We start from the raw sequence: 72,089 nt of genomic DNA on the forward strand, positions 1-72,089 counted from the left end.
AAAATCAATTTATAATTTTTGAATTTTCTTAACTCGGTACGTTACGTTGAATAAAATGTCTTTTTGAAAGAGATTAGACCCACATATTGCTATTTCTGGAAAGATGAATTTAAAACGTTCCATAATTTTGAAAGACTGTATAAATAATATAGTGACTTATCTCGAAAATGTATTACATTTACCTTTTGATAATCCAAACGTTGCTTTTATCCATTTTTGTGATGATAAATACAATCCAGAAAGACAATAACATTGGAAGCATAATTATTGTCATTCGGAATTGTATTTCTTTTGCTGTTTATTCCCGTGTAACAGTTTTGGAGGTTTTTTTCCTAGAAATTTAGCTTGCAAACATTTTCGGTGCAATGTCGTACCTTAGTGTATCGGTTACATTCCACAAGTTGTTTTTTTACACAAAATGCCTGAATAGGGCAGTGTGTTAGGTTCATTGTTTTGTTTTATGGGGGATCCAGACATAAGCCCCCCAGGACAAACCCCCCCCCCCCCCCCCCAATGAAAAAATGAACATTTTGACAATTGCCCCCCAGAAGAAATGACAGGTAGGATATAAGCCCCCCAGTGCTTATTTTGCATCTGGACATTTGCCCCCCAGTGCTTATTTTAGAAGTGGACATTTGCCCCCCAGTGCCTAATTTTAAACGACATTACTCGATTGAGCAGATGATCATGTCCAATTATCACCACCTTTTAATCCTTTTGATTGATTAAATACAGAAGCCTTTAATTTTCATTAACAAGTATATGATCAAAGCCACATGTAACACCTTTAACAAGCTGATAATCCTTTTGATTGATTAATTAAAAAACAATTCAAATTCTTTAAGATGTTTGTTTTACCTAAGATTAGGCAATTAAAGTGAGTTTCTGGACCTTTTTTATTTCGAATTATAATGATCCAAGTTTCTATGATTATATATTTATGAGATATGAAATAATACTGAATCCAAATACAGAGATATACTAGTCTAATGGAAACAACATATGATATTAGCACTGGGGGGCAAATGTCCACTCCTAAAATAAGCACTGGGGGGCAAATATCCAGATGCAAAATAAGCACTGGGGGGCTTATATCCTACCTGTTATTACTTCTGGGGGGCAATTGTCCAAATGTTCATTTTTTCATTGGGGGGGTTTTGTCCTGGGGGGCTTATGTCCTACAATCGTTTTATGGGACACACCACTTCTCCAATAGAATCGATGATGTTTAAATACGTTTGAGTTATATTTGCAGTTTCAGTTATTAACTGTTTTGTTTTCTGATAAGGATATGATATCCCAGACGTTAGTTCCTGTGCTGTCTTTTTCCCTCTAAACAAACAGACATATAACACCAAGGACTTATATCACTTTTCATTATTGTGTATAAAATACAAAATACCACACACAACTGAAATATTTGATATAACCCATATAAGCAGTATGATTTCCTTTCTAAATGTAATAAAAACTTAATTTTCAATCATGAACTAGTAGTTTTAGGAAAACAGGAAACCAAGAAAAAATGTGAAACCAACAAAGGCATAGAATTGTGAAATATGCAAGCCAGAGTTCTCGACTTATGATTGTTGAACGCTGCACTTCTATACACCACAACCTACCTTTGTTCGAAGTTTGATGTAAATGGGTCTTATTGTAATTACGTTATGACCCGGACAATAAAAAAGTGAGATAAATAAAGTAATGAAGGGGCTATAGCTATAGTTCTTGTGCACTGAACTTCTCATCAGTGAGATCTTTCCATATATGCATATATGAAGTTTCATGTGAATAGGTGATATAGTTAAAGACTAATACTCCGGACAAAGTACTGGAAGCTGCCCGACCCCAGGCATGACATAATTAATCCCTTAATATGGACTCCATTGGTCATTGTCGACTCGGGTACTACTTACGTGTACCCCGGGTACTCTTAAGTATACTTACATGTACCCCGGGTACGGTAAATATACTAAATCGTACCCGGTCGATATTAGACTGTACTCGAGTTGTATTCCCGCCTAAAATCCTATGTCGTAAAACGCGCTACCGATTATCTTAGACAAACTTCTATTTAAAAAAAATTTCCTCAACATGCTTTGTGAGTATGAGTTTCGATAATATAGAGGCCATTTTACAGAAAATTGACATAAATGTGAAAATATTTAATTAAAAAATAAGATGTGTTTGTGAAACACAATGTCCCCCTATATGACATTTGACCTTGACCTTGTGAAGGATGACCTTGACCTTTCACCACTCAAAATGTGCAGCTCCATGAGATACACATGCATGCCAAATATCAAGTTGCTATCTTCGTGAAACACAATGTCCCCCTATATGGCGTTTGACCTTGAAGGATGACCTTGACCTTGTGAAGGATGACCTTGACCTTTCACCACTCAAAATGTGCAGCTCCATGAGATACACATGCATGCCAAATATCAAGTTGCTATCTTCAATATTGCAAAAGTATTCATAAAATGAGCGATTTGGGCCACATATATTTGACCTCTAACCTTGAAGGATGACCTTGACCTTTCACCACTCAAAATGTGCAGCTCCATGAGATACACATGCATGCCAAATATCAAATTGCTATCTTCAATATTGCAAAAGTATTTATAAAATAAGCGATTTGGGCCTCATATATTTGACCTCTGACCTTGAAGGATGACCTTGACCTTTCACCACTCAAAATGTGCAGCTCCATGAGATACACATGCATGCCAAATATCAAGTTGCTATCTTCAATAATGCAAAAGTATTCATAAAATGAGCGATTTTGGCCACATATATTTGACCTCTGACCTTAAAGGATGACCTTGACCTTTCACCACTCAAAATGTGCAGCTTCATGAGATACACAAGCATATGAAGTTGCTATCTTCAATATAGCAAAAGTTATTGCAAAATGTTAAAGTTGGCGCAAACAGACAGACCAACAGACAGACCAACAGACAGGGCAAAAACAATATGTCCCCCACTACTATAGTGGGGGACATAAAAATAGCCGACAACGACCGATTAAGCTTTAAATTTCCCGGGTACGTTTTAGTATATTTACCGTACCCGGGGTACATGTAAGTATACTTAAGAGTACCCGGGGTACATGTAAGTAGTACCCGAGCCGACAATGACCAATCGAGCCTTAATATGCCCTGTATTTGACAGACATATAAAAGAGACAAATGGAAAGGATGAAAAAAACAGCACAGCAGTAATTAGTTTTATCAGAGACATAGATAACAGAGATAACAGAGATAGGCAGCTCGCCAAATATCGGCAAACTCTCGCGCATCCAGTGGTTTTGGCGAGATAGGTTTAATTTTAGTCTGTGCAATAAAAGAATTCATGAACATAGTTTTTACAATTTAATGATATTTCATCAAAACTTCATCATTCATAAACACATATCAATACAACTGGCATAAAAAAATAAGCAATTTATTACACGAATTAAGCAAGTTGTTGATATTACAAAATTAATAACATATCGGGAGAAAACAGCTAATATTCTGCAGTGATGCAGGCAACAAACATGTAAGCATAAGAGCCATTATCGTATGGGGCAGGGTAGCAATTTTGCTGAAGAAAATTCATAATCACATAAGAATTTTTCATCATGGAGATTGGACTATAAATGCGACTGAGAGTGTTAACATGTTTTTACCATAGTCATGTAAGGAAAAAGCCCCGCCCCTTGGTGGCCATGTTTTTCATGATATCATTGGGACACTCTATAGAGTGTTGAAAAGGTTTTTCCAATCCCGGACAATCGCTCCTACGGACAATCGCTCCAACGCTAAATTTTACAAGGCGGACAGTCGCTCCTACGATGTTTTGACAGGGCGGACAGTCGCTCCTACGATGTTTTGACAGGGCGGAAAGTCACTCCTACGATGTTTTGACAGGGCGGACAGTCGCTCCTACATTATTTTGCCAACCCGGACAATCACTCCTACATTATTTTGTCAACCCGGACAATCGCTCCTACATTATTTTTGACTCCACGGCAAAACATATTATTCGCTGATCAAAGGCTTACACCTATAATTAACCAACAATTAAAATTGCCAACCTGTTGACAGAAAGCCAATTGAATCAACATGAGCCGATCAATTTGATTTTAATTAATTAATTTACTTACTGACAAACTATGTTACAGTTTGTCGATTCTGTAAATATAAGGTAGTTAAGAGGGCACTTTGGACAATGGTTCCTACATTATTCCTATCGGGGACATTCGTTCCTATATTACATTTATTGGAATAAGTGCCATTTTGCGAATGGAATAAACATAAAAACCGCATTAAATCAATAATTGCTATAACAACAATGGTAGTATCAATCGATAATGACCACTTTGACACCTATGATGTGCGAACCGTGCATAAAGATTACAGAATGGCGTCACATTAAAGGGGCCTTTTCACGGATTTTGGCATGTTTTGAAGTTTGTCATTAAATGCTTTATATTGATAAATGTAAACATTAAATTTTAAAAGCTCCAGTAAAAAATCAAAAATAAAATTTAAAAAAGGAAAATAATAGTAGCCGGCAGCAGGACTCGAAGTAAAAAACGCATTAGCCAACTGAGCTATCCTGCCAAGGATACATAAGATGCGTATTTTACACCTTATATCATCGTAGTTTCACAAATTTAAACGACATCACTAGAACTTTCCAAATTATTCAATCGCTTCAATCAATTATACATTGAATACAAAATTCATGAAATGCAACATAATGGCCAATTCAAATGTACAGACATTTTCGATTTCAAATTTAAATATCTGGCTTATTTCGCATTTTTCGACACAAGTTGGCAATTTTAATTGTCGGTTAATCATAGGTGTTAGCCTTTGATCGGCGTACACTACATTTTGCCGTGGAGTCAAAATAATGTAGGAGCGACTGTCTGGGTTGACAAAATAATGTAGGAGCGATTGTCCGGGTTGGCAAAATAATGTAGGAGCGACTGTCCGCCCTGTCAAAACATCGTAGGAGCGACTGTCCGCCCTTGCAAAACATCGTAGGAGCGACTGTCCGCCCTGTCAAAACATCGTAGGTGCGACCGTCCGCCCTATCAAATTTAGCGTAGGAGCGATTGTCTGTAGGAGCGATTGTCCGGATACCAGGTTTTTCTATAGCTATATAGACATATAAGGAAAAATGCCCAACCCACTGGTGCCCATGTTTTTGAACCAACCGGAACCATTTTTTAACTTGCCCAAGATATCATTTTGACAAATCTTCTGACCAAGTTTCATGATGACGGACAATAAACCGGAACAATTTTTTAACTTGTCCAAGATTTCATTTGGAAAAATGTTCTGACCAAATTTCATGAAGTTTGGACAATTAATGTGGCCTCAAGATTGTTTACAAGGCAAATGTTGATGCCACACAACACGCACTCCATGACTGCCAAAAGGCGATCAAAAAAGCTCACCATTAGCACATTGTGCTCAGGTGAGCTAAAGGGCAAAAAGATAATCACTAGAAATTTGTTCCCACAAAAAATGGTTCTGGGCAACTTCCTAACCATGAACATATTCAGTAGTGTGTCCTGCTTCATTAACACATTCTTTCATCCTTAAATATGTTTTGCCATGCTTTGATCTGAATGTAAAAAGCGAATGTCCAGGTCTCTAGCGTGCGTATTGACAATAAATTGCTTTGGATCACTTCGTTCAGTATGTAACACTCAACCCTGATAGGCACAGTGATCTCAACTTGACAGTCTCCAACGTCAGCTGAGTCTGGTTCTGTTGTTGACGATGACTAACCACACTGAGTTGCTTTGTCTTCATACAATGCAGTGTTGAGAGAAGTATCATCCTCAGTTCTCAGTTATGGATTCATCCTCATCGAGCAAGAAACCATCCTCAAGCGCTGTTGGGGATGATTCATCATGTCGAGATGGCTTGTGCTTCTTCTGCACCCCATTACTCAGTCACTCCCTCCTGGGCATGGCCAAACTGAAAATACAAATGAGCATATCAGATGAACACCAAATAATATGAAATGTATTATATGCTATTCTAAATTTAGATAAAACAAGAGATGTGTTCATCAGAAACACAATGCCCCCTACTGTGCCGCAATTTGACCTTTGACCTTGAAGAATGACCTTGACCTTGAACTTCCACCACTCAAAATGTGCGGATTCATGAGATACACATGCATGACAAATATCAAGTTGCTATCTTCAATATTGCAAAAGTTATGGCCAACGTTAATTTTTTTTCGGACGGACAGACAGACTGACATACTGACAGTTCAACTGCTATATGCCACCCTACCGGGGGCATAAAATATAAAGGCCTCATGGAATTTATAAAGAAGGCACATAAGCATGCAATTTATAATGTTTCATATGTGAATTCTTTTTCTTTCTATCAGCATTTTAACCATTTTAACCCAACAACATTCAGGCTGTTTAGTTGACTTGTTACTGCATAATGTAATAATGGCAATTTCTCCATAAGATACAACAGACTACTGCAGTTGACGGCAAATTACCTTTAAAATAGGATTTATGAGTGTTACATGAATATTGTAACTTAAAAACTCTTCCATTATACAAAATCCCTTTTCTTGTAATAGAATGAGCTTCATTTTTATAAATTCATTGTCATATTTCAGCAAATGAACACAGAAAGACAATAAACAACCAATCCACCATTTACACCACACAATAACTGGTAATAAGACAAAATGCTGTCTTATTTCCAGGTATTGTGTGGTATTTAATATTACCTGAGCTAAGACACCTTATTAAATTATCTTCCTATATTATAAATTGATCAACAAGCACCTGTTTTAAATTAAATTCTTAGATTTAATATTCCTTGATCAATGGATTAAAATTAAATTATTAATTAAATTCTTATCTTAATTATAAAATGACTCTAGTTTCAAAACTAAATTTATAAATTAAATCATATATTAAATGATCAATTTATTAAAACTTTCCTTAACTTATAAAACTGAAGCACTTTTTTAATTAAGCACATTCTTCGATAATTTTAACTACACAAAATAAACAAACCATTATTTATACTAATTTACACAAAGTAAGATTGTGAATGAGAATGAAGTCAAATTATAAATGTTTAAATTATTATAAAAAGTTGATTTAATTGGGGAGGGCTAATCTCTTATCTGGCACCATACTGTGTCTGCCATTATAACTTTGATATACATCAAATGATATACATCACCATTCGGTATTAGCAACCTGCTGTGTTGATTACTATTTTATTAGCTCAATACACAGGCACCTGGCTACTGTACTGGAAAAATTGGATTTACTGCCAAAATAACTGATTTCATTTATTGCTAAATTGTTGTGTACCTTAAAAAAACTTCAATAAATAGTAAACGCTCTACCATTGTCTTATATTTATACCGTTTGAAAAAGTTAATGACAATTATTGCAAGCGTCCGTTTTATTTACCATTATTATTTTAAATACGCGTTCAATGGCAAATAATACAGGTAAAATCATTATTTGATGTGGATATCAGTACAGTTAATAAATGTTAATAAATGTCTATATATTCTAAGCATAGCATAAGCAATTGTATAATTCCGAACTAATATTTAAGTAAATTATATTAGTATTGTATTCTAGCTAGATCATATTTAAGCTAGAATACACATCAACATGGATCAACATCACCGTTGTACTTTTTATTTAGTTTTCAGTAATCTGTCCTTGAAATAGAGGTAGCCTTATTAAAGACAGCGCTAAGTGTGAAAGTGGAGATTAAGAAATAAGATCTATTGCATCGCACTGGCGGTATAGCCTGTAGTCTTAAATAAGACACATTTAAGACATGGATAAAATACAAATATGACACATATGAATCTTTCATTTCTTAAAAAAATAAGCACGTAGTCACATATAAATAAGACACATTTAAGACACAGAAACAATATGAATAAGACACATTTGAATCTTTCATTTCTTAAAAAAAGCATGTGAATCAATATAAAATAACATGTATTACTGACACATTATTCTCAAACAACATGTTTAATTAAAAAAATGTATCCGTACAATACTCAATATCCTTTTACAATGAATTTAACAAGTTTTCTTTAATGACCGATTCATCAAAGAAACACAAATTCCCAACCATTAACAACATGTTCAATTAAAAAAAAAATGTTTCCGTACAATACTCAATATCCTTAAAAAATATTGCTAAAAAATCTCTTTTACTTTATAACGTCTGGCATTTTTACCTATGGCATTTTTACCTATGGCATTTTTACCACTTCACCTCTGGCATTTTTACCGCTGGTATTTTTACCTCTGGCATTTTTACCTATGGCATTTTTACCTCTGGCATTTTTACCGCACACCATATAAATGGGTATCAAAAAGTAAATTTCAGTAGCGTTAAAGATATCATAGCAAATTCAATAAGTAAACTGTATTGATATGACAGAAATTAAAATTCAAGTATGAAATGTGTCCACTTTATCAAATTCTAGTATTTAAATGGGTCCAGTTTATAAATATATCGCTCAAATCAGCCAATGGAATAAATGAAGTGTCTTTATTTGTGTCTAGCCACAGGAAATTTTATTGGACAGTCTGTCTTACAAAGGTCAGGTAAGGTGAAAAGCTGGCTTAGACAGCTTCCACGAGAAAGTACAATTGAAACATATACATGTAACTGTTAAGCATGTGCTAATTATAGCAAAAAACAAAACCCGCATATTTAATTGGCACTGGAGATAATCTGTCTACTGGGGTCGGTGATGTCCCCCAATAGCTTATCTTGTCATATAATTTATAAACTGCAGTTTGATAGCTCTTATAATGAAGTGAAGCAAAATGTCTATGTCACAAAAGAATGTTACTCTCAGTTGCAACTGGGCAGACATGTGGTCAATTACTCGAAAAAAAATCAATGAAATTAATGATTTTAACTTATTTTTTAACATGATTAATGTTTTTTTCATTGATATATTATTAATTGGTAATCTCAACCAAAGTGATCAAATTGATTACAAATGTATTAATTCATGCATTTAATAATATATGGGCTTCTAGACCCTTTATCAACCACTGTTCATCTAAAAAAAAAAATCCTATTCTTATTAAGGGTGTCATGATACGCTCCCCTTCATTACTATACGTATCGCAGTGCAGTGTGTACGATACAATACGTAACGGGATACGTATTGTCAGATGGAAACAACATACAAACCATTTTAAACCATTTTTTCAATTTTATTTAAAGACCTCTACATACATTCATTTCTTTAATTTGTAAAAAATGTTATTTTATTTTAAATTCATGATTACAAAATTTGTCATTTAAAAATGTGATATGAGATGATATTGGGAGAATTTCCGTTAACATTGATCCAATTACTGTGCCACATATTTTATTGATTGCGCCAATGGAATCTTTTTTGCCGCGTATTGTTACAACATCCAAACATTAAAAGTTTACTTGGCGCGTTGGCGCATATGAAAAATGCTGTACCGTACCATACGCACTCGAAGGAGTATCATGCACTGTACTGAGAGGAGACTATTACGATATACCGTCCCACAGAGTACCGTTACACCCTTAATTCTTATCCTATTAACTTGCATAAAAAAGAAAGATGCATGGTACTGCACGATTATTGCATTTGATGTTCATGGGCATTTGAAAAGTGCGGTCACTCATTCAACTTCTATCAGAAAGGAAAGAAAATGCCAGAGTCTCTCCACTGGTGCAGAAGTTGCATGAATTGCTTTTTCAAAATGTAACTTGTATACATGGGTTAACATGGTTCACTAAAATTCTCATGAAATCAATTATTTGACTGATTACTTAACTGTTCCCACACCTAATTAAGCTCCAACACTTATTTTTTGCATAAATGCAGATCATCAATGCAATAGACTGTATTCGGAACTCCACTAATCGTTAGGTACAATAAACTTTTTACCATTATGACCCTAGTGTCACATGAATATTCTGGTACCGTACTTACTTAGTTTGAACAAGACTATTTCCAAGCAATATAAGTCCAATACCGATGAAACTCCACCATTTTCAGCAATATTTCTAGTCTATTTGTTGCCATACCAATCAGAATTATTGACATTGGAACACAATGAATTGACATGCATAATCTCCATGTTGCCTTCTATCCATGTTTCAAGTTTCATGAAAAAATATGTAGAACTTTAAAAATTATCGCAGGATCCACTATTTTCAGCAATATTTCTAATCTATTTGTTGCCATAGCAACCAGAATTCTTGACGTAGGAACAAAATGAAATGACGTGCATAATCTCCATATTGCCATCTATCCATATTTTCAAGTTTCATGAAAAAATATGAAGAACTTTTAAAGTTATCACAGGATCCAGAAAAGTGTGACTGACTGACTGACTGACAGACAGAGCAAAAACCATAAGTCCCCTCCATTTTCACCTGTAGGGGGAATAACAATACGCATTCCCGTGGATCTAGGTCAATTTTATTTGTACCTCATGTAAATTAGCGGAAAAACCAGTTGTAGGTAAGTTCCAAATAAGAACTATTGTTCAGACTTAATCCCTATTAATGTCTTCATGAATTGAAATTGAATCTGCTTTTTGGTCAAAAGTAATCATAATCATAAAATAATAATGAGTAATGACCTCTTGTAGAGGTAATCTATAAAATTATTATTTAAGTTATACAAAAGCTATAATTAATGTTCAATCCATGATTAATGAAAAAAGTAATCAATTAATAATCATGATGATAACAGATTAACAATTATGATTACCCCATGTCTGCTACTGGCAACTTATTGAAAATATAACCCCATTTCTCAGGTAAAAAGTTTTATCAACTCATCAAATAATTATGAAATGGTATTTGTACTAAATACTTCAGGTAAAAATGAAAGTTAGATTTAAAATTTGACATTTGCACCTTGAAATAATTAATGAGAAAATCAGAGCTTCCCTTGACATACTTTTTTGTATCTTCATCACACCCAAGGGTGAATTAAAAAGAGACAAAACAAAAACACAATTTCTGATAGAATATTGGAAATAGTGTCACAAAGCATTTGGAGAGAATGTTCAAAAGAAATTGTAAATAAATTTTAAATGTTTATTTATGGATTATGATGGACAATTTAATGATCAATATAAAAAGTGCTTATGAAATGCTGGGAACAAATTAAAATGAATGTTGCCTGATTGAAATCCCATTGTGGTTTTGCCAGAGACTGTTTATCATCTTTGATGTGAGGTGTGAGCATTTAGAAGCCCTTAAATCCATTGAAAGTCTGTCACATTGAATCTTAAATTATGAGACTGAATATTGAATTGTGTAAAAGGTCCCTTTTTTGGGCTGGACTAAATGACTGCCAACTTATGACATTGAACAACAAGTTTTACTGTAAAGTGTCAAATGAGCATTACAACAATTGGCCCAGTGACACCCCATTTGCACAAATATTTGTTTGGTACTTTTTCAATCATTTTTAACCCTAGCATTATAACTCCTTAGTAAACTCCTAACAACAAGTATTGTTGAAAGCGATGGATGCTCCCCGATGATGCGCTTTGTCAATCTATGTGTAAATAACCACCTAAAAAAATCTATTATTAGCCTCAGTGACCTTGACCCCAAATGACATCAAGCGTCATCAAAAGGTAGAGGTCTATATATGTAAGGTACCTACATGCCAAATATGTAAGAGATCAGTAAAATATTGAAGGCGCTATGAAAAACTGTAACAAAAGTGTGAAGGAAAAATATATAATTAGCCTCGGTGACCTTGACCTTGAACCCAGTGACCTCAAACCTCATAAAAAGGTAGAGGTCCATGCAAGGTACCTACATGCCAAATATGAAAGAGATCGGTAAAGTGTTGAAGGCGCTATGAGAAACCGTAACAAAAGTGTGACGGAAAGAAGGAAGGAAGGACAAACTGGCCACTATATGCTCCGCTAAAATTTTATTTCGGGAAGCATAAAAATATAACACTTGTTTAACCCTTTCCCACACAAAAGCAAAGTGGAAGTGGCTATGTGCAAACAGCATAACTTCAGAACAGCCTGTGAATAAAATGCAGGCTGTTCAGGTTTTATGCTGTTTGCTGCTCATCAGTATCTAAGGGTTGGAAATGAAGCCTTTAAAACTTGGATCTAGTAAGAAAGGTCTTGAATTAAATATAACTTTCTAAGTGACTACAAATGCGTCAAAATACGTATCTAAGGGGTAAAGGGATAAACAAAAAGTAAGGATTTGTAGTAAAAAACTAAGAAGATTGCCAGTAGTATTACAAACAAATAAAACTATGTATTTAAAACTGATAATATTGTCTTTGTGAAATTGATCTGCAGATTCATTAGCCCATTGTTCTCAATAATTAAATCAAATACAACTGATAGATTTACCATGCCAACACATTGTTTAAAACAATTATTATAATACTTGTTTTCCTCAATAAAAAAAACAACTTATTTCGTATTCATTTAAAATTAATAAAAAACCCTCAAATCTCAAGATTGTTTGACCTGGAGATAATAAGATATTTGTGTGGAGTGTGTCCTTCAGCTTATCAGTTACTGTGTTACTGATTGTAATCTAATAAACCGTGGGTGACTGTGCTCTCTAGGGGTCTAAGGTGACAAAATAAGATAAGACTGGATGCATGTATTTAAGAGGGCATAAGGCACTATTTGGATTTTTTAAATTAATAAATGACATTAAATAAAAATGGAAACTAACAAACTAACAGCTCATAGATTATGGGCATTCAATAGTGGTGATATTATATTGTTAGTAAAAAACAACTGCATTAATTTATCAAAAAGAAACTTAACACATAAAATTGTCTATTTGGTATCTGAAAAATCTTTTCTTGCTGAAATTGTGATGTGCACACCATCAATGCATTTGGTTACGTAATATCCCATATTTCTACAAATTCACTGATGGTATTGACACAACTTACATGTAACTGTAACAATAATAAATATTAATAATAATTATAATGCGAAAAAGTTTCCACCGTAGATTTTCATTTACAAGTAATTGATCGCCTGATAATAAAGGCCAATTTGGTGCAGTCACACCAGCAACCAGTATTCAATTTCCATTCTGGGACCAGGGTCCATGTAAATTGTTTCGGTGGTAACAATACAATATAGGTGGAGCTAAAATTAGGTACTCTGGTTGATCCACATGGCACATGACCATGTCAACTTTAAAATATGTTTTTCATTGAGTCAGAGATTAATGCATAGAATTAAGCTCTTAATATTGAAAATTCTTCCCACATTTTGAGTCTTAACTGCAGGAGCTCCAGGTCAACACATTGTCATAAGCATGATAATACATATTCATCATCACACACTGTCATGTAATTATTCAGGTGAGGAAGAAACTAAGAAATAAAATATATGCACACATGCACACATTTGTTCACAACCTGTGGCTTTCAAGCCTAAAAGATGCAGCAGACGTAAACATCCTCAGGTGTGAAAAAATGATGTTCAATAAATTAAAAATAATCTACAGTAGATACACTTGATTAACCACACAGACGAAATCTACAGTACTGTAACGACACTGAATTGCACTTAAGTATGTGAATAATTTCATCATTGTTCAATTAATGGATTTTTTTCAACATTTGACCAACAAAATTTTTGTTGTAGTAAATACATTCAATACCAACAACAAAAAAATCAATTATAAAAGTGGATAACATTCATTAACCCTTTCAGTGCGGGAACCGAATTTTAAAGGCCTATGCAAAACGTGGCGTCTCATCAGGATCCAAACTGTTTGCTATTCTGATAGTATTCTTTGAAAAAATCAAAGAAAATGCTAATTTTAGAAATTCAGCAGACGACATTTTAGCAGACGACAAATTTCCCAGCATGCAAAGGGTTAAGGGGGCAGAGGATATATTTTTGCCCAAATTTCAAGTTCCGAAAGGCAGCAAACAGTCAAATCCATTTCATCAAAACAGAAAGTGACACAAGAACGCCTATTTGTGTCAGTGTCATAACATAGCGCTAAGGCAACATGCATTGAAAATACAACCAAAGACAAGGCCGGCTTCTTCACTTGTGAAACTATTGCCCTTGATCTTCCCCCCGTAAGCGAGACAATTCACCCACAAGACAATTGACATGACGCCTTATCTATGATCGCTCGAGGCAATGCGGTCTTGACAAGAGCGAGTGGAAGCTTCAAGAATTACCGAGATCCCCTTTATAGAACATTAATTTATTTCACAAACTTGAAATGTCATATAAGCAATAACTAAGCATTATTAAGTATGTATTATGTCACGTGTGCATGTAAAATAATTGAGAATTTTGGTACCCAATTCGTGTAACTTTACTACGAAATCCCCGTTAAAAATCGCGTTTCTGTGTGTGTCAGAAACAAGTGAAAACCATTTTGTTATTATTTTAATAAAGACGTATCGATAAATGCTATTGTAAAAGAGTTATTATTACTGATATTAGTTAACCAATAAATGAGGTAACTTCGGGGAAGTCGGTACCTGCGCGAGCGTCTGATATTGGTAGCCTTATTAATTTATAATAGCCTGACCGTATTCCATTTCGTACAACGCTAATTTTATATCAGACAATTTCCAAACTTTCTGTGTTGTTTTTGCGCTTTAAATTATAATGATTGATAAATGTCCCATAAGCAATGTTTAATATGATTAATATCACTGTTATACGCAATAACATGTGGGATTGAGGTACCCACCCGGCGTCAGAAAGCGCGTAAAAACTTCACCAAATTCCCAGTTCTAAAGTGCTATTTCGTGTCAAATTACACGTAATAACTGGTTCGATTTCGGTAAGCGCGCAAGTGTTTGGGAGCGTGTTTAATGTACCGATTTACCCGTTATAAATAGCTGATGTTTTCTTTAATCGTATATTTTTTTTGCATTTGCAGAATAACTAAATTGCATCAACCCCTTTACAAGTGTAATATGGTGTTAAACAAGTCCATAAAATCATCCGGAATATCGCGTAAATCTATATGCAGTCTATAGGCAAAGAAGCCATTTTGGTAAAAGCTTGTCTAGGTTTTCTTCCCGCTGAGCCACGTGATTAAGTGGGCGGAGCGATCACTGATAAGGCGTCATGTCAATTCACCCTGAGGAGACAATTCACCCCTGCTCCTGGACAATTTTTTTTGATCTTTTGCTGTTTGTTTAGGATTTAGTAATATCTGTTAATATCTGTTTTCTAAGGATAGTTATTTGTATTCTTTTTTATTTTTATGAAGTTCTAATAAAAGCATATTAAGATGTTCTCAGAATTTCTTTCTTTTTTTCATAAAATTACTTGCAATTGAAACATAACTGTGCTTTTTATCTATTGATGTTTGTTTTTGTTATTAACAATATCTTATTATTAACAATATCTTATTATTGTTTTTATGTCATTAAAGTCACTATAACGCTCAAAATCAACGAAAATTTCGTTAAGTTTTTCGTAAAATAAAGTTAACACCTTAACAATCAGTGTTCCTTATAGCAATAGCCAAAATTTCAACGCTAGATGTGATATGATTACTTAGATTTTTGTAGATACAAAATGCTCGTTTTTATTTATTTGTGGCCACAATTAATTCCCGCGAATATATCTATTCATACGACACACGAACACCGTGTTAGTGTTCATGTGTCGTATGAATAGATATGAAAAACAATAATTAAAACGAGCATTTTGTATCTACAATTATCTATTTAATCAGACCACATCCGGCGTTGAAATTTCGACAATTGCCATAAGGAACACTGAGTTTTAATTGGTTAAGTTTATTTTACGAACAATTGTACGAATTTTTCGTTGATTTTGAATAGTAATGTTACTTTAAATAATTTATTATGTGTTTATGTTTTATTTAAGATTGATTTTATTCATTAAAACAGTTTATATTTGTAAAAAGTGTATTAATAAATAATAATGGTATTGGATACATTATTTGGAAATAATCTAATTGTTTTATTTGATAAGTTATGCAAGATTTCGAAATTTTTATAAAATTACTATATTAATTTTTAAATGGGAAATATAATAATAAAATATTTGTCACATAATCAGTGAACAAAGTAACAACACCTAAAAAACAACCTTTTTCACACCCATAAAGGTATCAATAAACAGATAATCTGTCAGGCATTTAGAGCTGATGAGGGTACTGATTATCTAATGGTAGATAAGGCTATTACTGATTGGGGTTGCTTAGAGATAAGGCTGTAGTATGGAATGAGAACATACTGTGTGATTGAAGTGGACTTGAATTGAGTACAATTTTTGTAAAAAGTACATTACATTTCAAAACATTTTTAAGAGGAGCATACTAGCGGTATTATAGTAGATTTAATAAATCATGAGGGATTGGTGTATAAGTAGCATTTTAAAAAATTATAACATAAAATGGTGTGAATTTGATACTGGCTTTGAAAAGAATACTGATAATTGCAGACTAAAATATGTTTCAATACACAACATTACAAAACACAACTTCTATCACTAATCCTTCAATGAGAGAAAATCCAACAACTTAATGGATAATAAGAATAAAAATAATATTTTTTTTAATGAAACACTTTTGTTTATAGGCAGTTAAATAAAAATAACAAGGGACAAAATTGTCACAAAACCAGGTTTTCATTGTGAAAAAAAAATCTGATAAAGGGAGAAAACTCAAACTGAACTTTTGAAATGACCAAAAAAAAATAACCCCCTTTGTAAGTTTTTTTTTTTTTTTTAAATCTATTTTTAGTCGTGGCGACCTTGACATTGGAGATATTGACGTGATTCTTTCGTGGGACACACCGTCCCATGATGGTGAACAAATGTGCCAAATGATTTTAAAATCTCACAATGAATGACATAGTTATGGCCAGGACAAGCTCATTTATGGCCATTTTTGACCTTTGAACTCAAAGTGTGACCTTGACCTTGGAGATATCGACGTAATTATTTCGCGCGACACACCGTCCAATGATGGTGAACAAATGTGCCAAATGATTTTAAAATCTGACGATGATCGACATAGTTATGGCTCGGACAAGCTCATTTATGGCCATTTTTGACCTTTGAACTCAAAGTGTGACCTTGACCTTGGAGATATCGACATAATTATTTCGCGCGACACACCGTCCAATGATGGTGAACAAATGTGCCAAATGATTTTAAAATCTGACAATGAACGACATAGTTATGGCCCGGACAAGCTTATTCCGCCAGCCCGCCAGCCCGCCAGCAAGCCAGCCCGCCAGCCAGCCAGCCCCCGGGTGTACTTTGTCCAGGGTTTTCCATGGAAATCCATGGAAAATATGAGGCTGGAGTATTCGGACTAATTTCCAGCCTTTTCCAGCGTCAATATTTTAAAAAAAGGGTGGAAAATTGTCCATGGTATGTGGAAATAGCCTGGAATAGTTTCCATGGTTTTCCAGGCTCCCTGGAATAATTACCATGGAACAATTTCCAGGGTTTTCCAGCCAGCATGGAAAAAATACCGTCCGAATACTCCATGTAATCTGGAAAACCATGGAAAACCATGGATTTATTTCCAGGGTTTTCCAGATTACATGGAGTATTCGGACGGTATTTTTTCCATGCTGGCTGGAAAACCCTGGAAAATGTTCCAGGGTTTTTCCATGTTCAATATTCCATGGATGCCTGGTATAACATGGAAAATTGTCCAGCGTTTACCATGGTCACTGAATAGAAAAAGAAATTTCTGGTCTAAAAACAATATTCATGTATTAAATGAATACAATACTCACAGCTTAAGTAAATCATAATTTAAGGTTAGATTAAAACAAAACAAAAAATCAACATAATGCCTTAGTTTCTTCGATGTATTATTTTGTTCACAATTCATCAAAATATAACATCAGATTACAAATTGTGTTACATTTATTTAACAAATTATTCAGATCAAACAAGTGTTGTTTAATACATGCTTACAAAGCCTCTAGGTCCATAATCATAAATCAGGCCCTTACATAACAGAACAAGCGCTCCTTTAAAAGTTAAAAAGTATAATGCAACCTTCACAACATGTATTCAAAGTAACAAAATACAAGCAAGTCAAGTAATATACAGTAACAATTCACGAACCCTGTACAAACGATATACAAGAAACAAAATGAAAAATTTAAGTTATTTTTAGCTGCTTCATGTATGTCACAATATATGTAGCTGAACATGAGCACAAGGATAATATTTTTATGTCCCCCACTATAGTAGTGGGGGACATATTGTTTTTGCCCTGTCTGTTGGTTAGTCTGTTGGTTGGTTGGTCTGTTGGTTGGTTGGTTGGTTTGCACCAACTTTAACATTTTGAAATAACTTTTGCTATATTGAAGATAGCAACTTGATATTTGGCATGCATGTGTATCTCATGGAGCTGCACATTTTGAGTGGTGAAAGGTCAAGGTCATCCTTCAAGGTCAGAGGTCAAATATATGTGGCCAAAATCGCTCATTTTATGAATACTTTTGCAATATTGAAGATAGCAACTTGATATTTGGCTTGCATGTGTATCTCATGGAGCTGCACATTTTGAGTGGTGAAAGGTCAAGGTCATACTTCAAGGTCAGAGGTCAAATATATGTGGCCCAAATCGCTTATTTTATGAATACTTTTGCAATATTAAAGATAGCAACTTGATATTTGGCATGCATGTGTAACTTATAGAGCTGCACATTTTGAGTGGTGAAAGGTCAAGGTCATCCTTCAAGGTCAGAGGTCAAATATATGTGGCCCAAATCGCTTATTTTATGAAAACTTTTGCAATATTGAAGATAGCAACTTGATATTTGGCATGCATGTGTAACTTATGGAGCTGCACATTTTGAGTGGTGAAAGGTCAAGGTCAAGGTCATCCTTCCAAGTCAAATATATGGGTCAAAATTGCTCATGTAATGCAACTTCTGCAATATTGAAGCTAGCAATTTTATATTTGACATGCATGTGTATCTCATGGAGCTGCACATTTTGAGTAGTGAAGGGTCAAGGTCAAGGTCATCCTTCAAGGTCAAACGTCATATAGGGGGACATTGTGTTTCACAAACACATCTTGTTCTCAGCTACTTTCACTTTAATGCAATTTAGGTGCTTAATTTCATTAAAATACTTTTATATAATTTTATTGTTCAAAGAAATTCAGAACATAATAGATGTACATGTATTACTTTCCAAGTGACAATTTAAAATATAATTGCAAATCTAAAACTTGTGTAGGCAGCTTAGTAAATTATAAGTACCCAGGTGGGATAAAATTACAGTTTTTAAAAACTTTTTTGTTAATTAGCTGGGCTTCAGTAGGTCGTGGATCTTTTATAGAACTTGTACTGCTGTTATACTGTAGGGCTCCTGCATGATCTCTGAAAGAAAAACAAAGCAAACAATATTACAAGAAAGTCATAAGTTTTTTACATTCATCTGTAAAAGTAAATGTGCAGCAATCATATGATTGAATATCTATACTTTAATGCTCATTCATATTTTTATCTATTTTAGATATTTCATATCACTGCTCAATTCTGTACATCTGGCTTTTTGTATTCGAGCGAACATTTACGATCCTAAGTAGTTTGCAAGCGGGCTTTAATCTACTTGCAAACAGGAAAACTGAGACTTTAAAGTGAATAAATTGGTGATTTAACTTATATTTTTATAATGACTCTCTTTTATTTTGAAATTTATATTGTTGTTTTCTTAAATGCCCCAAAACGGGGTACACTAGCATGTTTCTGGAAACTCAAACATATATAGGAATTTTATATTCAGATATTGCTATATGAAAGTTATGCTAATTTGCTAATTCATATAAAAATAACCTGTAATTGAAACTAGACCAAAATATTGGATACCAAAAAGACAAATACTTTCAGGTGGTTAACACTAAATTACTTATATGAGCCCGGGGCATAACAATATTTACCATGAATTTGTGGCCATGTTAGTCCTCTTGGTAAATGCGCCAAAAGAGCCGCTTTGCTGTCTTGGGTTATTTCCCTGCCAAACTCTGCAGTATCTTCCATCAACTGGTCAGCTACAGTTAAAGCACATAATGAAAATGTATATAGAAAAGAATTCAAGTATTGTTTTAAATATTTAGTAAAATGGTCTTTTAATAATAACTTACAATGAAGTTAATACATCACAAAGCATAGCATAACAAAATTTGTTGGTATGATTAGTACAAATTTATTATTGCTATAATTAGAAAGATGTGTAATTCTATTGGTATGAAAATGCACAGTGAAACCTAAAAAACAATGCTATTGGTTTAATTAATTTATTTATAAACATTAACAGCATTAATGAGCATTGAGTTCTTATCATGCACAGCACATAACTCCCTTAGCCTCAGTTCCCTAGCCATGCATTATAAACTTCCGATACTACATTCAAGCTTATTAATATCTCCACATAGGACTTCCTTTATCAAGCTGCAAACTGCACTTAGTGAAAATGTGTGTGACAGCTGCTTTTAAACTTCTATATTTGCCATACTTTTACCTAAAATGTCACATAAAAAAGGTCTACAATGATGACATAAGAAGAATAAATTTAAAGGAATATTTAAAAATAATGAAAAGACAAACCTTCAGTTGTTGTTCTATTCCTAGACAGACTTCTGAAACACTTGTATGCATCACTTTTTAACAACATTTCATGTCACTTTCCAAATGATATCCATACATTATTATTTTAAGAAATTCTTGTTAATGGAAAAACTCATTAACTCTACTGTTTGTGAAATTACATTAACTTCATTTTAACAACAAGTTTAAGCTGCATTTTTTCTTCAATACGCCTTCTCCAGAAATTCAATCTAACAGGTAAACTTTCTGTATTTGAACTCAGCCAATCAGAAAAGGCTGTGATATTTTATAACCAATAGATTAGCCGCAGACACATCTGACTCACACACAGGCTTTTCAGATAGTTTGTTAATTGCAAACCTGGACTGTAGTTAAATATTAAGTGTGTATACACCTTGAACAGGGTTAAGGAATTTAAACTTGTAGACATTGCTTTGAAAGTTACTACTATTACTTCTACTACTAGTACTACTACTACTACTACTACTTCTGCAAAACTACTACTACTATTACAACAGCCACAACAACAACAACAACTACCTACTACTACTACTACTACTACTACTACTGCTACTACTACTACTACTACTGCTACTTCTACTTCTACTACTACTACTACTACTACTACTACTACTACTACTACTACTACTGCTGCTACTACTGCTACTACTACTACTACTACTACTACTTCAACTACTACTACTGCTTCAACTACTACTACTACTGCTACTGCTGCTGCTACTGCTGCTGCTGCTACTACTCCTGCTGCTGCTGCTGCTGCTACTACTACTACTGCTACTGCTGCTGCTGCTGCTACTATTACAACTCCTGCTGCAGCGACTACTACTACTACTGCTGCTGCTGTTGCTGTTACTACTACTACTACTTCTACCACTACTACTGCTGCTACTTCTACTTCTACTACTACTACTACTACTACTACTACTACTACTACTACTACTACTACTACTACTACTACTACTACTACTAGTACTTCAACTACTACTGCTACTACTACTGCTACTACTACTGATGCTGCTACTGCTACTACTGCTGCTGCTGCTACTTCTACTACTACTACTGCTGCTGCTGCTAATGCTACTTCCTTAACTACTACTTCTACTGCTGCTACTAGTATTGTTATTATTATTTATACTACTATTGCTACCATTACTGCTACTATTCCTGTAAATGCTAAAACAACAACACAATAGTAACTGCTACTGTCACTTAAATTTGCACCAATAGTATAATTATCAGTAGTTTAACTGCTTGTACAACTTATACAACAACCACTTTTACTTCTACTCCTACAACATATTCTACTGCCAGCACCAGCATTACTACTTCTACTACTACTACTACTACTATAACTACTACTATTTCTGCCCAAACTATGCACATTGTTTTATGTTTTATTCATATGTTGTGTAAATTGTTGAACTCTGATTTACTTTGAATAAAATGTGTTGCATTTTTATAAGTTATTTTCTCCTCTTATAAAGTCTAAGTTTTTTCCAGAGTTAGCTGAAAATGTTAGAGTCTTTTCCATGCTTAAAAAATTCTATGTTCTACTTTCCATGCTATCTGGAAATATTTTCCAGGGTTATCCAGCCTAAATCCAGCGTTTTCCATTCCTTTTCCATGCTTTTCCATCCAAGGCTGGAAAATGCTTGGAAAAAAAGTCCACGTTTCATGGACATTTCTAGAACAAAACCCTGGAAAACCCTGGAAACTGTTTCAAATTCCAGGGATTACCATGGAATTCCATGTTATACCATGGATTTCCAGCCTAAGTTCCATGATTACCCTGGACAATGTACACCCGGGCGGCAGCCCGCCCGCATTCGCCAATCTAATAACCAGTTTTTTCCTTCGGAAAACCTGGTTAATAATCAAAATATCAGGTGAACAACAATGGAATTTTTTAATACAATACCAGGTCTTAGAATTGCCCAGCCCAACATAATTATTTGTCAATGTGTGTAACTGAAGTCTTTGTTTATCTGTGTTGACACTTTGATAAAGCCTTGTCAGGTGTGTGAATGCTTGATTGTAATACCCATTAATAGCACGCTTCCAACCAGATTAAATTTCCTTTCTTTAATTAAGGTTTTCTTATCAATTAAACCATAATATTTTATTAAATTAATTATCCCATCTAACATGAATAAATAAGTAATTGTCGTTATGTAAAATTCTAAAAATTAAATGAAACTAATTAATCAACTTCAATATTTGACAAAGTTCTCAAATAATAAAATAGCAGTTAACCTAATAATATTATTAAAAAAATATTTAAATCCAATGCACAAATATTATAAATACAAAATACTTAATTTGTTTCAATTTTATATGTTGTAACACAGTTTATAGAAAAAAAAGCATTGGTTGGATTGCATTTGACAAAAAACACTTTTTCATCTTTCATTTACACAGGGATGTATAATAGAGGGATCCGAAACTCGATTTTATGCCGAATATGCTGTCATGCAGTTTTCGCGCATGCGCACTCGTCTAAAGCTGAAAACGAAATGGTGGATCAGACGACTTTTGTTAGGTTAAAAAATCATCATAATCATCGTTATTAAACCATCATCGAGACTAAATACGCATGGAACAATGACAGGTATGTTTTCAAAATCAGTTACGCATGTATATTTATGTTAGATTATGATGATAAAGTCATAAAATCAGGTTGCAAATAATAGCCTTCGGTAGAGGATAGATTTCAAAATGGCGGAAATGTATGTTAAACAAGCCGACATGTACCAATTTATTTGAATCATCAGGTTTATATTAGATTATACTGATTATTAAACTATATATAAACCGATAGACAATGTATCGAATTGAGTAGTGGACATATTTTAAAGGCATATACGATATTAATTATGTTAGTTTTCTGGATTTGAATTTGGGGGAAAATGGCGGAAATGCATGCTAAACAAGCCGACATGTACCAATTTATTTGAATCATCAGGTTTATATCATATTATACTGATTATTAAACCTTATATAAACCGATAGACAATGTATCGAATTGAGTCGTGGACATATTTTAAAGGCATATGCGATATTAATTATGATAGTTTTTTGGATTTGAATTTGGGGGGAAAATGGCGGAAATGCATGTTAAACAAGCCGACATGTACCAATTTATTTGAATCATCAGTTTTATATCAGATTATACTGATTATTAAACCTTATATAAACCGATAGACAATGTATCGAATTGAGTCGTGGACATATTTGAAAAGCATATACGATATTTATTCTGTTATTTGTTTTTATTGGAATTTGGGGGAAAATGGCAGAATTGTAGGTGAAACAAGGAGTTAATGGCATATTTTCTTGAAGCATCAAATGTATTTAAACATCTTAAAAATATAAATGGAAGCTGCAAATTTACTAAACTCATGTTACTGAATTGTTTTTAAAAAAAAATGTGTGTTTCTACGTTCAATTTTAATGCTATTTAAGTTGGAATGGCAGATTTTTTTCCAATTGCACATTTTACAATAAAATAAAAACATATTTACATCTATTTAAACTCCATTTACTACTGGTTTATTCTTTTCGAGTTACATTTATGGATAGTTTGTAAACACTTTCATAAGGTAGATGATGTTTTGGAATATTTTAAACCCGAACCGTACCGTCTGCAATAGGTATATGTGAACCCTTTAGTATCGAAATTTATGAGACTTATTGGCAATCAATTTATTTTATATCTTGACAGTTCATGCGTATCAATGTATACCAATGATCATGTGATCAATGTAAAAATAAAGTGTTTAATATATAAAAAAAAATTTATGTTAGTTGTTCCTGTACGGATATTGCTCACATGCCAGGAATGTCACATTTTAATGTGCTTACTGATAAATAGCCGTTGCATACTTGCCAATTTTATTTACGTTGTAATTTCTGCTCTGATAAAATTTATGTTACCATACATTTCAGGTTGATGTTCACCTAACCATGCAAGTATAACTTTGCAAAGACATCTTCATTATTGACTACTGGAAGAATATTCAAAATGCCAGCACGAAGGAAGATCAGAGTCGGCCAAAGAAAGAAATACGCATCTGTTCAGAAGAAGTCCAAAGTGTTTAAGATTGAAGGTATGTCTAACATTTTCTTATTTCTGTATTTATTATATATCAAGGGTTTAGTGCAAGACTTTAGTAAATCTTTCTCTTTTTGGAAGTTGATATATCATATCAACTTCTTATGTCAGCACTTAACATTACTGCATAAACCCAACAACAATAATATCATTCCATACACCAGCAATATAGTTATGGCATTCAAGTAAATCGCTATAAAAACGCATATTAAAATAAAATTGAACAACATGTTCGATCTACAGGGTTTCGGCGTGGGACCCACCCCCCTCTCCCCTTTAACATCCACCACCCCCACCACTTAATACTTCAGGATGTTTTTATTGTTTCATTTAAAAGAGACTTTTTGTGTCTGGTTTAAGTGACTGCCCACTTATAAACGTCCCTTTTAGATAATGCAACATCTTGGGCAATAATTAGAAACAGTATGGTCACCAATTTTCACATTGATTGATTCTGATACTGTTTTAAGTATAACTTTATTGTGTATGTTTTGTTTTTTTGCAGACATTGTCGCAGCAGAATCTGATGCATTCTTTGCAAAGCCACTGGGCTTCTTTTTGTCCGATGCGGAGGACATTAATAGCTTAACTGATGTCATTCCTGTTGAAGATATTGATAGTGATGGGTTTTCTGCAAATGAATTCATAGTTTGTTTGGATAAACCATACAAATACTCACCGGATGTTGTTTTGGAGGACTTTATATTGAGCAAACTGAGAGAAAGCTGTGAGCAGGCTTTAAAAAGTGATAAGAAATTTATGTATATGACTAACTCTTCAAATTTGAAATGTGTAGAACTGTATGACAGTGATGAGCACTGGGAAACGCCAAGAGTTAAGACATGCATAAGTGTAGATAAAGACCTGGCAATAAAAATCATGGTGCATGGCAAGTCTTTACCTGACAGTCACACAATTTATAGAAGAATTGGAAGCTCATGCTATTCTATGAAGACTATTCAAAAAGTGTTTGACATTATCAGTGACTATCACATTTGTTAAGGAAACAATGATGCAGAGCTTCAGGATCTCATTCCAGTTGGATCTTTTATGGATATATCCAATGGATACAAGTATCAAGGTTACCGTGACTCTTTCTACAGCCAGTCAACGATAAGATCAAAGAGATGTGACTTGTTTGTACAAAGGAAAGGTAGTCGCTGTATTGGTTGTCAAACTTACCGTCGAACACTTCGCAAAGTTTTGAATCGAAGAAAAAGTTCTCCTAAAGTTTCTACACCCAAGAAGGATTGGACTAAATGTAAAACTTCCAACAAGAACTTAACAGAACATCAAAAATTGCATAAAATTAAACAACTGAAAGACATTACCTCCCAGTTGCAATTGGAAAATGCCCGTTTGAGACGTGAAATTGCTAACAAAATTAGAAGTGAAGGTGTCTGCTTGTCGGAAAAAGAAAGTAAAGACTTATCTGAACTGATGCAAAGTTGTGAATGGGACGTTAAAAAGAGTCACCCGGATGAATCTTCATATCAGCGTTTGTTCTGGAAAGAACAATTCAAGTATTCGCAACTAAACAACAATCGGGGCATGCGCTGGCACCCATCAATTATAAAATGGTGCATTTATTTAAAAAGTAAAAGTGCTACAACATACGACACTTTGAGGAATTCTGGTTTTGTTAAACTACCCTCCGAGCGAATTCTGTTTGACTACACAAATGCGAATGCTAAAGGAGTAGGGTTCCTTGAGGGCAACATTGACATGCTTATAGATGAAACGGAAGGTAAATATAGTTTTAATTTCTAAGTATTTAAAATATTATTCCCAGTGGATTTTTCCCCCAATTCACAGACCAACATACCTATTATAATTTATTTTTATTATTTATTACACATATACTATCTTCACTACTTCTGTCTCATAGCAGTATATGAGACCATTTATTAATAAATTTGAGTATAATCAGGAATATTTTGGGTCTGAATAAAACAAAACACTAAAAAAACAACAGACATCCAAACTCTGGTGCTCATGTTCACTTACTTGTATATAAAAAGTTCTGGTTTAGTTAGTGTATAGTCCCCCAGAGTCATACAGCTAATCAAATAAATGGAACTCTAGGGAAACACTGAATAGTCTTCAATTTCGTAAATGGTTTTGTAAACAATGTACTTGAGTTAATCGTTGTTAATTAATCATAATTATTTATTGTATTACTTTCAAGCTGCACTCCTCCAGATAAGTAAATGAAAAAAAAGAAACTAAACGTAAGAAAAATATGTGTCGCATTTTGAGAAAACTGGACAAAATGCATGTGCGAAAAGTGTCGTCTCAGATTAGCCTGTGCAGTCCGCACAGGCTAATCCGGGATGACACTTTTAGCCTGAACTGAACCTAAACCTTAATTTTCGCTAAGAAGAGACATCATTTAAACGAAAAATTTCATAAAAGCGGAAAGTGTCTGCGGACCGCACAGGCTTATCTGGGACGACACTTTACGCACATGCACTATGCCCAGTTTTCTCCAAACACAACACATAATATATCTGCAAGTTAACAAATGTGTAAATATGCACAATCTTATCAGACGTTTTACATGCCTTTTGTATAATATGACAGAATGTACTGATTTTATTACCATAGTTCTACCCCGTTACTAAAGGAGTAAGGCATATTTTATGACATTTTTACTTGATATGCCGTTTTCTGGTACTTCATTAACAAAGAAGGAAACTAATCGCTTATATCTGTTGTTGTTTTTAATAAAAATAAGTGCCTTAAGATTGTAAGATCGCGTTTTTGTATTGCCCTAAATCTGGAGGAGTGCAGCTTTAATATACATATTAATATTATATAAATTTAACTTTCCAATAATTGTCTTTCAGGCTACACAGATCACCAAAGGATAGTTGGGTTGCTTCAGGATGAAGTTAAAATTAAAAGTGACCTCGTTTATGACAGACATACTGGTGAACTCATAGGATTTGTGAATCTTGGCTCAATTAATAACAATTTGAACGATCTAAAAAATGAATGTGACTGTTTAGCCAAATATGTGTTGGTTGTAATGGTACGTGGTATATCGTTAACTTTGAAATTCCCACTCGCTCATTTTGCAACTAATGGAGTAACTTCCGACCAGTTGTTCTGCATATTATGGGAAGCAGTTGAGATATGTGAAGTGGATGTTGGTCTCAAAGTGCTCTTTATCACAAGCGATGGGGCATCATCAAATAGGCGCTTTATTCGGCTTCATGTATTTTCCCATGAACCTAGAGAGATATTCTTTATCAGTGATGTACCCCACCTCATAAAAACTACAAGAAATTGCTTTTCAAATTCATATTCTCATCGAAATAGTCGCAAAATGTGGAAAGACGGTCATGATATATCATGGATGCAGATTATCAACCTGTATAAGGACCATTGTTGTGGCCTTTACAGACTTTGTCCAAAACTGACAAAAGAACACATCGATATTACTTCGTTTGGTGCGATGAAAGTTAAACTAGCGACTCAAGTCCTTTCATCTACTGTTGCCCATGCTTTAGAGCTAAATTATGATGATCGTGTGACAGAAACGGTCAAATTTATTAGACACATGGATAAATTTTTTGATTGTCTGAACACCAGGCATCTTGGTGAAGCCAGTCGGACTCGCAATGAAAATTTGAGAGAATACAGAGATGTAAATGACAGTAGATTGCTATATTTGAAACAAGAGTTTCTAGAATACTTTGAAGATTGGAAGAGAAGTGTTGAAAATAGACCGGGTACATTCACTAAGGGTCAGATAAATGGAATAATGCTCAGCTTCCACACATTAGACGGGTTTAACATCACCGTGAATTCCGTGATCAATTGTGTCAAATTTTGTTTAAATCACGGAATGGAATTTGTTTTGACGGAAAAATTTAATCAAGACACAATCGAACAACACTTCGGAATCCATCAAGCTAGTTTGGGCAGCAATACAAATCCACGGTTGTATGACTTTAACAATTCGATGGTTAAAATCTGCACTGCAGGAAGCCAAGCAATAGAACCTTTTCGTGGAAATACGAAGCGAAGAATAGAATTGGCTCCATTAGATGACTTGCCACTTCGGAAAAGAATAAAACATATGAAAAAGAAGGCCAAATTAACTGCTTGCAAAACTTTTATTTGACTGTAAAGTAAAAGGAAATGCTATTGTATTGTTGTTGTGAAATCAATATATAGATAAAATGACATTTGGATATACAACTTGAAATCTACATCATTACTTCCTACAATCAATTTATTTAATATTGATGACAGTTATATGATAATGATAGGGTTATGATTAATAGAAAAAGCATTTTGTATTAATTTCGGATAAAGATTTTTTTATGTACTATGTGTACTAATTAATAATTATTACATCATGTACAGCAGCATACCCTCAGATTTATCAGTGTACAGAAGTTTATGAACATTTAAAGAAAAAAATTCAAAATAATTAACAAATTCTGAAGCAAATAAAGTTTTTTCAATCTTAAATCACTTGTTAACATCACTTTTTATAGCAACCATACGATAAGTCAAAATATCATAAGATCTTGTTTGCAGTTACTCTCTACATGTATATGTCACTAGATAGAAATGAAATTATAATAATAAAATTTGTAAATTCTTTCAAGGTATAGCAAAATGTCTAAACAATTTAATTTACCTAAAATATGTATGTTAGTAAATATAATTTTACTACATTTAGTATTTATCTCAAAAATTACATTTAAGAGTATTTACTCATCTGATGGTGTGCAGCTTGCTTTGAAAACAGTATAACTTAATTTTGATTTAACCTTTCCATGCTGGGAAATTTGTCGTCTGCTAAAATGTTGTCTGCTGAATTTCTAAAATTAGCATTTTCTTTGATTTGTTTTCAAAGAATACTATCAGAATAGCAAACAGTTTGTATCCTGATGAGACGCCACATTCTGTGGCGTCTCATCTGAATCCAAACTGTTTGCAAAGGCCTTTAAAATTCGGTTCCCGCACTGAAAGGGTTAACTAATATTATTGAGAACTTGTTCTGGTATCCATAATATTTGTCTTACATGTTTCTTTCGGTAAGACAAATATATGACATGTGGATTTATATTGTTAAGTATAGATGTTAGTGATAGCAGTAACTTGTTCTTTCATACAGGATATCATCAAGTAAGCTTTTTCAAGTCTTTTCAAAGTCATTCTATTTCTCAGAGTTTGTTTTGTCATGAAGCACTTTTCTCAATGATTTGGCAGCATCTTTTTTGTCCCCTATGAGTTGTCTACGTTTAAGTTTTGCCACTGCAGGACCACGAACATTCAAAAATATTGTAATACATTGTTCAATAACATGTTGGGATATTTTATCATTTAGAAGTTTTTCTGAGTAGAACTTGACCATATGATCTTCCATGATAATTTCTTTAGCACTAATGAAGGAGTCCTTGCTGATTTCACACTCATTCACATTTCTTCTGAGACAAATTTCACATTCCCGCATGAATAAGAAGAAATCATCACTCGGGACTACAAGCCCGCCACGACTAATGGTTGTTGTCCAACATGAATATTTATCTATGAAAGTCTTTTCTGAGTCATTACAGTTTTTTATAAGACTGGTGATGGCTTCTGTGTCTCTTGCATTGGTCTTCTTCTTCAACTGGTACAATACATACCTGCTAATATGAAGAATCACAGACTGTTCAGTATCATTCAAAGGTGTTGTAATGCCTTTTTTATAAGGTATTTTGTACATAGATGCCCTATTTTCTATTAGATCTGTTAGCAACTGACGGTGTAAAACTGCAATAAACTGTCTAGTAGGAATTGATCCCACAGCAACTTCACATATTTTTGATATTTGATCTATAGAATCCTCCATATACATGAGTTCATGGAATTTCTGTAAGAGTGATTCACTAGTACTACTTTCACTTGAAGCTGCCGAGTTGAAAACCTCATGATACCTAGGTTCAAGATAACTAGCAAGTTGACTAAGAACATTTTCATTTTCTTGAATTTTTGTGATGATATCTATTATATTTCGTTCATTAACTGAGCGTTTCATGTTCCGAAACTTGTTTTTTCTTACATTCTCGAGAGATTGAGAGAAGACACATGAGAATATGTTTGAAAACTGTGTACTGTCAAGATTGAAAGGTTCAGCTTTGTCTGTCAGGGGTGTCAATTGGCCCAAATTTGAAATCCGGAAAATTAAGCCGTAGGATAAAGGGAAGAGAGGGCCCAACCCCCCGAGCCCTAGCTTATTGTTCTTTTTTTATAGTCTTTCTAGGTGCAATTTCTGGTGAGTACAATGCGAAATATTATAAGCCAAACCATCCGTAACACCGCAGGTGTATTTGTCATTCTAAACAAATGATATTAAGAACTTCGAAATGTAATAAACAAACCAGCGTATCCGAAAACGACTGTCCGAAAACATGTCGCGATACATCATTTGCAAATGAAATTAAATATGCATATCGTTTGACTGCAGAAAATGAAAACCAGTAACCAGTAACCTAGCAAATACGCAGTCAATATATAATTTGATTAACATATTGTTTTAAAATATGATATTGCAGTGCTTTACTTTGCCAGTGCCTGCTCATGTCAGTGCCAGCCAATCAGAAATCAATAAATAAAATCGGTACCAAGCGCAAATGTCCGGAATGCCGACGATGCTATAACAATATTCGTTCTGAAATGATCCCGCACTAAAAGAATTTTGTCCCTAACCCCACCCGCCTTAAACAAACTCATCGGATTTACATTCACCACAAAATCAACCCTGGACGGCTCAAATCCGGATATCCGGAATAATCCGGAAAATTGACACCCCTGTCTGTGTTAGTGTTCCCTTTTCGATATGCAGATACTGAAATGTAATAAAAAAATTGTATATAAATTTTGTAAATAGGCGATATGAAAAACGGAACTGATATGTTTCTCACTTTAACCTACCGGTATATAAGTGAATATTAATGAGATATGTATATTTTTGAAAATGCTTCAAGCTATATTGTATTCTGGAGTGAAATAAGTTTTGAGATTTGTATTGTGACAAACTGTATTTTCAGCTTGACTTGTGTAAAGTTTACAGAATTAGAAGTATTATTCATCATTTTGCAAAATAGTTCTTGTTCATATTGTTATGTTTTCGCAAAATTAGATAGATATTGAATTGATGTAAAATTCTAATATGGATATTAAATTGATGTGAAGTATTTGCTCTTTATTATTCCTTATTAGTCTGATTACCACCAGAAAACTTGGTTATTTTCAGTACTGGTAAAAAGTGACTTCAAGAAAAGAGGCATAAACTGCACGTGTTATAAAAGAAAATGGCATATACATTTGCCAGACAGTATAGCAGTGATTGAATTTAACTTAAATTCAAGATAAGCAATTTCAGATGGAAGTTGTGACTTGGTAATTATACAATGTATGCCTCTTTAATTGTGACTCAAGTACTGGTTGACTCAAGGAAGCAGACTTACTTTTATTTTGATACCAGCACTGGTTGACCCTATGAAGCAGAATAAGCCGTTAGGACAATAGTTTTTGGTATGGTCTTACCTCTTATATTCTGCTTCCCATGCTTTGTGCGAAGATGGCCACGCATCCCAGAAATCGAAGCATAAGACCTGTCACACTCGTCACATTGATACAATTTTTTCTTAGGTGTCTCTGTATCTTTTTTCTCTGTTTTCCTACTAGACTTGATAGATTTAGATTTTGGTTCCTGTTCCAGCTCAAAGTCACTATCACTAAAATCGTATTCACTTGCTGTAAAATCACCTAAAATCTCTTCAAGATTCTCAATATCTGAGAAATTAACAAAATCATCTTTACTGTATGCCATAATGAACAACACTTAGATTGTACATAAAAACATATGTAAATTATGATAAAGGGTACATTAACAAGATAATTGTTATTGTTTGATTTTTAATTGCAATTCCGAAAATGGAAACAGCGTGAAAACAGTCAACGTAGGAACAATTTGAAGGACGCATGCTAATTATCATGATTAAACCATTTTCTTAATTAGTGGCAAAGATCTATTGTGATTGTTCTTGTTTGTCAAATAAAGGGACTCATCAAAGGTCGAAATGTGAAAAAGTGCTTTATGGGTGTTGGATGTGTGACAAATTTCGTTTGAGAATATTCTTGTTCCGATTGAATGATGGAGGCTAAAGACTTGTTATTACAGTAGACCGCACGTGTATGTTTTGTAAAAGTCAATATAATTAATCTTTTAAACATTGTAATTGATATTATTTATATATAAACAATTAATTTTAATAAACGTCTATTTGAGAATAGTTTTTAGCAACTGATTGGAAATTACAAATGCAGTATCTGACGCGGTTGAGAACACAGAAAAAATCGGTATCGCGATTTCCGTATTATTTTTTCATTTGTTTTCTAATTAAATTACTTAATATAAACAATCAATCTCAGTCTCCGCCAAACTAGTCAAATTTTTACAGGACAGTAGGTCCTGTAAACTGGGAAAAAATACAGGACCTCCTCTTTTTTTACAGGACCTACCAACTACATAACTATATTAATAAAATCACACGAAAAGCGACCATACATGGTACTTGTTTAGTTTGATAAAACATGTTCTGAAAACTATTGAACACATTTATCATTATAATTGCACTATGTACAAAAGATTAAAGGAGCATTTCTTTTTCATTTTTTCTTCATATTTTTTCCACTTCTCTTTCTGTTTTTCCGAAGAATCAGGTGGTGCCGGTCGTTTTCCACCGGGAGTCGCTCCCTCGTAATATCGTAGAAACATTTTTGCAAACAGTTTTCAAACTCGGCGGTAGCGTTTGTTAATTCTTGTTGCTAAGTCTCAGTGCTCATGTCAGAGAGGAATCTGGTCAGTAAGGCCTAAACCGACGGCCGCCTAGATAATTGATTACCAGACTTTTTCACGCAGGGACATTGACAGTCAAGATCATGACATAGCGAATGAAGATGATCACAATTATTTATAACTATCTCGATTATGTCCATACAAATTGATATTTGTATCCTTTAATAATCAGATTTATAATTATCTTAATCAGCGACTAGGCCGTCATGGATTTAGAATGTCCTGACGAGCATTTGTCATATGGTAATGACGCAAAAAATGGACCAATTAGGTGCATCGCAAAATTCCGTAGAGTAGAGCGTTGGAACGGAAAGACGCGTTAGCTATTTTTATACCGCGGAAAACTTTCAGAGCCGTAAAAACATAAATAATGAACAATTTCGTTCTATTTTTTTTACCGGAAAATCGGTCCTGTAAATTAGGCCGACAGGCCGGACCTTACAAAATTTTACAGGACATGTCCGTCGGTCCGACCATGTTTGGCGGAGACTGCAATCTCCAAGCTTTTCGAACGATGGTAATTTCTTAAATATTTAATTAAAAGTGGTTATAATTTGGTGAATTAAAATTGAATATCGCGTCTCGCAGCCGCTTAAATCGACCGCGGCTGCCAGTAAAACTTTTGATTTTAACTCGACGCAATAACTTGGATAGTTCAAATAAACAATCGAAAATAACACAGAAAAAAACCTCAATCTATAAGCTTTCTAATGAATGTTATTTGTCAAATTTCTGACTAAAAATGACAATGCAATAATATATTTTACAGTGAAGGTGACGATATTTTTACCCGAAACACCACCGCAGTTGGAAAACAAAAAAGTAACTACAATGTGTTTAACTTGTCATCTCTTTTTTAATATGTTATGCATTGACATATAAATTAGATATTTAGAAAGAGCAACATCTCAGCTTTCTAAAATGGGTAACATATTAAATATTGAATGATAAATGATGTGACAATCGGGATTTAAATTACCATGGTCAAATATCATCTCGATTAACACCCGATTAACACCGTTAAGCTATTACGCGTTGTCGATAAAATCAATAATTATCGGCTTTTCTGACTGGATTATCAGCCACGACAGCATATTTTTCGCCGTTATTGGAATTATGCATGGAGTTGCGGATCCCTCTATTATACATCCCTGATTTACATACTACATTTATTATCTTCACATCAAAATTATGCTACAAAGTCAAAATTATAAACCCCAAACATCTGTTCACAACTTATTTTAAAATATGACAAAAGCAAATGACAATACAATATCATATAAAAAATATGGCAGTGAATTGTCTTGGGGGTGTATTGTCCAAGGAAATCAAATTCTGGAGTGAATTGTCCAGGGGATGAATTGTCTTGGGGTGAATTGTCTGACACCCTTTCCCCCACCCACCTACTTTTTAATGAAAAATTGAGAAATTTTACCCATGGCATGCAAAGTACATTCAAACAGAATGCAATTCTAGTTTTGGCTACATTATTCATTAATTTCAACCATGTGCTGTGCCTTATTTACCTAGAAGTCTTTAGATTTTTCACAATTTACCTTCAAAGTTCTGTTCTGTTTCTGCAGCGTGAAATATTGACCTTCGCAAAAACCTCCTTTTTGGAGATCCAAAATATCCTTGCAAGGGAGCTGTCGCTAGTTTCAATTTTCAATGTTTTTTTTTACAATATTTTGAGACATTCTTTCTTAAACCTAACACAAGAAATACCTTTTATAAATTCCTAATCGATTTTTAAAGACCATAGGTTACCCATACCCTAAAGATATGTAATTTTTCCCCCAGACGGACCCAAAATTTCGAGCAAAAAACTTCAAAAACTGTTAAAGGGGAATAAACAACACAATAATACAATTCCGAATGACAATAAGTATGTTTCCAATGTTATTGTCTTTCTGGATTGTATTTATAATCACAGAAATGGATAAAAGCAACGTTTGGATTATCAAAAGGTAAATGTAATATATTTTCGAGATAAGTCACTATATTATTTATACAGTCTTTCAAAATTATGGAACGTTTTAAATTCATCTTTCCAGAAATAGCAATATGTGGGTCTAATCTCTTTCAAAAAGACATTTTATTCAACGTAACGTACCGAGTTAAGAAAATTCAAAAATTATAAATTGATTTTGACACCTTAAAAAGAAAACATCAATTATTTAATAAAGTTTGGTGTCTTTTACTCTTTATACAATGGAATATATTGCAATGGGTATAAACTGTTTATTGAAGTCTGATCCCCCCCTCCCTTCTCTGGTCAAACTCCCATTGGAGTTCTTTATAAATTGGAGTTAAACGGGGATCCCCCGTCAAACTCCCATTGGGGTTTAATTTAAATGGGGGATTGACGGGGTCCCCCGTGAAAACTCCGTTGGAGTTTAATGGATATGGGAGATTGACGGGATCCCCCGTCAAAACCCCACGGGTGAAGAAAATCTACAAACACTTTATTTTCTTATTAAAGTACATATTTCTTACAATTATAACTTAAACATGTGTATTTGTAAACATTGAAACAGAAAACAAAGCATAATATTTAAATTACATTTTTTGTAAAATATAGGTAAAATTCTCCCGTCTGGAAAAAACACCCGTTGGAGAATTGCAATTCTTAACGGGGGAGCCAAAACACCGTTGGGATCCAACGGGGGATGGCAACTTTATCATCAAATAACTCTACTTTCCAAAAACATTTTAACTCTTTTTTTTCAATTATATGTATGTACTCAATGCCCCCTACATATATGCAAAATTTCATAACACTTGTTCAATAAATAAAAAAAAATAAGTTTGCAACTAATCTGGATTTGCAAACTTAATCTGGATACTGTTATATAACAAACATTGAACAGAGAGCGAGATGGCTCACACGGGATCAATAGACGATTTATTGCATAAATCAATCTTTCGTACCGTGTTACAGTGGAATAGTGTTGTTTTTCACTGTGTGCAAAGTCCATGAACTCACTGGAATTGTTACTAACGTCGTTAGTGGAAATGGAATTTAGAAATGTCTAATCATCATGCTGAATTATCAACAGCATCATTTCTGTGGAACACTGCGATATGCCTTATATAAGTGTTTCATAGTTATGGTGCTTTTAAAATAGTTCACTATCTGCCGAGATTGGAATGGTACTTGTATACAGGTAAAATAAATAATTGTGCAGTGTTTATTTTACTAACATATTGTAGTGAAATAAGGTCACTTCCAACAGCCTTGCTGTTGGGCTAGCTCTTCAGGGACGCGGTTAAACTGTCTGACTACCACTCTGGAGGTCATGGGTTCAATGCCCGGCTTGAGCTCAGTATTTTCACATTAATGACGACGAGGCAAAAAACGAACTGTGAATGCGGGAATGGGTCTGAGCTGTTTAATGGTTTCTGGGAGGGCCATGTGGATGCAAGACATTCTGTAGCGAGCGTGTCTGGGCCTTGAAACATTAAAAGGGGGAGGAGTGTAGTGAAATAAGGTCACTAAGGCTGTTGGGCTAGCTCTTTAGCCACGCGGTTAAAGTGTCCGACTACCACTCTGGAAGTCGTGGGTTCAATCCCCGGCTTTTGCTCAGTATTTTCACATTAATATCATTCACTATCACATATAAATATTTATTTTACTCTTTGTATTAAAGCTTGATTCCTGAAAAAGTAAGATGCTTATCAAGACACTGGAGTCTATTTCCCGAGTAGAACCAATACTTTGTGTCATCAGAGATGATCTTGAGGACCCTCCCTAATTCCCTCATTGCCATTGGGGATCAAAGTGGGACCTTCTGATAAAAGTAGCTAGACAGACACTATAATTATGTAATATTCCAGGGAAACCTTTTTACCCGAGGTATTGTCATAGCCAGCTCGTCGCCCGCCGTTTGCCTTCCGCATCGTGCTAAAACTTTGACATTTTGCTCTAAAATCAAAGTGCTTCCACCTGCAACTTTTTAACTTCATATGTAGATGCACCTTGATGAGTTCTACATGCGACACCCATTTTTGGGTAACAAGGTCTAAGGTCACTGTGACCTTAAAATAAAATAAAATCCCGGGTATGTTTTAGTATATTTACCGTACCGGGGGTACATGTAAGTATACTTAAGAATACCAGCGGTACGTGTAAGTAGTACCCGAGCCGTAAATGACCAATCAAGCCTCAGTAACTGTTCCTAAATTACAGTCACTATGTTGCCTTTTAAACTCCAACACAAAAAGGTCTTGACAAATGAAATGTAGGGTATTTGCACCACATTTGTCTGTGTTTAATGATCATGTAAATAAACTTGACATGCAGAAAAATAATATACTTTTAACACAATTTTTATGTCCCCCACCAGTATAGTGGGGGGCATATTGTTTTTGCCCTGTCTATCTATTGGTTAGTTTGCTCCAACTTTAACATTTTGCCATAACTTTTGCAATATTGAAGATAGCAACTTCATATTCGGCATGCATGTGTATCTCATGGAGCTGCACATTTTGAGTGGTGAAAGGTCAAGGTCATCCTTCAAGGTCAAAGGTAAAAACAAGAAACCGTCGGAGACGGGTGATGCTCCCCAAAGGTTTTTTGGTCACAATATTGCACTATATATTCAGATAAAAGAAAACGTCTTGAGGGCACAGTAGTTGGGGGACAAGAATATTTATATATAAAATTTCAAAGGGCCATAACTCTGTGAACAATCATCCGACCAGAACCCGCTGATAATACGCACATCTTTTGGTAGTGAAGCTTCACATTAAGTTTCATTGAATTCCGGTCTTTAGTTGCTGAGAAATAGCCCGGACAAGAATTGCACTATATGTACAGTTAATTTAAAATTTCAAAGGGCCATAACTCTGTAAAAAATCATCCGATCAGAACCCGCTGATAATATGCACATCTCCTCTTGGTAATGAAGCTTCCCATAAAGTTTCATTGAATTCCGGTCATTAGTTGCTGAGAAATAGCCCGGACAAAAATTGTACACGGACGGACGGACAGACGAAGCGGCGACTATATGCTCCCCCAAAATTTTTTGGGGGAGCATACAAAATCAAAGTGGCGCAGAAGGGGACATAGTGTTTCCGACAAACACTTTTCTTGTTTTTCCTGCAGGTTTCCTGCATACATTCATTTTTGTGTATTAAAAAAATTATTTCTCCTTGTGAAAAATGCACTTCATCAGAAAATAAGTAGGTAACCATAAGTGCATTTTAATTGTGTTTTAAGTATATTTTCAAATAATTTAATTAACTTTTTGGAATAAACAAAACTGAAAAAGTATACACAAGTGTATCAAATTTGCATGAATTACATTTTCATATACATACATGTACCAACGCCTATTTATTAGCAGTAGTCCTAAAATGGTTCACTTATGGTTGACAAAATGCATTTTGTATTGCTATTATTTCAAAATATAGCTACCCATCCAGTTCAATAAAAAACTGTAATGTTAAATCATACACAGTGACACTATGTGAAGTTGGAATATAACATATTTTCAACAATTATAATGTGCTTTTTTTCCTATTGTGTTTATTTATTTGACAAAATTATAAGTAAAATAGATACTTGCATATACAAATTCATTTCATGCTCTGAATGTATTTTTGTTAAATACTGTGTATACTTTTGTATTATTTGTACTTTTCTAATGTTTAACAGTGATGGTATTTTAATTATTTTCATTGTATTTTTAAACTGTGTGCAGGAACACATCCACAGGGTTTCATTTTTTTAGGATTTAAGAAAAAATCAAATTAAACACCCAGTGAAATCAATTAAAATGATACAATTATATATGCAATAGTGTCTATTTTACTTATATTTTGTACAAATTAATAACAGGTTAAACTGCATTTACTGCAGTGTTGAAAAAACACTGTTTATTCCCAAATTGATGTCTTATTCCAACTTCACATAACAGTGTGTTCCTAGAATAATGAAGAAATACTGGAATCTCAAATTGTGTCATATCATTGTTTCTAATATCTGCATCAGCAGTAACCCTTCTGAAAATGAAATGTGCTTTTTACCAAAATGCACTTTAAAAATTGCATTTTATCTGCACTTGTTTAAGCGAATCGTCTGCATTTTCGAAAGAGTACACTTTATTGCATTAATTAATTAGAAACAGATGAAGCCTTTTTTCATGTTCTTTAAATTCGGAAGTGTGTTTTTCTTTTTTTTTATAAATAATCCACTTTTTCTTAGACAGTGAAGTTTTAAGTACATCTTTTTAATTTATAAAATGTTTAAAGTGTATCTTTTCTAGGTTAGGACATATTTTTACTTTAGAAACAAAATAACACATTCTTAAAAGCATTATTAGGTGTTTGCTAAAATTTAAATTAGTAACAAAGTATTTTTTCCATTGGGGCCATACAATCAAAATGTTCACCATGAAAATGCTGACAACTTCAAACATCATTCTTTTTAAGTACAAATGTAAGCGCTTCTTCTGTGTTCTCTGTATTGCAATTCACTTTATAATTTAAAGTGTATTTAATTACATGTTGAACAAAAAGATTGTGAAGTAAGAAGCTTAAGTGACATTATTCAAGAAGCTTCTTCTCTTAAAGATTTACTAACACAACATTGAGTTTAAACAGTTTTAACAACTTTATTCGCAACAACAGTAAATATTTGTAGTGGTTATAGCAATGACCCAAAGAAATATTATTTATATGATTTTAAAAAAATCTGACGACATATGTGAAGGATTATCTGTGGAAAATATAGGGATATGGAGTAGCTGTACACACAATTTAAATGGAACATTTAAAGTACAAAAGGGGCATTATTAAGCTAAATGCAGGTCAGAGATAAGCAACTTGGTCAGTGACCTCACAATGACATAATGACCCTGAATACGTAAGTGCTTTTAATGAAAATATGTAATAGAAACAGTGATATAAGGATGTTGCATGTTTACCATAATTTTATACACAGCTTATCATTCAAGGTATAGTCGAGCTAAAATTAAATATGAATTTTACATTTAAGTTCGAATAAAAAAATACACATTTTTTTTTTCAAGAGTTCCTGCTGTGTTCAACTGCATGTGTGTAATATAACGTATTCAGTATTATGGGTATGAGAGTCCCATCCACTGCTCCCGGGCCTTGTGGCAGAATCCAACCTTCATGCAAGTTTGTTGTTGTACACGGACTGGAAACCTATGGAATGTATCATGTGTTTAAAATTAACAGAACATGATAAAGCATTTATATACATGATTTGATTAACTGTGTTTAAATTTTCATTTATTTACTGTGCTCAAGTTTTCATCATCTATTGATTTTTTATTCACATATAGTTTATGTATCAAATAAAAAAAACAAATGAGGAATAAAAAAAGATGAAAAGTAAATAAATTATGATCGTACCATCCCTGTAAAATGAAAAATAATTTTAACTTTACTTATTTGACCCAAAATCTATATGAGATTTTATCACATGCTATACCCTGTTACACATAAGCGTTTTCATTGGCTTAGTTTTCGTTTATTGACCAATCGCATATTGTTATTTCACCGAAATGACGTTGCAACGTCAAATGATGCCACAAAATGTAAACATCATTTGGGATTTATCATTATGTTTGCGTTAATATTTATTTAATTTGCTCATTTAAAAGCATGTGATAAAAAAGATCTCACACTCGTTGTCATATCATACATGTACCATATTTTATTAAACTCGTCCAGGAAATTCATTAGTAAGCTCGCCAAAGGCTCGTTTACATACAAAATTCATTAACTCGTTTAATGAAATATGGTATGATATGACAACTCGTGCCAGATCCTATATGTAAGACATGATGTATTTAAATAAATAACATTTTTTCTACAACAGTTTAAAATCATGATTGAGTAATTGATTATAGAAATAAAACATTTACCGATCTAGGTTTGCTGATTGAACTCGTGAAGGCATCTCAATTAACGAAAGATGATCTGCTGATTCCATGAAGATCTGCCAGCTTGGAATAGATGTTTCCTTCGGCCAAAAATCTTTAACTGATGTCAGTGATGAGTACCTGTTGGTGTAGTACAATATGAAAAAGTGAATAATACTAGTCTTCTAATGTAATGAAAATACTATAATATGTTACTGTTGTGTATGTGTGTTCAAGAACAACAAGATATTTTGATAACTCAGTAATTGATTTGTTATTTCATGATGATCATCACTTTGGTGTTTTGTGGTTGAAGGTTTGATACACATGTAGGCTAACAGTTGCCTAACTGGGCACATTTTACAATCCAACATAATTTAGCAATGTATGTATCGTTCTGACAGAATATTAAATAAACATAATACAAAGAAAAGGAATAGAGTGTAACGAGTTGTATAGCGTTGATAACAAACATTTACCGATAAAAAACAAGGCTCCATTGAGTACTTATCCGAACAAAAAAACTTCCGAAATCACATGCAAATTGCAATGGAGATAAAAGCTTACAGCAAAATTAATAATTGCACAATAATTTGAGCGGCGGGAAGCGCATATACTTCAACTGCTGTTGAACAATATAATTGAATCACACACATAATAAACACATAGGGTTTTCACGTATGATAAATTGCAATTTATTTTGATTTATTCATCCTTATCGAATATAAACAAAGGGCAGTAACTGACATATTGATTCGAACGTTAAATATTTTGCAGAAAGTAATCAAGGGATAAAAAAAACAACATGTTTACTTCCTCTGTATTGTCGTCGATAAAAAGACGGAGCCAAAAGCTTCTTATTCGGCGACTATATGCACAACATACGCGGCGTCCATTTTGTTTTCGACGTAACTACGACTGCTTCTTACGTCTCGTAGACTTACGAGAGAATTCTACGATATCGTAAGTTGCGAAAGTTTATTGAAACGCAAAATGGCAAGTTGCGATTATCGCAACTGGTTTACGAGTCGTAACATACTTACGAGAGCTTTTTGAAACGGTCCCCAGGTGTGGGAACGTGCGTTTAAGCACGGTGCGACGTGCCGGTATCGGTTGTCGTGGTTGTATTATAAATTAATGCATTTGTCTGTTGTTGTTGTTTAATGAGTGTGTTAATGTTAAAGTTTTTATAAACACGAATTTGTGTGTTTAAATATGTTGTTAATTTTACTCGTGAATGAGTATGCGCTGATGGTTCAGCGGTTAAGGCGCTTGTCTTAATAGAAGCCACAGTGGCTTGTTACACACCAGGTGTGGGAATGTGCGTTTAAGCCGGTATCGGCTGTCGGGTTATTAATATACATTGGGATGTATTAGTTTGTTTTGAACTTTTTATAAACATACATTTGTGTGTTAACATCTGTTTTTTCAGAGACATGCAGATGACATAAACGCGCTGCCTGACGTCTTGGTGGGGGGAGTGTCCTTGCTGCCGGAGTTACTCAAAGAGTCAAGAGCTATGAACACATCAGAGGCATACAGAAGGGGGATTAAAAGGTGGTGTGATTGGGCTTTGAGTAATAACTTAACCAGTGAGGATACTTTTCCCGCCAAGGCGTTTCATGTGGCTTTATATATGACATCTTTAATTCAAACTGCTCAGTCACCAAGTTGTTAATGCTTTTTATAGTATAAAGTGGTATCATGACTTGTTGGACTTACAATCACCAACCGATTCTAATTTAGTTAAAAATGTGCTAGAGGCTGCTAAGAGGAGAATAAGCAAACATTCGAATAGAAAAGAACCAATTTCTGTATCTGTACTTGAACAAGTTTTTCACTGTTTGTATAAAGAAAATAATGTGTTTAATCAAAGGACAATTTGTGCACTGTTACTTTCCTATGCTGCATTTTTAAGAAGTAGTGAGTTATTGAATTTAAAGAGATGTGATATTATTATTTACCCAATGTATATGAGTATTTTTATTCAGTCATCCAAGACCGACAAGTATCGGGATGGAGCATGGGTGCCTTTAGCTAGAACTGCTACTGTTTTATGCCCAGTAGTTAATCTTGAAAGATATTTTGTGTGGGCTAAGATACCAAGTGATTCAGAATGTTTTGTCTTCTCTCAACTGTCAAAAACAAAAGAAGGTTTTAAACTAAGGCAATGTGATAAACATTTATCATACAGTCATTTAAGAAAACTTAATTGATGCTATCAAACCTTTTGTAAGTGATATAAACTGTTATGGTTTACATTCATTGAGATCGGGTGGAGCCACAGCGGCAGCTAACATGGGTATTCCTGACCGTTTGTTTAAGCGTATGGCGCACCAAAGGGGTCGAAACTTTAACTTCTGCTCGAGCAGAAAAAAATGCTGCTCGAGCAGCATTAAAATGCTGCTCGAGCAGGATATTGCTGCTCGAGCAGCAATTTACTGGTCGAGCAGCATTTCAATGCTGCTTGAGCAGCAAAATTCCTGCTCGAGCAGCAATATGCTGCTCGAGCAGCATTTATTTTTAGAATAAGCCATTGAGCCCGTCAGCCAATCAAATTTGAGCTTACAAACGGACGACATTAGCTATCTCTACGGAAACGAAATAGACCGGTGAAGCGTCAATAACAGTCAATATTGTCAGATCGTGAGATTTGACGATTTTCACAGTACCCTCGTGATATTGCTCCGATCAGTTGCCGTGAAAAATGTCAGATTGATGAAAAATAATATTTAACGCATTGTTGTTTCAATTCAACTTAATTTCGCGTTTTAACAGCTCGCAGTTATTTTCGGACATCTTTTTTTTCGGACGTTGAACCTAAACACATTGTTCACAACAAAGATATCAAAACAGTAGTTCTAACACCATGCAAACATTTGAATTTTAAAACGATTTTCGTTTTAAATGCTATATATATCGATGATGTACATGCATTACGTTGTAAAGAAATATGGTAATGCTTAATTTACAGTCATGAGTGTTGCAGTTTTTTAATACAAAGATATAGCATTGATTTAAGAAAATACTTTCAGATTATATATATATATATATATATATATATATATATATATATATATATATATATATATATATATATATATATATATATATATTATTTCACCTTAAAAAAGTTAAAAACTGATTATGAACCAAATTCAGTTCCACAAATGTTTAATCCCAATCGGTGTTTTTATCATTATTTTAGCTAATTCACATGTACACTCAATTCAGGAAAACTATTGTATTATATTTCACACAATCATATTTACCACTATCATCATTTATTTAACATGTCAATAAGCTCGATTGGTAATTGTCGGTTCGGCTTGGGCAATGCTTTAAAGTACCCCGTGTACTCTTAAGTATACTTTAATGTACCCCGGGTACGCTAAATATTCTTAAACGTACCGTTGGTCTGTCTGTCAGTGCAGTCACTCACAAACTTTTCAGTGCTTTATCTCAGAAATTCAATATAAGTTTTCAACATGAAACTTTATGGGTGTATAAATATAGCTGAGGAGAGGTGCCATGCACAAGAACCATAACCCGTCGCTTTCTGAAATAAGAGTTATTTCGCTTTGTTGTTTTTGTATGATGTAACTAGGGCTATATCTCAGATACTATACAAGATTTTAACATGAAACTTCATGGGTGTATAATTATCAATGCACAAGAACCATAACCGTATACTTTCTTACGTAACTGTTATTGCCCTTTCTTGTTATTGTTATTTTATGATGTAACTTTTTAGGGCTATATCTCATTTATAGAACCATGCATAAGAACTACAACCCTTCACTTTCTTATATAAGAGTTATTGCCCTTTGTTGTTTTTATATGATGAAACTTTTCAGGGCTTTATCTCAGAAACTATAAATACAAGATTTCAACATGAAATTTCATGGGTGTATAATTGTCAATGAGAATAAGTGCCATGCACAAAAAACATAACCCTAGTACATATGTACATGTCTGATGTTACTTTACAGGACTATATCACAGATACTATACACGATTTAAAGATGAAATTTAATGGATGTTAAGATATCAATGAGGAGAGGTGTCATGCACAAAATCTATAACCCTACACTTTCTTAAATAAGAGTTATTGCCAATTGTTTTTTTTATGTTGTTACTTTTAAATAAGTGAGATAAGGGTACAACCCTTCAAATAAACTTTTCTGTTAGTTCTGCACCCATCAATAATCAAAATTTATTTGGCGGGGGATATCAATTAAACGAATTTGCTTATTATTAGTCTCAACGTTGAAAAAGACTTAATATTTTAAGTAGCAATGAGAATATAAGACACAACAGACTCATCAGTCATCAGTATTATGTTAACATATCTTTAGTCAGTTACTTAACTAGGGCAAATAAAGTTGAAGTTTATCAGGTGGTCTAAAAGTCCTCACCGCCTAGCAGATAAGTCTACAAAGTATTTTAAAACCGGTTCATGAACATGAAATGATAAGTCATTTACGCCATCGGGATTATTTATTTTAAGTCAATATGTTTTTGGAATCTTAAGGCACTCATTGAAAAATACACCACTACATAAATAAATATCTAGGTCAATTGTGATTCTGTCAAGCAATGATTATCATATCAATTATTATCTCCAGAGTTATTCTTTTTTTGTTGCACTTATCATAATCTAACCATCTGCATTATTTTTGCCAAACAGGTGGTTTTGCAATCTGAGCACCACAATCATCAATATTTTGTGTGGATATAAAGATGTTATAAAAATGTAGGATTTAAAACCTTCAGTTTTATTGTGCTGTACTTGTTTAGGAGATGTGTAATACCAACTGGCTACTTCTGTTTTCAGAACTAAAAGGCACAGAAGGATTTTATTAATATTTTGTTGAGTTCTCAGATTAATCGAGCCCAAAGCACTTCCTGCTACAAAACATATTTTCGAGCAACAACACATATTGATAATATCCATTTTAATGCCGTGCGGGTCTTTACAGTGGAGTGATCGAGTCACACAGATATGTTTGCCGCACTCCATGAATCAGAAGTCTGCGTCTCACGACTAGTCTTGATAAGCTGAATCATGGGCCTGTCGCAACATTGTGGGATGCTTTTTCATGACCATACATTTGGCAGTCTGGAAATAAAGTAAAAGTCATTCATACTTAGCTTAAAAAACAACAACATTTGTTTGCAATAAGAAAAGCATATATTCACTAGATTAAGTGTTCACAAAAAATACTATTTCTGAAAATAAAATTGCAAGAACGATAGTTTTACAGTGAAAAGTATTCATGTTTTATGCATCATAAATATACAATCACATGAAGACACTGAAAAACAACTTTTCATACAAAATAATATAATGGAGCAAAGAGAATGCTATTTTTCATTATATGACACATTAATAAATTAAAATATGAGTAATCTTCTTGTTTAACCTTTTTTCAGGGTTATTTGACAAAAGTGGGACTCTATAACACAGTTTGATATTACATATGAAATATCGTGTCCTTTATAAATTAAAAGAAAATGCAAGGCTCTAAAAACCAATGCACCAACAGAAAGGTACGATGATTATATTCTACATTCTCCCATTATTTTGTTGAATAAACGTTAATGCAAATCTTTACTAAGCAAACTATAGCTTTGTCACAGACGTGACAAATACCCCCACATGCCGCATTGACACAGACTATTTTGAATGCTGTCTTCACAAAACAAGAGAATCAAATTTATGGCGATTTTTAAGAATGATAATGCCATTATCATTTATGGCCATTTCGACCTTTGAACTCTTGAATTCTTTAGCATGACATGCAGTCCAAATTTATGGCCATTTTTTTTACTTTTGAACTCCAAGTGTGACCTAGACCTTGGAGTCATCAACATAACTCTTTCGCATGACACATCGTCAATCACTGTGAACAAATGAACCATGTATTTTTAAAATCTCACAATAAATGACATAGTTATGGCTCGAACAAGATCATTTATGGCCAATTTTGACCTTTGAACTCACAGTGTGACCTTGACGTTGCAGATATAGACTTAATTCTTTTGCGCGACACACCGTCCAATAATGGTGAACAAATGTGCCAAATGATTTTAAAATCTCACAAGAACAACATAGTTATGGCCTGGACAAGCTCATTTATGGCCTTTTTTAACCTTTGAACTCAAAGTGTGACCTTGATCTTGGAGTTATCGACGTAATTCTTTCGCGCCACACACCGTCCAATGATGGTGAACAAATGTGCCAAATGATTTTAAAATCTCACAATGAATGACATAGTTATTGCCCAGACAAGCTCATTTATGGCCATTTTTAATCTTTGAACTCAAAGTGTGACCTTGACCTTCGAGATATTGAAGTAATTCTTTCGCGCGACACACCGTCACATGATGGTGAACAAATTTGCCAAATGATTTTAAAATCTCACAATAAATGATAAAGTTATGGCCCGGACAAGCATTTGACCCTTGAACTCCAAGTGTGACCTTGATCTTGGAGATATCAACATACTTTTTCACGCAACACACCGTTCCATGATGGTGAACAAATGTACCAAGTTATTTAAAAATCTAACGATTAATGACATAGTTATGGTCCGGACAAACTTTCGGTTTAAAACACACTAAGTGACCTCGTGACCTAGTTTTTGACCCAGCATGACCCATATTCAAACTTGGCCTAAACATCATCAAGATACAACTTGTGACCAAGTTTGGTGAAGATCGGATGAAATTTCGGGACAGACCGACAAACCGACCGACAGTACGACAAAGTGACTCCTATATAGAAATATAAAGCTAATTTATTACCATCAATGCAAACACTCCACAGCTGTTTCCATGGCGCTGTTTGTTGCAAGGTGGCGCTTTGAACTCTGAACTGAATTTTTTCCAAGCCATCGTTCACAATTTGCGCTCGTTGACACATGAACTGGCTGCAACAAATATTTTGTTGGTAAAAATCAACAAAAATCATGTGCCTATATACTTAAGTGGTACTTTATCTATACCAAATTGTTTTGGTAATCAGTTTTCAAACATATATATATATATATATGTGAATCTCTTAACACATTATTGGAAACACATAAGTGTGAGAGATAGGACACAATAATAAATAAGAATGAACTAAGAAAGCAAGCTTAAATTTATATATAGCCTATCATTTTTAAAGTGTTGGTGGTCATAACAATTTAATATTTAAGATAAAGATCCAAATATAGAAAACAAATAAGATTTACAAAGTTTTTTGAATATCTTGTTTGGTATATTGCCTGATGAATGATAACTGGAACTGGCCAAAAAAGCTCCCTAAATGTGACCTTTGATCTCTTGTTAACGCATGCGCTGCAGCTTCTCTACATGGAGAACATATGTGGTAAGCTATATTAAAAATGGCATATTCAATTATCGAATCACAGTTTGGATAAGCTCAGAGACACACATAAAATGCACATACACCAGCTGCTACTGTGACTGCTATATCAAGCAGGTAAGACAAACAAGATGCGTTTGTGAAACACAATGTCCCCCTATATGACGTTTGACCTTGAAGGATGACCTTGACCTTAACCCTTCACCACTCAAAATGTGCAGCTCCATGAGATACACATGCATTTAAAATATAAAATTGCTAGCTTCAATATTGCAGAAGTGACATTACATGAGCAATTTTGACCATATATTTGACCTTGAAGGATGACCTTGACCTTGACCTTTCACCACTCAAAATGTGCAGCTCCATGAGATACACATGCATGCCAAATATCAAGTTGCTATCTTCAATATTGCAAAAGTATTCATAAAATAAGCGATTTGGGCCACATATATTTGACCTCTGACCTTGAAGAATGACCTTGACCTTTCACCACTCAAAATGTGCAGCTCCATGAGATACACATGCATGCCAAATATCAAGTTGCTATCTTCAATATTGCAAAAGTACTCATAAAATGAGCGATTTTGGCCACATATATTTGACCTCTGACCTTGAAGGATGACCTTAACTTTGACCTTTCACCACTCAAAATGTGCAGCTCCATGAGATACATATGCATGCCAAATATCAAGTTGCTATCTTCAATATTGCAAAAGTTATTGCAAATGTTAAAGTTGGCGCAAACAGACCAACCAACCAACAGACAGGGCAAAAAGAATATGTCCCCCACTACTATAGTGGGGGACATAAAAATGAATTACAGCTTTGAACCTTACCAGAACAAATCGAACAATGCCTTGTTGTTACCACCCAACGAGTCGTAAATGGTTACAGTCCTGGACATAACACTTGCAAACAGCAAAACCCAGTGATTGTTGCCTTTACATTGTGGCAGCATAAGTAGATCATACATATTGAAGTCCACCTACAAAATGTGAAATTATAATGTACCTTAAACAATGTATACATTACTAAACAGTGAGAAATTTGCTCAAATTACTTCAAAGAAGTATAGTGGCATGCTAGAATCAAGTACAGTTTAAGTTAACAATAAAACAAAAGATTGTCAGGCAATATGGTACTCCTGGAACAACTTTGTAGAGGTCATCGTTTGAAAAGAACATGTAGAATTTATGAAGAACCACCACTTTTACATAAAAATTCATGTCATGTAAAACGAAGACTTTGGCATTCATATCTCACAGACATATCAAGTCATTACCACTGCCACCGTAATCAACATAATTATTGGACACATAGAGAACTACTATATCTCACTACATACAAAATGTGGTAGCCCTAGATCCTACAGTTAAGGACAAGGACGCACGCAGGCACGGACGGACGCACGCATGACGGACACAGGACTATGACATACGCCTCGCTGGCCTTTGGCCAGTGGAGCTAAAAATCAATTAAGGAAGGGAGGGAGCACCCCTCACTAACCCAACCATAAAGGCCCCTGGGCATCTGAAATATGACCACAAGCACTAATAATCATATAATAATGATAAAACCCGGTCACCACTACAATTGTTATGATTGCGAGATATAATGTAAACATTTGCATTACAGGTCAATCTTTTTTCTTCAAGCCCAACACAAAATAACAATGCAAAATTAAAGTTTTAAAGGTTTTCAATGGGTACAAATAGGGTATTTATCTGGACATTGGAAACGTTGAAATACATGAAAATATCATCAAACAACTTAAATGTATTTCATTGTTAAAATATGTTTTTCTTGATTTTTCTCCAAACTTTACACAAATATGGGTGATTTCAAAAATATAAACTAGAAATGGCGCGGTTGAGGCCGACGTGTATCCCCACGCCGCATGTTTGACCCAGGGCTCCCCCAGGGTTGGTAATGGTTTTATGCATAGTTGAGATTGAACGTATTGTCATAAGAGAAGTTCGGTATCAATTAGATGTGAATCGGTGTAGAAATGAAGATATTATAGTAAAAGGCAATTTTGGGTGGGCGTGGCCTATGTGGGCGGGTGCCCCAGGGTTGGTTATGGGGCCATGCATAGTTGAGATTAACCATAATGTCATAAGAGAGGTTCAGTATCAATTTGAAGTGAATCGGTGTAGAAATGAAGAAATTATAGTAAAAGGCAATTTTGGGTGGGCGTGGTCTATGTGGGCGTGGCCAATGTGGGCGGGGCACCCCAGGGTTGGTAATGGGGCCATGTATAGTTGAGATTATCCGTATTGCCATAAGAGAGCTTCAGTATTAATTTGAAGACATTCGGTGTAGTCTCCGGTGCACTCAAAATATGCAGCTCCATGAGATACACATGCATGCCAAATATCAAGTTGCTATCTTGAATATTGCAAAAGTTATGACCAAGGTTAAAGTTTTGGGACACACACACATACAATGACAGACAGGCCAAAAACAATATACCCCCGATCTTTTGATCCAGGGGCATAAAAATGAGTAAAAATCTCTGACCCGGCCCCACCCCAACCCACATAACTTTTGACCCAGGGGTCAGATCAAAATTCCAAATAGTGCAGGGTCGCACATATGCTCATAGCTACCATGTGTGTAAGTTTCAAGGTTCTAGTGCTTATAGTGTAGGAGGAGAAAGTGGCCAGGACGGACAGAAGACGGAGATAACCACAATATCCCCACTTTTTCTCCGAAAAGCGTGGGGATATTGAAGCCTAAATGAAAAAATTTCTCAAATTTTAGATGTTAAGTTATGGCAACAGTTTTGTTTGTATTGCATAGGGAAAGGGTTCAAGTTTTATAAATGAGTAGGGCCGTACTGTCAGATGTAATCACTTTTTCACAACAAAAGATGTTAACCAAATGTTTTGAATTTTTTTTTATAAATGTCTTTTGCACTTAATAAAATCCCATTAAAACATGTTATCAATATTTTGTGTGTTTTGTCAACATGCAGTATGTTCTTAAGCAAAATTTAAATACAAAATCAGAAGTGTTCTAAAAAAAAATATGGAAAAATTAAATTTTCATGTTTTTTAACACATATTTTTCAAAACTATACTCCTAAAAGTTTTTTACCTGGCCTCAAAGCAGTGTATCTTAAAGGAAAAACTCAGATTTATCAAAATATAGGATGACCTTCAAATATATGTGAAGTTTTTTTTTATTATATAAGAAAATCTGCAAAAACTAGCTTTTGCCAAAACTGTATACAATTTTCAAACATGTGTACACTTGGGACACTTACATGACTTTTGTATACAAGTTAAATAAGCAAACCATTCAACATATATAAATACTTTTTAAATTTGTATTACATTTGACTATACAAATTAATGTTTCCCCAAATAATGTTCTGTGTCCGTTTGATGATTTAAGGTTGATGTTTAGAGATTTAAGGTTATTTGTACTTGACAACTTTAGTTATCATTTATTCTAAGAAATACCCAAACAGTCAGTAATATAGAATACAAATTAAATTTGCATAAAATATTCTTATAAAATTATAAGATAAGTTACAGGGAACTTGAATTGTTTGCTGAAACGATCTAGCATGATTTTAGGCCAAATCTGTACACTTGGGACATTTTCAAAATGGATGAAAATCTGAAGAAAAATAGCATAACTTTTATATGTATTTCATTTGAGGTATTTTTGTGGCCCTAAATATGTTTATAACCGATGGGATATCAGAGGCATAAGGAATCTCCATAATTATGCAGTCTGTCATAGATCTGTATTTTCAATAAAACAACACATATATTTCACAAATTGTAGATACATTTGACCTGGTTTTAAATATTTTTCACATAGTTGTATATATTTTACTTTGGTTTCATAATTTATCTTGTTCTATATAATAAAGATCTATTATAAATTGCTCTCTATATGCTGGAGATCTATATGCTGGGCATTGTTCTCTATACAAATGGGTAGCATACCTTGTTCTCTACATATCAAATGATGTTCTCTACATATTAAACATTGTTCTCTATGGCATTGACCTTGATCTTTAAATATAAGACATTATGCCTCTTCTATATGTTGGAATTTGATATATATATAAGACATTGCTCTCTATACTTGAAGTTGATCTAATATTGTGTTCTCTATATATTGGACGCTTTTCTATAAATATTGAACATGGTTCTGTATACAAATACATGTTTATATTTTTTCATAACAGTTGACCTCGTTTTCTATAATATGTGTCTTGTTCTGATAAAACTGGGCTAAATTCATGTGCGTAAAGTGTCGTCCCAGATAAACCTTTGCAGTCCGCACCGGCTTATCAGGGACGACACTTTCCGCTTAAACTTGATTTTTGGTAAGAAGGGACTTCCTTCAAACTAAAAATACCATAAAAGCGGAAAGTCTCGGCTCTGATTAGCCTGTGCAGTCTGCACAGGCTAATCAGGGACGAGACTTTACGCACATGAATTAAGCCCAGTTTTCTCAGAACAAGACACATATAATTCACTGTTCTATATTTAGACCTTGCTCTCTATATATTAAACATTATATTCTCTATATATCGGACCTTGTTCTTTATAAATTAGACCTTGTTCTTTTTATACTTTATACATTAAACACGATGTCCTCTTACTTGACCTTCCTCTGTAATACAATATATCCTCTATATATTTTGGTAATGTGTCATTAAAAATGAATGAAATAATAATAAGTGCTGTACCGTTGTTTATCGAAGGTTTTAACATGGTTTTTAGTTTAGATGTGTAGGAATTGTACCACAAGGGTGACAGTCTGCGTGGTTTAATTATAAGTGTCTGAAAGACTTTTTCATCCATCATATTTGACATTTGACCATGTTCAACTTTTATATTGGCTTTTTTTCAGTTGCTTTTGAATGCTTTATTAAATCAAAATTTAATCATTAATTCCGCTATAATGTAAGTTTGTTTTCACTTTCTTGAGGTTTATAAGAAAAACATTCATTTTGTGTCCCAAGTGTACATGTACAACATTTAATAACCAACTTCAGGCTAACATTGAAGATAATTGGAGAAACATTTTGATTAAAATTGACATTAATTTGAGAAGAGGAAACGTGTTTTTGTAATAATGTTATGGTAAAGTCAAATATAATTCCCACACATTATCATTTATATGCTTATATTTTTCTTCTGAAGACAAAATATGGAGACATACCCATATAATAAGAGTAGTTAACCCCCAGAGTGAAGACAACACCTTTTTCTCTTGGAGATTACATCTTCTGTGTACTTCTTTCCAGAAAATTAGTGCCTTTGTTTATTTTTTAAAAGCTATCACCTGTCCATCAAACATGATAAAAAATTCGTACACTTGGTACAATGCAATATTTGTCTTGCAAAAAAAGTTCACAAGGTTTTGGCATCAAATTTTCAGTACATCTAGTGATAAGCATTAATGGTTTGAAGAAAATGATGTAAAACCTTGAAAATTCTATCTTATGAAAAATTTAAAATAACTTTCTTGCAAAATGTACACTTGTGACAGGGACAAATTCTGACCACATTTAGTATTCAGCTGTTCAAAATTTACATGAACAAATAATTGTATAAATACCTGTACAAATGTGTAGAAAAAACATGTGACAGGTTAAAAGGACACTTTTTGCCTATAAATATTGAAGCACTTTATGATCCCATCTCTTAATATACATGAAGAGAGTTGAAAATTGTGGCACAAAATTGACAAGAACATCATTGCTTTGAACACTTGCTACAAAAGATATCAACCTAAGTAAGAAGCATTGTTTTATTTTTCTTAAAGCATATGAATTTTTATATTCATTAAATGATGGCAATACCTAATATTTCTGAAAGTTTTATTGAAGTATAGAATTGAAAATTGCCTTTTACATAAAATGTCACGCAAAACCAGTACACTTGGGGCAATTTTAAGGATATTTTTCAATATATTTTGTTAATGAAGAAAGTTATTGAGAAGAATTTTCACATTTAAGTTAATCACATGGAAACACTTCTGTAAGATAGAAAAAGAACTCAAACATGCTTAATGGTAAGAAAATAAATGCATGTTTTATTTAGGCTTCATTAATTTTTAAATCACCCATAGGATATGATGCGGCATTTGTCTTTACGGAATATAAAAAAAATCAATCATTTTTACCCGTAAGTTGGCGCTGTAATAAATTTGCTATTCTGTGTGCTCTTTTACCAAGCTTGATTAGGAATTTTTGAAAACGCGTCATGGAGATTTTCTTTCACCATTAAAAATAATAGTTCACGGATTCAAACCATAATTCCTGATTAATATGTTGCTACAGTGGAATCCTGTTCTTAGCATACCATGTCAGCCAAAATTATGCTAATAACAGGAATATGCTATTAACCGGAACACACATTTTAGCATAAATATAGCAACTGGGGGCATACAATAAGTCAAATCTGTTAATAATTGATCGTCAAAGTGAAATTTAAATTCAACATTGTATATGATTGATGTTTAAGATAACTATTTATCAAATGGAATTGTATTCTTAGGTATTTGCATTTGCATTTGAGCATATTTTTGCAAATTTAAAGCATATTTTCTTGGCATTCTGAGAATGTTCTATGCTATAAAGACTTTAAGTGAATTCTGAATATTGGGGTTAAAAATTATGCTATTAATAGAAGAAAAATACATTAAAATTTAAGAATTAATCTGTGCTTTGACATTCTATATGCTAATAACAGAAATATGCTATTATCAGGTATGTTAATAAGCGGAATCCAGAAATTATCCTTCAGTCTGACAGAATTTCGTAGCCTGTCAGACCAAACATCTGACAGATTATTTTACATTTTGCGGTGTCTGACTTGGCTTCTCACTTTTGAGTACATGATGCTAAATGTTTTAGATTCAACACTAGTTTCCTCAACCTCAGGACACCAGAGCTCCTGTGATGCAAATATACTTAAAGAAATATTTTTTTTTCCTGCAAATTGTGTTTAGTTCCTCACTTCTTGTAAAAAAAAACAACCTGTTACCCTCCGATTGACTGTCAATTTAAAAAGCAAACTTCAATACATATTCCTGTTTGTATTCTTGTATGAAAATGTCCACAACATATGGGCGTAGTTATATGGGGACTGAATATTCAAATACTGGTTCTAGGCCCAGGAAACGGACTCGAAAGCATTTAAAATAAGTAGGAATTACTTTCTATGCAATCGAGCTAAAATAAATAGGTTTAAACTAATATTCAAATACATGTAGGTTAAGAAGTACAGTAAATGACATGACAAAATGCTGTTAGAACATATCATCATTCTTAATTCTAAACCAGCTATACATGACATTATTCTTAAGAGGGGCATTTCAGAATAAAGATAAAAAGATACAAACGATTCGCAATAGAAAAATTATTTACTGCAAATATTTTTTATCGAAATTATTTCCGTCAAGACATGTTGTACAATAGCATGCCATGGTTAAAATGAGTGTGTAATACAATGCCTAAACTCTTTCTGCAAAGTTTGGGAAGTCTGCTTAAGGGACATTTAAATGGAAGGATAGATGAAAGGTAACTCATTATAGTGCCACCAATGTAATTATTATGCAATTTTTTCGCAGTTCAGAGCTGAAAATAACATCCCAGATTTTAATTATGCACTGCCAAGTTATTCAATAAATAGTAAATTGTAAACATTTCAATTATGAAAAATTAAACAACTTGTAATTCAGACACAACTCACATTTTACCTGTTGTTAGCTTTGAACAAGCTTATTGGCCTCGGTGAAAAATAATTTACACTGAAGTTGAGAAAAGTCCTCGCGAACTCAGTGCCCCAGATAATTATTTGGGAAATAGGGTTTTCAACCATTGATTTTGAAAAATAGGGTGATTCCATTCTTCATATAGGGTAAAATGAGTAATAAAAATGCATACCTTAAAATAATTGCTGATTTACTTCCGTTGACGCTGCACACTTGTATTGATTCAATAGAACTGTAAACTATCATCATAAATTTTAAAAAACTGATGTTTCGTAATATGTTTAATCCTTGAAACTGTCCATGATATAAACTTTAAAAAATGTCGACAATTTCTAACTTCTTTTTATACTTTTGACAGGTTTGTTAAGTCACAGACTTTCCATCATGTTTTTTGGATGTCAACTCATTTGCTGTATACACAGTTTTTAACAAAATCGATAACACGAATGATTCGGCACTGATTGCCTCTTGCTTTCTTGATTCGAAAAAGTTTGCGATCGGCTGATATTTTGGCGCAACAATCTCGGACGTCTATCGACCTCTCTTAGCTATTTTTATTTCGCATTGTAATAGAAACTGAAAGTACAGACGCTTTACAAATACATGCACAATGAGCGACGAATTAGGTCAGATTGAAAACGCATAGCGTTTGAATAACTAATTACTATGACCGTTTGCTGAGCTTGCTGAATGTAAGCGTCACCGCATTACGATAACAATTCCAAAGAGAAAATAACTAAAATGAGCAAAGCATTTTTAATCGAAGTTTTGTATTGTTAATTTGACGAATTTGCGTAAAAGTCAAATTGGTTGCGTTTTCAATACTCATGATATTGTATTTCTTTGCATTTTTAAACATTTTAATAGGGTGAAAGACGCAGATACGCAGCTTATCTGGGGCACTGAGAACTGGTTAACAGACATAATATTTTGGATAATTGTAAAAGTTAGGACAGCAGATATACATGTATGGGGAGAACGAGAAACGTAAACAATGTTAACCAGAAAGGCACAATCACAGGCAATCGGCACCTGTGTCGGAAGCAATTATTAAGAATCATTAAGAAAGTAAATCGATAGACACAGAGAACCTACACTTGCGCACCCATTGAGCTAGCTAAAGAAACTTCAGCGTACAGTTTATATAGTATTGACAGACCTGTAAAGTCGCGCCAGTCAAAAATCATAAAAAGCGACATTTAAAGTTATGGGAGCCAGAACTACCATTGAGCAATTCTTATCAGTCATCGTCGTGATTTTCGCAAAAGTTTTAACAGCCGTTAGACATTTATGGTCGATTTTCTTATTAAGCGAATGGCAACAATTTTTTGATCGACTAGTTTGCAGACAAAATATAAAGCACTTACCGCGTGTCACTGTTAAACTTTAAACAGGTCGTCACATAAACTTGCAGAAGATGTGAAAAAGGCACCATAGAGGTCTAATGGTGGCAGCCATTTTTTCAAAACAAACCAGTTTCGCACCATGTGGCAAATATAACAAGAGCTCTGATTGGCTAATGCCATAATCTAAAAATAAATGCTGGTCGAGCAGGATTTTTCTGCTCGAGCAGAAAAAATGCTGGTCGAGCAGTAAATTTGCTGCTCGAGCAGCATTTTGCTGGTCGAGCAGCATTTAAATGCTGCTCAAGCAGCATTTTTTCCTGCTCGAGCAGAAGTTAAAGTTTCGACCCCTTTGGTATCCCATAAAGCGTCACGGACGATGGTCCAGTGAGTCCACGAAGGATGGTTATGTTAAGGATTCGATAGATGACAGGCTAATCAGGGACGACACTTTACGCTTAAACTAGATTTTCGGTAAAAAGGGACTTCCTTTAAACGGAAAATACCATTTAAGCGGAAAGTGTCGTCCCTTATTAGCCTGTGCGGACTGCACAGGCTAATCTGGGACGACACTTTACGCACATGCATTATAACCAGCTTTCTCAGAACAAGACACATTTAAAAAGAGTTTTTTCTCCTGCTGATGAAGCTGAAGTTTCAATGTATCTGTTTTCTATCGTTTCGTTGGCTTGCGTTTATTTTTTCTCTTTCGTTTTTATTTTTTATTTGTGCGGACTGCACAGGCTAATCTTCGACGACACTTTACGCACATACATTATGACCAGATTTCACAGAACAAGACACACATAATGTGGTCGTTTATTAATGGCAAGGAGCCAATCGCTCAAGTAAGACACAAAACAAAACCACTAGTTTAAAACACATGTTCGCTCAAACATGAACAAAACTGGGATCACCTCATTGAAACAGTCAATGCAAAACAATGGGGGTTTAAACCGGTTTAAAGGAACCTCACACTGGGACGAGAATTATTCGTTTAACATTTAAGATTAGATAAACAGTAACCTCATCACATCACAATTCAAACAGCAATACAAAATAATGCATTTTAATATAAATACTAATTTTATTCATGTGCGTAAAGTGTCGTTCCAGATTATCTTGTGCAGTCACCACAGGCTTATTAGAGACCACACTTTCCGCTTTTATAGTATTTTTCGTTAAAAAGAAGTCTCTTTTACACGAAAATCCATTGAAGGCGGAAAGTATATTTCCTGATTAGCCTGTGCATACTGCACAGGCTAATCTGGGAGGCACTTTACGCACATGCATTAAACCCAGTTTTCTCAGAACGCGACTCATTTTATCACCCATGGGTTAAATACAGACCAGAGCACCAGAACGATAGCTTTCTAAGGCACAATGAAATGAGACCAAACAATAATCAACTACATCTCGACCTTTCTTAAGTCTAATAAAACTATGCAATTTAATAGTTTCAAATAAGTTTAATTGTTTTAAATAGATCAATTTATTACATTATACCGTTAATAAAAAATCCTTTTAAACATGTTTCATTAATATAAGTCAAAGTCATAGAAACCATAAATTTGTATTGTTCGTGAACATGCTGCAGTAGGATAAGAAAGCGCACAAGATCATCTATCGACTACGACACTCAAAGTTATGCTTTACACCATATAAAATAATATTTAAACACCCAAAAACAAGTAATTTAAAGGTACGTATTCACACATGAATACCAAACTTGTAATTGTGAAAAACATTCGCTGCCAAAACCCAATAATGTAATTTAATAGCAACACATTATATCCTCTAGATAATAAAGAATGTAACAAATCTTTAAGCATTTGTTCTGTATTCATTCTGACATGTTATCATTTTGGACACGTAAAAGAACATTATTTTAAATTGTGGGTGTGACAAGATCAAGAAAACTTGTTTATTTGTTCTTAATATTGTTGATTTTTTTTTAATTTTTCGTAAAGAAATGTCAGGGATTTCAATACAGACAAATTCATGCATTTTGATGCAAACTCATTGAAATTGATTTTTGTCTTCATTGCATCATTCTGACCCAACACAATCCTGACCAGAGAGTCAGCATCAATAGTACACATCACACGTACAATGGTATAGGTCGCCGCAGTTTAATGGATATGGTGTCCGCCTAGCGACCGGGAGGTCACGGGTTCGATCCCCACTGTGAGAGCCTTCTTCAGATCTCTCCCAAAGACACCAGGTACATCCAGGAAACGGACTCGAGAGCGTTTCAATAAGCCTGCGGCTTTCGATGCATTCGAGCTAAAATAAAGAGGTTTAAACTAAACTAAGTGCAATGGTAATGGCCAAGAAATGCTACTAATTGACATCATTGAATTGTATTAAAATCACCTTATATCGATTAAAGGGACCCCTGGTTTGTCGTTTATCTGATCTCAATTCCATTGATGTCACGGTAATAAATGTTTTAATGGGACACGCACAATAACAGCGCTGTTTACATATTCTCTTAACTATACTTACGTCACACAATTGGTTTAGCTGCTACGATCCTTAAAATTGATAAAATTGTTTAACCAGGTTTAGTTCAAATGAAAAATTATTCTATTGTTCATGATAACGTAAGAAATCTAAACAAACTCAAAACCTGTGAATATCCCCAAGATGAAATTGTACTCCCCATTGACATTTTTTACGTCAAATGGTCCCGATCAAATGAAGACACGCTTTGGTATTCAAATATGTTTACTATCTACACCTACTTTGTCAAATAATATATCAAAATATATATTTGAGAATGGTCGCTATAGGGTAATACCCATTTTTAATGACATTATAAGAACATGATAAAGTAATATATTTTCTTAACTGCCCTATATCTCTTTGAGCAAATGTCGTGTCAGGGAATTGAAATTGTAACCCGTTGTTATTGTTATATTATAACTTCTCCGGGCTATAATTTAAAAAATAAATAAGATTTACAAGAAAATTCCCATAAAAAGCAATGTCTCATTTTGTCACAATGCTTTCAATGTTGATCATTCATGAAAATGATACTATCTGCATTTTGTTGTCTGATGCAAACCCGAGCATTGTTGTTTCTCATTAAATCTATTTTACCAAACCACATGTAGCGTTGTAAGTTTGGCTATTGCTATAAGGAGCCCCGTTTTTATGGGTTAATTTTATTTTACAAACTATTTTGCGAAGTATAAGTAGATTTTAAGTATCAAAGCTGTTGTCGTGGTGATGATTAAGTTAATGAAATAAAAAAGAACGTACATCATTAGTTTGTTTAAAGTAATGTATAAAATAAGACAACATTTAACGTATTTAGAATTGTATGCGCAAATGCAACCACCAAAAAAGGATTCGCACGGAAGAAACAAATATGAGAGATATCGGTAACCTTGACATGCAAATGCTCTATTTTCATCAGTTAAATAAATCGATTAAACTGCTATCCTTATTCAGCATTCTTTTCATGCAACAATGTTAATGATGGTATTCAGTTACTTTTATCACATCAAATTCACGGACAATTGTTTATTTTTAATTATTTACGTAGCAAAGGGTATCATTTCAGTGCAATATTGGTCCAGGTTATCGTCAAAAGGGATGCAAAAAGCTGCTTTTGAGAATTTATGTGACATGGAGATATTGTGGACAGTAACCCGCCCAATAATTTAATAGTTGATACGTTTTGCAGATATTACCTATTAATATGAAAAGGAACGCCTGATTTCTTATCTTTAATAACATTTTCGTGAACTATTTTACTCTAACCATCCCTAAACATTTTAGTAACAGAAATTTCAGCAGCAATGTTAACAAAATCAGATCCTGTATACAAGTTACACCGACATCAGCAACACCTCTAAATAATCCATACGCACCAAAACATCATCATAACCGTGATATCGTCACAATTTCACCATAACGAATATAAACACCACACCTCCTACACCGACATCGACACAAGCATCACAAACACCAGAAAGCGCAACAGCTCTTGTATGCATCATCTATAACATCGCCATCACCAGCACCACAAACATCATTACTGACGCTGTGGGAATCATAAACACCACCGACATCAGAAGCCAACATCATCATCATCACCACCGTCGGCATAGGGCTAACCATCATCGGCTTAAGCATAACAACCACTGACTCCTGCATCACCACGACTGACCCAATAACGTTACGATCAGCATCATTACCACCGATATCAGTAACATACCAGAATTTGGGCAACATCTCGAACAACCACTGTCATAAACATGACCACCATCGACATCTGCATCACCCTTAACTAACGTGGAAGCAACATTTCAAGGTTAAGCGATTAATAACAGTTAATTTCATAAACAAATATTATTTTAGTAAATTGCAGTCGACTGTAGACGACGTTAAACGGGCATCCAGTGCCTATTGACATTCAGTTTTAGCATATCGCAGGTCGGAATTGACTTGGTGAGGGTTTGTTTTTGTTTTATTTTAGTTTAATTTTGTTTCATTTCCATCCAACTTCAATTTTGTTTGTATTCAAGTCACGAAATAAAGTTGCGATTATAGCCACCTCATGAAATTATCAATATAGGTATATACATTTATAGAACGACATACACTTACAAAAATGTAAAAAGTGAAAATCTGATAATAAATATTGGTTCACATAATTATTCATTTCACCACAACATTGTATATATAAAGGTACTGCAAACCTGTTTTGGGTAAATATGTTAACTGAAATAGAACTTTTAGACGTAAATTTATTAACAGACGAAATTTATCTCGAAACTCTATCCCCTATATACTTATTTAGAGTGAATGCAGCCGCTCCGCCCAATTATATTCAAGAGGTTGTAAAATAATCTTTAGGGAAAAAGTTTGTCGATCTAGTGAGAAATGACTCAGGATTACAAGTAAAATGATATATAATTTTCCTTATATAAGATATTTACGCCGTGTAAAGTACATGAACATTTTGCATATTGAAAAATGTATATCCTTTTTCATGATCAAGTGTCGATTGAGATCGAAAAAAAAAGTTCGTGTCGCTGAATATTTATAGACACACATTTTCAGATAATTTTTGTGTAGATATGAAGTTAAGAAATTTCTATAATTTACAGATAAATAATTGTCAATCGTCGTTGTTTTCAATTATGTGTAAATGTATGTACAAAAAGTGACCATACCATTTTTGAAATCTTATTCGATAATTACTTTCATACTTGACTTTACTTTTGAAGTAATCAAGCAAAATATTTTACGTTGGAGGAAACACGTGTGCACGAAAAAGCCAAGAACCCTAAAGGTTTGGTAAATGACGTTTCATAATAATTCGCTCCTATTCGAAAAAAGTGTTAAGTATAATCAGTGGAAGAACAAGATTTTGTTTTTACAGTTTTATTGAAAAACACACCGAATGGGACGCACTATTTTCTTGATATCTACTATGTTTAATAAGTGGTCGTACGGAAAACAATGTAATGACGTCACGCTGTATGTATACAATTATATACACATAATTAAGGACGCACACACATGCAAAAAAATTGGTTTAAAAACAACAACCTCGCCGATTTATGGTTGTTTGGCAACTGTTAACATCAAGTAAATTTCCTCGATACGTGCTTCCGATATTCCACTCTTTATAGGGGATGGCTTCCGGCGTAAAAATGATGTAAGTTGAAACAATTTTTTACTCAATATTTGTGAGCCAGTTTGTGTGTAACGCCGGAAGTCATAGTTGAAAAGGGGAGAGGGGGCATTAATTCTTACCGCTCTAAATCAATTTAGCGGGGTATTTGGTACACTATGGGCATACCTGTCCGCATTTAAAAAACAAGTAGATCCTCAATGGTCATAGCTAACACCTCTTTATGAACACCGTCGTGCCACCCATTGCTCGATTTGACTCGCACTTTAATGTGCTTTTTTGTACAATGTATCGTATAGAACTCATTCGCGTCAAGGTAATGATGAAGGCTTTCCCCAAGAATTGTGCTAAGGTACAAAGGAAAAGACTTGCAGTTGTGGTTTGTGTCGCTTGCTGATATGGTACCATCTGCAATGTATTTTTGCACGTTTGATACGAACACAAGAAGTGAAACAGTACTTCGATAACAAAATCACACCAGATAATTTCATTTCAATAAAGTGATTTCTGTGTGAAACATATTTTAATGTTATTGATGTTTTAATCAACTGTTGTAGCTTTAACTGAAAAAAAGTCCTGCATAAAAATGTTTTTAGATGTGAGTCCTGACAGCAACAAGGATTTTGAAACTCGACTCAGTGGCACCATTGTGCTAAAGGACCATTGGGAAAGGCATAGACCGTATTGTCACACCTTTTTGATTTGACTACAATTAGTAAAAATACATTTGATAGTAGTGTTTTACTCTTTCAAGCTATCCGATAGGGCTTTCTAAACTATTTGTTAAAATTCTCTGTACCAATCGGCTTGCGGCGATCGTATGAAGAGCTACAACGTATGATTTAATGATACATTATATCATGCTGTATTTTGCATTTCGACGTTCAGCACGACTAACGTAAATAATATGTCATAGAAACACGTATAAAACATTCTCCCATACGTTAGGGTAATACTATCTCGGCTTGACTCGATTCGATTATCTTATCTCATTCACATTGCCTGAGTTTGAAACACAATTCGCCGAGTGTGTTATACGTCATACTCCATGTCCATCGGCCCGCCATAACCTTTTTCATGCTGTTTTTCTATTACTTTTTTGTTAATTGAACGGATCCATAACCTGCCGATTTGACTTTGAACCACGTGACCAAATGTTTGCCTTAACATGATTGAGTGTCTCCGCCGGAATCCAAATAGGTCTGGTCAAGAACTCAGTTTGTTTTTAAAGTGGCATTAACATGTTTTGTCGTTATATAATATAAATGTTTCCATTCTTACTTACTGTATATAGTTAAGTGTGATAAAAGAAAACATATATCCAAACCTACTGAAATAAATAAATGTATCGTTATAAATTACTTGCAAAATCGACAAATGTAACATCAAACGTCAATTGTATTTACATTTGCCATTTCCAATCAAAGGGGTTGCTTTACTAATTTTAACATATTCATTAGTAAGGAGTAATATTTAGTAAGGCGAATTGATGTTGAATATTTTCGTCTGGAATTTGAGATAACAACTTAAAATAAATATTTGATAAATAAGCGAGTATCCTCTTCTTAATATTGGGTGAAAAATAACATCCACGTATGGATTATTATTTTTTAAATTTTGCCCTCATATTATACAAAGAAAAACGTTGTCTGTATGAATAGGTAATGTACAATTAGTGATTTAGATAAAGAAATTTTATTTTTAACAATCTCGTCGACATAATTAAAGATTACACATATTATTAAGACGTTTCATTTACCAAATATGTAAAGTGGATAAAGCTTGTTTGTTATTTGATTACATCCTGCCATTCGGATCAAACCGGGTGGGCGAAAAAAAAAGTGTATTGGGGTAAAAAAAAAGAGCTAGTTGCATTGCTTTTGAAGTATATTACCTTCCTTATTCGCGAAATAACCACAGACTTCCAACGTTTCTTTTTTGTTCCAAATATTTTCTTTGTTTGATCTCCTGTCTTCAGCGAAGCAAAATTTGCATATCTACCAAGAAGACGCACGTACATGCTGGTATTTTGTACTCTTATCCTACGTCCTCAATTACAATACAGGTAGTTTCGTTCTTATTCGGCATTTATTTTCATAAGGATATATCAACATCAACACGATTTTTTATTATTTCGTCAAAGATTTCGTAGAATTACCGAATATTTCCGTATTGTAAAGAATGTTTTATAGTAGACTCAATACACAATTACTTTCCAGTAAGTCAAATAGTTTTTTCAAAAAAAATGAGTTTCTTATTACAATAAGGAAAATTCTAGATAGAGTGTTTTTTATGTTTGTGTTCATTTAATTTTTTATACATAGGCGATTTTATTCAATTTAATTTGTAGTTTTGATTATTTCATAGTTGGTTCTGGGAATCTGTGAAAGAGATTAGGCATTTAAATTCCTGAACTGTTAATAGCTCTGTTTTTTTAATCTTAATCTGTGGCAGCTTTACATGACCCTCAAATAAAGCAATATAGCATGAATTTGTAGAACAAAATAATATTCTCTTTTGATTTCTTTTGTCATTTTTCTACATAAAAACGGTGTACCAAGTCTGTAAACAGATGCAATCGTCATAAAATGAGAAAACTAAGGAACACTTTACAACATATGCATACCTCGGTAAATTTTAATTTCAAACATACATGTTAAAGGAATAAACAATACAAAAAATGAGAACAAAATACATGGTAAAACGAACACGTTTTTTTTTAAAGAAAGCAAGTTCATTTAGCACATGTATAGTGATTGAATGTCCAAATTATGTTAATAAAAAGTGCTTTAATATGTGTATTAGTACATAATTTTATTTTTCTTTGTAATGCGTATTATTGCAAGTAAACTGATATCCGACCAATCATAATTTCTGAAAATCAATTCTGAAAAACAAGAGTAGCAAATGGAAACTATATTATACATGCATATTCATTTTTTATTCTTTGGCATAAGTTATTTTATTAATTTATTCCATTAAGTAAAACTTACAGCATGGTATTATGTTGTAAATAGGATATATTTTAAAATCATACACAATAGATATTTGAGGTTGACTGGTAATGCGAATAAACGAGTTTACGGTATAAATAAATTTTTCTATTAAGATTTAAAATGTTATGTTAAATACGCTTAAAGTTTAAATAAAATATGTATGCATAATTGCAAACCGACAGTTATGACCTTGAGAGTACTAAGCGGGCATGGTTTAAAGTAACTTTATATAAAACCTGCAGTTGATTGAGTGTTTTAATGGTTCAACGGGTAATGAATATAAGAGTGCTTATTAAGCATTATCACTTTGGTTTCAAATAATTTCACAATATACACGCAGTTGAAAACAGCATAATCACACAAAGTGCAGTTTTTAATCAAATTGTAGAAACCTTTTAACGGCTCGAGTTTGTGGTTGTCGTGTGGGTCTTGGTGGTACGTGATCCATCAGGATTAACGATAGTCTCTTCCACGTAGGTTGTGGTTACACCATCTGCGCATAAAATAGTTACTTAGTTTAGCCGAAACTACCTGCATTAAGTCTTTAACCATACAGTTTAGCAGGAACCACCTGTAATATGTCTTTAAAAATAAATGATTTACAGAAACCACCGACATTATGTCTTAAACAATAATGTTTTACAGAAACTATCTAGATTATACGTTAAGCAATGCAGTTTAACCGAATTACCTGCATTATGCATTTTGAAATAAAGGTTTAACAAAAACCACATGCATTGTGCATTTAACAATTTAGTGTAATCGAAACCAACTACATTGCTTATTTAACAATAGCGTTTGAAAGAAGTTATCATCATAGAAGTAACCTAAACTACCCGAATCCTTTATTTTACACTTAAATCGAAACCACCTTCGAAAGTGTTAAACAATAAAACATAAACGACTCCAACTGCAGTATATATTTAACAATGAAGTTGTTTGGCCGTTATTCAATGTATCCGTTTGCTATAATGTTTATTTATGCTGAAAACGCACAATATCAGATTGCTATGCAGGACTTGTTTAATGAGAATACAATATGAATACCCATTGTAATGGGAACGTATGCTCAAGCTTTGTTGGCTTATTGTAATCACAAATACAGGATTGTCATAAGATGCATTGTATGCAGGGTAAATTCGGGTTCAATTGAAGGTTCAGTTATATTCATAGTTCTTTGTGCACCGTCTATATGCATCTAGTCATCAATGTAAACATGATCTTTTATCAGTTAAATAACAGTTGTAAGTTATCTTATGTGTGTCAATTAGCTAAGTTGACAGACAGCTCGACCTCTAATCCGTGGATTGCGAGTTCGATCACCGGACCGGTAAAGTCACGTGTGCGGGGCATTGGACATAGAATCCCTTTCACGGATATTATCTCCCCTTTCCCTGTTTCCAGTGTGACATTGTTATTACCTGGTATAAATATTTATAAATAGTATGGAATACATAACCAGGATGTGTGTCAGGTGGCTAAATGCACGCCTTATTATGACTGAACTACTGTTGAAAATGGCAACAACATCAGTTAAAAAAACAACAACAGTTGAACTATATTTAGACTAATGCAACCTTTAGTTCTGGTGTAGGATTTGGTTTGTCTTCCTTCACCTCCACCATGATGTTGAGTATTGCGAGCGTTGTCAGTCATCTCTGGAACTAATATGAAATATGTGCTTGCTCAGATGTATTATAGGCAACTGACCTATGATGCCAGAAAATCAAACCATCTAAGTTATACAAATGACATATGCAATAGCAGTAGAATGGTTTCAGACCTTTCTTCGCTGGAATAATTATCTTGCCGTCCTTAGGTGGCAGAACATTCCTGGCAAAATCCCCCATCATGTTTCCGGCTGGCCTATAGCTGGCTACTGCAATCCATTTTCCTTTACCATCTGTGGCTCTTGCCGCCCCGATTTCCTGGCTTCCTTTCCAAACAACTTGTGTGAAATGGCCTAAAAGAACAACATAAATTATTTTGACAATGTTTGCATACTTCTGCATAATATAGCTTGTCGGTTATTATCGCACAGTTTCAATTATGAGGTTAAAATATTGTCTGGTATTTTGTTTCGAAAATTGCAGTAAGTGTGCACAACTCCTTAAAATTATCTTATAATTTTTCAAAACTTTTCATCCAGTTTATGGTAGTTTGCGTGTTTTTGCAAAAATATACGTTTGTGTGGTAAATTAAAGACAATTTTCAAAACATTCGCGAACAATTTTGTCTTGTTTCATGAAAGTATTATCTGGTAAATAATACAAAGAAAGTAGTTTGTGCCCACTACTGCATAATACTGTTTTTCAATTGTTTTCGCGAAAAGATTTCAGTATACTTCGCTAGTTTTCGCGAATTATAGGAATTTCTAAAAAAGCTGTTTTCATATATATAATGACGTTTTTGTTACTTTTTCATGATATCAAAAACGTTTCTCCAAAACATATATGTGTATTATCGTATCTCGGTTGGGGTATTACGCGATTTATTCGAACTGGCGTATTAATATTTTCGAATGGCGCCGAAACGACAAATGAAGCGAGTGCACATATCTCAGCGAATTAACCCCACCCGCCCAATCATTTTTCTGAATTCTCGTCTGAAATGAGACAAGAAAATTTATTTCGAAAGTATTGTATTTTTGGCCGGTGGCCTTTAACTACGAAATAAATATTATTTTCTTTCTTGACTTGCCTCGTCTGAAATGTGCCATTAAATTATTGTCGAAAGTAAGAATACAAGTACATACCTGTACCATGTTTAAAACTCGCCTCGTTGAAGTCATACTTTGCGATTTCAGAGTACCATGAGTCCGTTGGCTCCCGACCTGGAAATAAGGGAGACAGCTTCATGTGTTGGCAAGAATAAGGGAGCAAACTTGATGAGATGACAAGAATAAAGGAGCCAACTTCATGTGATGACAAGAATAAGGGAGCCAATTTAATGTTGCGAGAATAATACTGGGTACATGGTCTCAAGTAATGTTATTTTATAATCTTCTTGAAACTACACTAGCTCATTATTTTATTGATAGCTAAAGATCGAAAACTTTTGGACTCTTATATTTACGAAAATATTGTTCATCCTTTTAGTATTATAATTATTGTTGCACATAGCTATTTTGAATCTTAGTAGTATTGTAATGTTATGCACATTCCTAGTAGTATTATATTATTGTTGCACATAACTATTTTGAATCTTAGTAGTGTTGTAAATTTTTTGCACATAACTATTGTGAATCCTGATGTATTGGAGTCTATACATTGAAATCATAAGGCTATGTGTAACAACATCTAAGTTAGTAATATCTAAGAACGATAGCATCGTGGCTTATACATATATTTGAGTATTTTGAGTGTTTTATTATAACACTCGCACTTGATAAAGAAAATATTTTACCCTCTGAAAATACCAGTAATCGAAACGTTTTTATTTCCTTGAATATAATTTTCTTTGTATCCTTTTTTACTTTGTTTGTCATGTTTTTATATAATATGGAGTTTAGTTATTTATATGTATATATCTATTTATTGGAACCAATCCAAGAAAACATAATCATGATATTGATGTTATTGGAAATAATATACACATTTAAAAATGTTGATTCTCGAAACTCTTCAAGTTGATGACTTTTTCAAACTCTTCTATAATTTATGTGCATTTATCAATATTGCACTTTTATGTAAAGAAACCTCATAATTAGCATGCGTTTTTAATTGAGTATTGGCTTCTCCTGTGGATTATTCGAAAAAGTTACTAATGCTCAATCATATATGAATGTGTTGAATGTCGTTGAAAACAATGCTTCAATTTATTACTAGTATATGCTTTTCCGAGGAACATATTTTTTTTTAGCTAACGACAATTCGGTTACAATGAAAATTAAACCATAATTTACAGTGAAAATCCGTGAAAATATTATATATTTCCAATAAAAGCGATTCATCATTTACCCCTCGCGTAGACAGTGGTGTTTGTTTGGATTTCTACATTAATATTAATACTAAAAACAAAAGACGGATTGTAAACGTAGACAATACAGCGATATAACAAAGGCTGATTTGTATTACCTAAGAAATATTACATCGAAAAAATAATGTCATACATGTTTGATTAATCAAATACAATAACGAACTTATGATTTTCGATTAACCATCACAGTTTCACTGAAGTTTATGGCGCTTTTTATGTATTTGACTTGACGGAATCAAATGCTTGTATTGATGTCCTCGTTTGTACTCTTTTTTCTTACGGACTCTGTCGAATGATTGGCGAATATCAATGAGAGCCATGTTAACATATCGTATATAAATGGTGTATGGATGCTTATTTTGTTAATTGACACTGTATATGTTCCCACTGTTGGCTAAACATGTTAATTTAGAAGTAAATAGTGTTTATTGGCAGTATATATAGAGCGTTAGAAATGAAAATTGTATGATTTAAATTACATTCAATTAAAATGCATTTAATTTCTTAAAACAAGTTTCAAGTTCACTTTTTATTTAAAACTTTAACAAGTAAACCGGTCGTTCGGTAGAGTAATCGGGTACTGAGTATTTTGATAGACTTCGGTGAGTGGACGAAAATTGGTCTCACTCGTTGTTATAGAAAAATGAAATTTTCACGATCCGCCACTCGCGAAGAGTTTTTTCTATAAGCACTCTGTTTTTCGATTATACAACGAAATCAACAAATATCCTTTTATAAATGTATGCAAATCATGTTTAACCCTAATACCACTTATACGAATACTTAACTGTATGCCTATTTTGCTCAAACCTACCCGTATAATCAGTAGGGCAGGAAGACGACTTAGAGGCGATGTTTTCTCCCAATCTTTGACCGTTGAGGTAACAATTGCTGTGCTCAATGGAGTCTGTTTCCATCAGCAGGTGATTAGCCTATCTCAGGGCGTAGTCAGACAAATCTTGAGCGTGCTTCAATGGCGGAGCCTTAACATATAACCGGTTGAATCAGGTAATGATCGCTTTACACTCAGTAGGCATTGAAACGGTCTGTTTTTCGATATTGCCAGTGCTTTGATTTTAAATTTGACTTTTTTTCTAAATTTCATAAATTGTAGTATTTATAGTTGAGGTAGACGTAGTAGTAGTTGAAGCAGCAGTAATAGTTGTTGTAGTACTTGTAGTATAAGTAGTAATAGTAGTAGTAGTAGTAGTAGTAGTAGTAGTAGTAGTAGTAGTAGTAGTAGTAGCAGTAGCAGTAGCAGTAGCAGTAGCAGTAGTAGTAGTAGTAGTAGAAGTAGTAGTAGTAGTAGTAGAAGTAGTAGTAGAAGTAGTAGTAGTAGTAGTAGTAGTAGTAGTAGTAGTAGTAGTAGTAGTAGTTGTTGTTGTTGTTGTTGTTGTTGTAATAGTAGTAGACGTAATAGTAGTAGACGTAGTAGTAGTAGACGTAGTAGTAG

At 33.8% G+C, this 72,089-nt stretch overlaps 3 protein-coding genes and 4 long non-coding RNA genes across 13 annotated transcripts in view; 2 read left to right on the top strand and 5 right to left on the bottom strand.

Moving 5' to 3' along the window:
* Positions 1-16,734: 16,734 nt before the first annotated feature.
* LOC127837114 (uncharacterized) lies at positions 16,735-17,305 on the bottom strand. The gene is made up of 2 exons (XR_008029110.1): positions 17,117-17,305; positions 16,735-16,954 (listed from the first exon to the last, which is right to left on the bottom strand). It is a non-coding gene; the product is annotated as an uncharacterized LOC127837114 (long non-coding RNA).
* A 567-nt stretch (positions 17,306-17,872) lies between these two features.
* Positions 17,873-21,435, bottom strand: LOC127837111 (uncharacterized). Its single transcript, XR_008029106.1, has 3 exons — positions 20,644-21,435; positions 19,977-20,087; positions 17,873-19,416 (listed from the first exon to the last, which is right to left on the bottom strand). It is a non-coding gene; the product is annotated as an uncharacterized LOC127837111 (long non-coding RNA).
* Positions 18,390-19,872, top strand: LOC127837118 (uncharacterized). Its single transcript, XR_008029115.1, has 2 exons — positions 18,390-18,460; positions 18,753-19,872. It is a non-coding gene; the product is annotated as an uncharacterized LOC127837118 (long non-coding RNA).
* Positions 21,436-23,155: 1,720 nt separating the features above from the next.
* On the top strand, positions 23,156-29,927 carry LOC127839989 (uncharacterized). The gene is made up of 5 exons (XM_052368378.1): positions 23,156-23,272; positions 24,610-24,770; positions 25,281-26,522; positions 27,625-27,995; positions 29,913-29,927. Exons 3-5 carry the CDS (start codon positions 25,826-25,828, stop codon positions 29,925-29,927), a joined length of 1,083 nt encoding a protein of 360 aa, XP_052224338.1. The 5' UTR covers positions 23,156-23,272; positions 24,610-24,770; positions 25,281-25,825.
* Positions 29,928-40,247: 10,320 nt separating this feature from the next.
* Positions 40,248-42,286, bottom strand: LOC127837112 (uncharacterized). 2 transcript variants are annotated; one of them, XR_008029108.1, is made up of 3 exons: positions 42,107-42,286; positions 41,543-41,680; positions 40,248-40,817 (listed from the first exon to the last, which is right to left on the bottom strand). It is a non-coding gene; the product is annotated as an uncharacterized LOC127837112 (long non-coding RNA). The 2 variants fall into 2 exon arrangements; XR_008029107.1 differs by having other exon boundaries at positions 42,019-42,286.
* A 4,005-nt stretch (positions 42,287-46,291) lies between these two features.
* On the bottom strand, positions 46,292-58,341 carry LOC127837106 (uncharacterized). 4 transcript variants are annotated; one of them, XR_008029098.1, is made up of 4 exons: positions 58,034-58,341; positions 49,754-49,902; positions 48,350-48,474; positions 46,292-46,661 (listed from the first exon to the last, which is right to left on the bottom strand). XR_008029098.1 is itself a non-coding variant. In XM_052363950.1 (3 exons), the coding sequence occupies exons 1-3, from the start codon at positions 49,888-49,890 to the stop codon at positions 46,606-46,608; spliced, it is 318 nt and encodes a 105-aa protein (XP_052219910.1). In that variant the 5' UTR covers positions 49,891-49,902; the 3' UTR covers positions 46,292-46,605. The 4 variants fall into 4 exon arrangements, 1 of the variants encoding a protein (XP_052219910.1); XR_008029099.1 differs by lacking the exon at positions 58,034-58,341 and adding an exon at positions 56,839-57,742; XR_008029100.1 differs by lacking the exon at positions 58,034-58,341 and adding an exon at positions 54,108-56,417.
* Positions 58,342-66,425: 8,084 nt separating this feature from the next.
* Positions 66,426-72,089, bottom strand: part of LOC127837101 (Golgi-associated plant pathogenesis-related protein 1-like) — a 36,620-nt gene continuing 30,956 nt past the window's right edge. For 2 of the 3 annotated variants that reach the window (XM_052363945.1, XM_052363944.1), the window contains exons 5-7: positions 68,442-68,621; positions 68,236-68,322; positions 66,426-67,151 (exon numbers count right to left, since the gene is read on the bottom strand). In XM_052363945.1, coding sequence (XP_052219905.1) covers positions 67,054-67,151; positions 68,236-68,322; positions 68,442-68,621 — 365 coding nt within the window. In that variant the 3' untranslated portion in view covers positions 66,426-67,053. Of the gene's footprint in view, positions 67,152-68,235; positions 68,323-68,441; positions 68,622-69,413; positions 69,492-71,450; positions 71,620-72,089 lie in introns of all 3 variants that reach the window. The other variant, XM_052363946.1, reaches the window with a different exon arrangement.

Source organism: Dreissena polymorpha, chromosome 7, assembly GCF_020536995.1.
Source record: "Dreissena polymorpha isolate Duluth1 chromosome 7, UMN_Dpol_1.0, whole genome shotgun sequence".
Taxonomy (NCBI): Eukaryota; Metazoa; Mollusca; class Bivalvia; order Myida; family Dreissenidae; genus Dreissena; species Dreissena polymorpha.

What these genes read in the sequence shown, in the direction of transcription:
- LOC127837106 (XM_052363950.1), bottom strand. Translation starts at nt 49,890, where the DNA reads ATGTATGATCTACTTATGCTGCCACAATGTAAAGGCAACAATCACTGG. An exon ending in GCATTGTTCGATTTGTTCTG is followed by an intron (nt 48,475 to 49,753) that starts GTAAGGTTCAAA and finishes TATTTGTTGCAG; the next exon opens with CCAGTTCATGTGTCAACGAG. An exon ending in GTGGAGTGTTTGCATTGATG is followed by an intron (nt 46,662 to 48,349) that starts GTAATAAATTAG and finishes CTTTATTTCCAG; the next exon opens with ACTGCCAAATGTATGGTCAT.
- LOC127839989 (XM_052368378.1), top strand. Translation starts at nt 25,826, where the DNA reads ATGGATATATCCAATGGATACAAGTATCAAGGTTACCGTGACTCTTTC. An exon ending in GCTTATAGATGAAACGGAAG is followed by an intron (nt 26,523 to 27,624) that starts GTAAATATAGTT and finishes ATTGTCTTTCAG; the next exon opens with GCTACACAGATCACCAAAGG.